The sequence below is a fragment of the Carassius carassius genome, chromosome 34 (assembly GCF_963082965.1).
Source record: "Carassius carassius chromosome 34, fCarCar2.1, whole genome shotgun sequence".
Classification (NCBI taxonomy): Eukaryota; Metazoa; Chordata; class Actinopteri; order Cypriniformes; family Cyprinidae; genus Carassius; species Carassius carassius.
Window position 1 is genome coordinate 10,341,660 of NC_081788.1, and position 58,065 is coordinate 10,399,724.

The 58,065-nt window shown below is 37.2% G+C and overlaps 1 protein-coding gene across 1 annotated transcript; it reads left to right on the plus strand.

Moving 5' to 3' along the window:
* Nucleotides 1-978: 978 nt before the first annotated feature.
* On the plus strand, nt 979-54,565 carry LOC132115464 (solute carrier family 15 member 4-like). The gene is made up of 9 exons (XM_059523957.1): nt 979-1,190; nt 1,446-2,068; nt 5,054-5,346; nt 5,808-5,949; nt 8,894-8,971; nt 13,335-13,515; nt 21,955-22,113; nt 31,334-31,492; nt 52,779-54,565. The coding sequence occupies exons 2-9, from the start codon at nt 1,496-1,498 to the stop codon at nt 52,928-52,930; spliced, it is 1,737 nt and encodes a 578-aa protein (XP_059379940.1). The 5' UTR covers nt 979-1,190; nt 1,446-1,495; the 3' UTR covers nt 52,931-54,565.
* The last annotated feature ends 3,500 nt before the right edge of the window (nt 54,566-58,065 follow it).

The following is a 58,065-nucleotide window of genomic DNA, read 5'->3' on the forward strand; positions in this document are numbered from 1 at the left end:
TTATCAAATCATATGGTTCATTCTACACTGAAGATTTTGTATCATGGATGAATTATAGATAGTAGAAAATATGAATACCTGAATAAATGAGTTCTTAACATAATAGAAAAAAACAACAACATAATACTAGAGATGTCAACATAAGCATATGTTTCTAAGAGGTGTATGCACAATATATACTGTATGTATATATGTATAAACTTTTAAACAGAAGCCTGCAAATCATAGAAAGTGCGAATCTATCCATAAACAAAACATTGTAATAAATGGCTAATAAAAATTAAATGTATTAACAATCTATTTAAATTATATTCATAATGATTCATAATAAATGTTGACAATACCCAGCTGTGTCCTAAGAATAGGCCTGTATTTGTATATAATGTAATTCACTATGTGTTAAACATCCAGGGATAAGACGCAGATTGAGAAGCCCGATGTCTAAATAAACGAGTTCTAAATATAATAAGAATAAAAAAATAAAAACATATCGTAAAAAGGGTGTGAGTAACCACTGATCTATATATTCTCTATTAGCCTATAGGTCAGTGGAATAACCATTAAATATGTTTTGTTTTTTAAACTGCGGTTAAACCCCTCTGACATTAGTAGATACACTTCTTTCACATTGCCACTAGATGGTCCATATTTAGATTTTTAGATTTGGTTTAAGGCTTTTAGTTTTAGACTTTTATCTTATAATCTGACTCAATAATTCCTCCATAAACCATAACCTGGCTGTATTTAAATGTACCTGACAGACAAAGCATCACCCAGGAAGTTCGTTGCAGAATTGATTGGCTTCAAGAAGGCTAGCCAATAAAATAAACCCTTTCTTTCACCTATTTATCCAATCAGTAGTGGCCTTTGGCTTTCATGCCATTTTTAACTCAACGCTTTGTATACACACCGATGAGCCTGACGCCTCTCACTGGCGCTGGATAATCTCATCCAGATGAGATTCAGATCTGATGAGTGTGCTGTGGGCGCGTCACGTGGACTCCTGTGAGTGAACCGGGTGTCACGCGGTAGTATTGTGACTGGCTGTTTACCCTCGGAGACCACAACTAAACTTTATGCCTTCAGACCTTTAGGAACTTTAAGTTAATATTATTAATAACATGTATCCCGAGGACATTGGTGAACACGTTGCGGGCTGAATGTGGAGCAGTGCTAAGTGTTCAAGAACGGTATGTTTATGCATGTTGTTGTTAGCCTGTTTACTGAGTAAAATATAGAAGTTGCTGACTGCAGCCTTTCTTATTGTTTTATGACTGATTGAGATATACAAATAAGTCGGTAAGTTTAAACAACACGTGAGACATTATAATATTGCACTCTGTCGTAATTTATTTCCTGAATTCCCATCACTGCATCAATTTGTGTTTTTTTTTTTGGTATCACATGCTTTTAATATAATGACAGTGGTTTTGTTGTTGTTCTAGGTTTGGATTTTGGTCAGCTGACCGCCTCTTGAGAAACAGCATATCAGGCCATGGCTGGCAGGGATGTAAACGAGAGCACTCCTCTTTTGGACAACTCTGTGGCTCCGACTAGATCAGAGTCAGTGTTCAATGGCAGGAGACTGGCATGTGCTGCTATACTGCTGGCAGAGTCTCTAGAGCGGATGGCCTTCTATGGCATCACCTCGAACCTGGTGCTCTTCCTCAACAGCAGCCCCTTCTATTGGGAGGGCACTTCGGCCAGCCAGGCCCCCTTGATCTTCATGGGAGTCACTTATTTGATATCGCCTTTCGGTGGCTGGCTGGCAGATGCATTCCTTGGCAAGTTTGCAACCATAGCATTGAGTTTAGTTCTGTACCTGATTGGGATGCTGCTTTTCCCCTTTGTTGCCAACGACAGCACCAGGGCCTCTCTGTGTGGAGAAGAGATGGCATTCCCAGTGCAGTCAGCAGAGTGTTTCTCTGAAAACGGGACTGTGCCTGCCAATGTGACCTGCATGAATCGGCCGTCCTACTGTGGGCCTGCGATCTACAGTGGTCTGGTGCTGGTGGCTGTTGGGGTGGGAGCTGTCAAATCAAACATCACTCCATTCGGGGCAGATCAGGTAATGCAGGGGATTTCAAAATGGGGTCTGGGGAAGTGATAGGAAGGGAGTGCTTGGGGTCTGTGGAAAGTTTAGATAAAACAGTGAAAAAATAAATAAATTAAAGAAAATAAATGTACAAATTTAACTAATTAACTTTTAAATAATACTTTACTCATATTAGTTTTTCTTTGCAGTATAAATGTGGTCTTTATAAATTAAAACATAGCAAGTTTTTAAATTTCTGGGATATTTGTGGGATCCGTGGCATCTAAAAGATTGAAACCCCTGAAATAACAGAATTCACTACAGCTAGAGAGTTGTCTAAACTTTGAGTATGTTTAAATCTCAGAGGGGACAACGAGTCAACAAGACAGCGAGTACCACGAGTCAACTACTTTTGTAGTTTAAAGAGTTTAATGTGACTTGTATTTCTTTGGTTTTTAGGTATGTTTTCCACACTTTTTTTTTCTTTTTTTAGGAACACAAAAGGAGTGGTATTGAGTAATGTGCTGTTTGCTCTGTCCATTTACATTGGGAGCAGGTCATTTTAAACTTCAAAAAGGATGCAAAAGTACTTTGTCATAAAAGTCATCATACACCATATTCTGAAAAGGATGCAAAAGTATCATAACCGTCAACATACACCATATTCCAAGTCTTTCTGAGTGCATATTATAGATTTGTGTAGCAAATATTATTTATAATCTCAATGATTATCCTCCTTGCAAGTGGGGGCTATAAACTGTTAGACTCTGTTTAACTATAAACATTATAGTTAGTGAGTTGTAATGGAGAATGGATCTATTAGATTTGTAAACCAGCAGCCATGTCGCCCTGTATCCCAAGACTGGTTACCAACTGTAGCTAAGCAGGGCTGAGCTTGGCCAGTACCTGTATGGGAGACCTCCTGGGAACACTAGGTTGCTGCTGGAAGAGATGCTAGTGAGGCCAGCAGGGGGTGCCCACCCTGTGGTGTGGGTCCTAGCGCCCCAGTGTAGTGATGGGGACACTATACTGTCAACAAGCACCGTCCTTTGGATGAGACTTTAAACTATGGTCCTGACTCTTTGTGGTCAATAAAAAATTCCTCCATTGGCCTCTGACCATCATGGCCTCTGAACAATCCCCATATCCGCTGATTGGCTTCATCACTCTGTCTCCTCTCCACCAGTAAGCTGGTTTGTAGTGAGTGTTGTGGCGCAATATGGCTGCCGTCGCATCATCCAGGTGGATGCTGCACACTGGTGGTGGATGAGGAGATACCCCTCTGACAATGTAAAGTGCTTTGAGTGTCTAGAAAAGCTCTATATAAATGTAAGGAATTATTATTATTATTATAATTTTAAACATTCAATATATTATTGTGAAAGACATCAGTAAATGTATTGTGAAAAGCTTGAAGGAGTGATGAAAAATTCAATCGCAAATCAGACATTGCCGTGTCTCTCGTGAATGCAACCAATAAGAGATATGGTTCATAAGACAGAATATAGCTCAAAAGTCATGGACACCTTATCCATTTCACATTCACTTTACAATCCTATCCCTCATTCACTTTCAGTATAAAATAGAATACATTTTCAAGTTTAATTTTACTAAATGTTGTCATGTCTAAAAGTGCATGGGTATGGGTAATTAGTTTGTTTCTGCATTTCAGAAAGTGCTAGTGGTTCCCTTGGCAAAAGTCATTTTGTCAGGCTTCCCTAAATTTAGACACACTTCTGGGCACTTTCACTTCACTTATTAAATGACAAGGAACATACCACACATTTCTGAGGTACTTTGAGTCTGATTTAGCCTTGTGGGCTGCAAAATGACTTGTGTCACAAGATCAAAATTCCAAAGCTTTTCGTTGAAATGGCTTCTGTGGTCACTACCAAGGTCTGTTTTTCAGATTTGAAATACAGTTTTTTAGAAGTACATTGATATCTGCAGACTTAATATGTTGTATTGTTGAAGGGAATTAAATGCTGAAGAAATTCAGTGATGTAATGTAGAGTGATCCACAACAAGTACAACCAAACATTTCTTACAATGTGCAAAACAATAAAGAATCCTTTCATTTCCGTCATGTTTTAGCACTCATTTCACTTTCACCATGACCTCTCGGTGACACGAAACTGTACAGTAGCCCAGTACAGTGGGGAATATCCCTGTCATAAGTGAACTATAAGGGAAGTATTTGCTGAATGACTAATTAGAAACTCCATCCTTTTGAGCTAGACATAACACGCTAAATAAAACTGACAACTTAGGAAGTAAAACGGACATCTGTCTTTGTTGTTTTATCTATATGCTTGACAAGATTTTTTCCCAGTTACCTTGTTTACTGGATTATTTGGATTTACTAGTATTTGGAAGAAAATAAAAACCCATGGCTTATTTTTCAGTCTTTAAATGTGGATGACTTGGATTAGGCCAGTGTAGATGTCTGTTGACTCGCTGCCTTGTCATAAGATCGTCATGTGTTTTTTAGATTCAATAAAGAAATTAACTGCTGGATGTACCATCTGGTTATCGTTATGGGGCATAGATCTCATTTAAACATAGAAGAGGCGGGGCATTGAACTGAATTGAAACTGCTTACAAGTGACAATATATTGGCGCTTTTCCCAAAACTGTTGAGGATCTATATCTCTGATTGTATGACTACTGCTGCATGTTTTTTGAGCTTTATGAGAGCAGACATCTCTTTAGAAAGCATGTGCATGCACTTGAGAAGAAACTTCACACAAGTTTGTAAATGCATCTAATAAATTGTAAATCAGTACTTGAAACAAATGAAGAATGTGGGTATTGAATGTTGATGTGTTATGTTTTTGTTTGATACTGAATCAATTATAGGATCGGTTATTATGGATTTAAAAGTGATTTGATTATTATTATTAGGAGAATTTTCAGTCAGTTGTTCCAATGCACTTAAAAATAATAAAACAAGTTAATAAAAATGAATGAATGATCATAAAGTTCACACATGTGCATTTATGATGTATGTCCTCACAGGTGAAGGATCGAGGTCCGGAGGCAACGCGGCGGTTCTTTAACTGGTTCTACTGGTGCATTAATCTGGGAGCGATCTTCTCGCTGGGTGGAGTAGCTTATATTCAGCAGAACGTTAGCTTCTTTATAGGCTACATCATCCCTGCCGTCTGCCTCGGGGTGTCCCTCATCATCTTTACCCTGGGCAGAACAGTATTTATAACCAAATCTGCAGATGGCAGTGCCTTCAGTGACATGTTCCGGATCCTGGCCTCGGCCCTCTGTGGACGCGGGCCAAAAGAACCAAGTCTGCTCAGGTGAGGGCTACATTTACTTTAATAAGAATAAGAACCTTATGTCTTACATACAAATGTGACTCTTAGTCTTTACACAGTCTCAACTGTGTGAAATGTTTTTAGTGTGTTAGATTGTAAATTAATGCAGTTCTTTCGTGGGAACCTCCACTCCAGATTCAGATGACTCCATTAGTCTGTAATGTTATCCCTCTTTGATCCACCCCTCTTGTCTGTCTCGTATGTGATGGAGCTATTTATCGTGTCTCTTTGGCATAAGTTACTGTCAAGTGCCAAAGCCCTCTCTCTAGATCAAAGAACAGGGGCTTCATGAAAACATGCCACATTGTTATTTTTTAAGTTGGCCAAATCCGTAGTCCGTTCTTTGTTTATCTTTTTTACTTTGTTTCTCAAACACAGATGTGCTCAGATATTTCAGCTATGTTTTAATGAATGCTTGTTAAAATCCTTGTTTCCCTCACAAGGCCAAAGCCATCTCTACTGGATAGTGCAAAGGTGACATACGGTGGGCGATTTTCAGAGGAGAAGGTGGAGGAAGTGAAATCGTTGGTTAAAATACTTCCTGTTTTCCTGGCCCTGATTCCATACTGGACTGTCTATTTCCAGGTAAGGTTTTTATGAGTGGGTGTCTTAAGTGCTACGCCTTTCAGATCTGTTGTTAAAAATAGGGGAATGTACAGGCAATGTATTTTTAACCTTAATTTAAGTCGTGACAGGATGAATAGGAAATTGCATAGGTATTTTATTAGATTGAAGTCTCAAGGTGTCTCATACAGAAGGAGAGGCATGGTGGTAATGAATGGTGTCGTTGGTATGTCAAATACAAGTGATGGATGTTTATAATCAGAGATTTTGTCTTTGACATATTAAGGGTTTGTGCCATTTGGAGCCTTTATGGGATGGGTGGGTTTAAAGCCCTTGAGGAGACAGGTGCTTCCTTGAAGAACTTTATATGTGTCTTGCTCAAGGTAATGCAGAAAGGACAAGCAATAAAGACTGGGATATCTCTACTACTAAAGCAGCGTTCCTTCAACAGCTGGCATGGGGCCTGTAACAGCTGAATTTATGTCACCTTACCACAGAAAAACAGAAGTTGTGTGTCAAACCACTCATAAAGTGTTTTGCAGATCTTTAAATACAGTTTGTCAACATTTCCAAGTTTGAATATTTCCGAGGTCTGCCTCTCTCATTTTTCCATTTAACAACCACCTTAGTGAAATTTCCAGCCATTTTTCTGACCTTAGTTCAAGCACAGAACTCTTTTAGATTATCAGAAGATGCTTGTCTGATCTAATGGACATTAAAATGTTTAAATAAGTGTTTTTATTCATAACAGTTAAACAAGAAAAATAAAGAAACTGTTTGTGTGAAAGTGGATGTAATGGATCTAATGTTTGGACACATTACAGGAATCAAACCTGACATTCAACAAATGTATTGAAATGTAATGCCAAGAAAAAGTGTGTTTAAAGTTTGCAATGGTTTGTCAGAAGTTGGGTACAGTAGGTTTGTTTTTATGAGCTGCTATTTTAAATTACTTGTTGAAAGCAAGTCATTTCCATGTTCCGCCATTTGCACAATTATAATATGGAAATGTTTTCAATTTGCTGAATATTCTAAAGAGGAAACGACAGATGTATTTTTTAAATGCTTAATGTTGTATTAATGGTTCAAAGAACTTCATATGCTTCTGATTGTTCATTATAGAAAGAGCACAAATCACAGTTTAATTAACAATCTTTATATATAGCAATTAAAATATAGCTAAGATTGATTATCAGGACAAATGATTGGAACTCAACTGTAACGCTGGGTTGGGAAGGTTCCCCAAAAAAAGAAAAAATCGAACCGTAGGGTTATCACACACAGTTCGGCAGGCACTGGGACCGCGGTTCAACTTAAATCTGACAAAGCATCTGTAATATGGTTTGATATAAATAACACAAACATGGTTCAGCTTATATATGTTTCTGTTGATGGATTCACATTCTGACTTTCCAGATATTACAACAACAGCGATGAGAGAAAAAAAAAACACGGACAAATCATTCATTCTTGTTTAATGTGATTGACGTATTCTGGAATATGAGCAATCATTTATTTCATCATCACCCGGGTGGTGATAGCGCGTGCACAGGTGAGACCTGAACAGCACACGTTAAAATGCAGGGATGGGCAGTATTTCAAATACATGTATTTGAAATACAAAATACTATTTAATCTTAATATTTCTGTAGTTTCAAAATAAATAAATTACTTTTTGCCAATCAACCTCTTTGTTAGACTGCTGATTTCCTGTATCAACAAGTATACCAAAAAATAAATAAAAATTAAATGTATTTAAATACAAAATAGTTTTTTTTTCTAAAATTAAAAAATACTTGGATTAAATGCATTTTTTCAAAGGTATTTAAATACAAAATAGTATGTTGTATTTCAAATACATGTATTTCAAATACTGCCCATCCCTGTTAATACAGTATGTGTGTTTAAACTAAACTCAATTAAGCTTTGCCAGTTTAAACATTTAAGAGCCAAAGGACGCGAGCCCTTGTGCACAGTAAGAAGATTTGTACAGAAGACACGCACAGATTTTAAGCAAATTAAAGAATAATCTTTAATTTATAAAGTCCAAAACTAATTCTAGACCTAACTGAAAATCACAGTTTATTTTATTTTTATCTCTACACTATTGCATTCATTTGTGCTGTTGCTTGTAGTTAGATAGAATGTTCTTAATGATATATGATAAAATATTTATAATGTTTTTATTTGAAAGTATTATTTTTCCATAAACATACACATACCGAACCGTACTGAGACCGTGACTCTAAAACCGTGAAATAAACCGAACCATGAAAAAGTTGAACCATTCCACCCCTAGTTGCAGGACATGGCTCATTAAATCAACACTGTCCCAATTTTATCAGGATGTCTGGTCACCCATTTGTTTTCTAGACTGGGATTTCTGAAGTTATTTAAAAGAAAAAAAAATACACTGTAAAATTCTCCACTCTAAGGATGCATTGAGTAATTTCCTGTGGTGAATGCAGCATTTATAGTAATGGTAAATTGCTGTGGGTCTGTTGGGATAAGGAACATTGTATAGTCCATCTCACGTGAAAAAAGATTCTCTTCCTCCAATTACGGCGAAAGGTCATCTTTTGATGCCCTGTCATCCCATATGTTTTGTCTGCTGAGATGCTTGCCAACTTTTAGAAAGGTCATTCGGCATTGTTATTCCTCGGGGGCTTAAATTAAGGTTTGATTAAAGGACAATGTCTCTAACTTAAAAGGAAAATGCCTAATGGCTTTTTGCATGAATAGATATTGAAGAATGTTCCCATGAAGTACCAAACTGCTTTTACTGGCTGAAATATTTCCACTTGCTATTTTCTTCCTCTGCCGTATTTCAAGTTTTAATCAATAGCAATATTCTGCAACAGAGTCTCTACAAGTGGAGAATGGATCATAGTAGGCTGGTTAGTACCGCTGAATGAGATGTGAGTGCTGCCTGCTTGTTTATGTGTGCTGTTGTCTTCACTTGCAGATGCAGACCACATATTATCTCCAGAGTCTCCATCTGACAATTCCTGGAGCCGTTCCCAACTCCACAGACTCCCACCCGGTAAGAAAACCATTATTTCAGAGCCAATAATGTCAGATAACTTCCAAATTGGCCTGAAAGAAAACTATAATTGCTTTGTTAATGAAGAGTTCAATTATTAAAGCAGTTGGCCTTCTTTTTTGCCTGTGCTCTGGTCACTTTCCTCATCAGTTTTCCCATATTTCTCATTCTGCCGTGCTATTAGAAAACCACCGTTTCAATGTCACAGATGTTTCCATTAATGATACATGTTCCTATAAATGAAACATGTCTTTGTAAGATGGATTTTTATTTATCTTTTTTTTTTTTTTTACCATAAATAGCCTTATTAACTGTAAGGGATAACAAGACACTTTAATTTGGAATATTTTGGTACAACAAACCATGAGTAATATTGTAAGTGATCACTAAATTCAACAGTGTAAAAACGATATGTTTAAATGACTTGTATTCTCAGGTTTAATTTGAGAGCAAACAGCATGCCTGTGGTGATGCCAGGTGCTTGTGATGTTTGTCTGGCTGTAGAGTAGAGGCTGTTTAGGATACTCTCTGGAGACTCTGGCACGCATGAGCTAGAGAAATCCTTTGAAAACTGGGGTATTAACTTCAAAACTGTGACCTTCACTAATCACAGATTAGCACCCAGCGCCTGCTTTCTCATCTGAACTTGCTGTTTATTTGTTTTTGTGCAAGTGTGCATGTACATATATACGCTTTACTAGGTAAGTGTGTCAGAACATTCGCCTTGAATTAAACCCTCTCACAACGGTTTCACGGTGACTATTCCAAAATCACAACTCCGGGGCTGTCTGATCAGCAATGACAATGCAGTCACATGTTGCTTTATGATGATGAAAATGCATAGACACAAATGTAACTGGATGAGCAACTTTTGTTTGTGTGTGTACATGCCATTTCATGGCTGTCTGAAAATAAGTTTTTCAGAATTAGATTCAAAGTCACATGGTAAGGATAGAGGAAGTGCGAAATGACAATGGGGAAGTGAAAAAGATGTTATTGGCTGTGTTAAATAACACATCGCTCCAGAGTGTGACTGCATGGTCATATTGTAGAGACAGTTGTAAAGCACCTCATGCTATTTAAATATAATTTTCCAGAGTACTTTCATAGTGGTTGTGCCATTTTCTACTAACATTTAAAAATATGACATGACGTGAAAGCTTGTTTAATTTGACAAGATTACTTCTCATTGGGTGTATGAGCTTGTGACAGGTCACATTTTCAGAATGTGCCGCTGCAATATTTTCTGTGATGAAAAAATATTCAAATGAAAATTGCAACATAGTTTTATAAAGTATGCGTTCATATGTGCTTCACTTTTGCTGGAGGAAACAGCTGTGGTGATAGATAGATGTGGAACCGATTGGTTCCCCATGATATTTTGCAAACTGTAGTTATGACAAAGTTACAACAATCTATCGATAAACACACACCTTGTCCTCTGTTTCTCGCTCTGCACCGCTGTGGTCTGGATTGAAGAAGGCACAGAAAGACAGGGAGGACCCGATCGAAGTCTGCCACCGTTTTCATATGAAATTTAAAGGGGACTGTTAACCACCTAAAAATGGCCTGATTGATGACTCAAAAAGGTCCTTCCCCAGCTTCCTGAATCAATAGAAATCATGTCATTTGACATTCTGGGTATAATGGTGTTTCTCTGGAGTGCATGCTCAAATGTGCAAATCCCCATCTGTCACTAGTTCTCCCACACACAAGGGCTTCCCCTTCTAAATGAACATGTGCTGCTGTAGATTTGTCTCGGTGGACCGCAGAGCCTAAAGGGAATCCAGTGTGAAGTCTTAACGAGGCCAAACTGTGAGCTCTTAATTAGGGATATCCATAGAGAGAAACAGACACCAGTGGTAATGTGGATGAAAATGATATGATGATAGAAGGATGCAAACTGGCAATTTCAAATGGAGAAAAAAGTATTTAAAAGTGCACGGTGATGAAGGGGAGACAGCTCTCTGAGGGGCATATGTAAATAACCAGTGCTTAGCTAAAGGAATGTAAATGTAATGAGGGAGTAAGCTGGAGAATTAAAAGTGTTAAAAGCACCAGTAGATTTGGGACTGAGTGAAGCTGTAGAATTCAATTCAAACATGCTGACTGGGACATGCTCTTCACTTAACCGACTAATACTCTACTGGAGGTGTAAATGTGTGTGTGATACGCCCATGCACACCTGCAGGCATGGATGCATAATAAACCTCTCTTTGTGCTCCGGGTGTCTAGTCCTCTGGTGTTGCATTCGTCTGGTGTTATTTGATTAATGTCAATTAAAACACAGAGATGGTGAAATATTCTACAGGGTGCTTGAATTATTTACAACCAGTCAGATCAAGAAAATAATGGATTGGGCTGTTTTTAACTTTTGCTACGTGGAGACAGCTGCATCTACCCAGATCTGCTCAGTCAGATCATCAGACCCTGTCTGTGCAGGAAATGATGACAGATAGTTTCCCGTAGCGGCCAAAGTGAACTACTGATAATCAGAGTTAAAATAGTTCTTTACACATTTGTGTTGCATCTGCTACATGCTTTATATACACACCGCTTTGTAAGTGATCGGACCCAATGTTCAAGAAAGAAAAATAATAAGAAGAACTAATTTCTAAAGACTAGAATATCAGAGAAACTTGTGTGTGGGCTTTTTTGACTGGGGCCAGTGAGCAAGAACGCTCAGAAAGCTTTAGCACTTCATAGCAACCCCCTGGCATCCACCCAGAACACCACAGCAACAGCATGAGCTGTGTTCCGATCGACAGGGTCCATACACAGTGTTCTCTGCCCTTTACACCCAGTTCACTTCACTTCACTTACCGTATTTTCCGGACTATAAGTCGCACTTTTTTCATAGTTTGGCTGGTCCTGCGACTTATAGTCAGGTGCGACTTATTTATCAAAATTAATTTGACATGAACCGAGAGAAATTAACCAAGAGAAAACATTACCATCTACAGTCGCGAGACGGTAATGTTTTCTCTTGGTTCTTGGTTCTAAATAAATGCGACTTATAGTCCAGTGCGACTTATATATGTTTTTTCCTCGTCATGACGTATTTTTGGACTGATGCGTCTTATACTCAGGTGCGACTTATAGTCTGAAAAATACGGTACAAGTTCACTTCACTTGATAAAATGCGTTCATTTGGAACACCCTACAAAGTCATCAAACATAGATGACACTTAAGTTGTGTAGAGGAGTTTGAGCTATGATGTCACACTGTAAATAATGTAAATATGTTAATTTGATACACGTGTACAATGCATATATGTGCATTTCAATTAATGTGAATGATTTATTGATTTAATTAATATAAATGTCTTATTTTAAAGCTAAACTGAATGATTATCGTCTGATGTTTGATACGGAAATAAACGTAATGTAGTTATTTTAGATGTATCATTTATCTTGTTTAACCATAATCATGATGCATGTTGCATTGTAACTGTTCCACCTCACACACTTTATATCCACAAATAACCACATACACACAACAGCTGGGACTAATTCAACTGTTTCACTACTTTATTTTAATCAAACTTCTTTAAATACTCGGTTGATGTGCAATGGCTGCTGGGTAATTTCACTCTCCTCTTCCTGTGAAGTCATGTATTGATGTTCCCTTATTCTCTGTGTGGTTCACAGTGCCCTTCAAACTGAACATGTTCACTCTCTTTGAATTGTAATTTCACATAAAATGGCACAATACCCTGTGAGACCTTTAGCAACCACACAGCAATGTGCATAAATGACTCTGAACACCACTTAGCAACCTCTTGGTAACCACCTGAATGACAGCAAGTTTTGCATTGGGGAAACCCTACTCATTTTCTTTTTCTTCAGAAAAAAAAAGTTCCTTATTAATGCACATGCTTTTTTCTTTGTCAAAATAATCCTAAATTTCAAAATCAATCATTAGGTTATGTACTTTTTTTTCCCCATCACATCAGCAGCATGTGAGTGGAGCAATCAGCCATTGATAATGAAACAGGTGCTCTGACGCATGCTATTCAATCCCCATGTGATATTAAAGTACTTAACAAGTGATTAATGATTTTATGGGCTATTAAGAGACCTGTCGCTCTCCCTTACTGGATGAGTTTTACAGTCATTGATCAGTATTGACCACATGAGGGTGCTAAGGTTGCTTGAATGATTCACTTTCCTTCTATCTCTCTTTCCCAAATGCTCTCCCAGAATTCACATTTAGACTTGTACTTACTTTTTCAACGGAGGATAAATAGAGAAGAATGAAGCACCTGAGTATTATGAGTGACCTGCACATACCCTTCTTCCTGTTCGTTCATCCTTTAGTGTTTTGTAAACATGAGTCATTATGTTCCCCTGTTGTTCCCAGAATACATTTCGCTTCACGCCAGCTTGGCTGACCATGTTTGATGCCGTGCTGATCCTCATGTTGATCCCCCTCAAGGATAAAGTGGTGGACCCCATCCTCAAACGCAAAGGCCTGCTGCCCTCCCCTCTGAAGAGAATCGCTGTGGGCATGTTCTTTGTCATGTGCTCGGCGGTGGCAGCTGGTGAGTCAACAACGCATACACTAAATGACACATTTTTTATGTATTATCAATACACACAACAAAGATTTCTGTGAACCTATGCTTTTTGTTCTTTAACTTGTACTCTTGCCATACAAACAGTTTGTGTGTGTGTGCCGGTTTGTGAGGTGGATGTATCAAGCTTTTTTATACAGATTCACAAACTGAGACTCATGTAGGAAAATGTGGGAGTGTTTGAGTGTGATAGCAGACATTTGCATACTCATTTTAAATATACATGTCCATTTTTGTGACAGAAGGCCCGTCACGGTAGTGAACTTTCATTTCAGATTTCATAAGGTTCATTTGCTGTGTGTTCTGTTATATGTGACATTCTGTAACACACACATGATACAAAACACTGAGACCTAAATTACACGTCATATATTCTTAACTCTTGAGCTGGATATAGCCAACTACTTCATGATATGATACAATGATTCAGTCCATTGCAGCATCATCAATATGATAATCATGAATGAAACGGACACAAATGTGTAACATTGAGACTACATGAGGGAGTGAATTTGTGGGGTTAATCCCTGTTCCTTCAATGTTGCTAAAGATTGACTGGTTTTATTTATTATTATTATTATTATTATTATTAGTGTTTATTCATTTTTGAATGTAAATGAACATTCAGAACTTATTTTATTTAGATTTTTTTAACAGTATAATTAGATTGCAGTAATAATTAAAAATAATGTGCACTGACTTGTACGTTATTTTAATTCACCCTTCACTGGGAGTTTGATTGACTAATCATAACTCTGAATCTGACATTTTGTCTGACAAACAAACCAGACAGGAGAGTAGATTAATATCATTGGACTTGAAAAATGTTTTGTATTGACATCTTTCTGCGGTTGACAGGATGCCATCTAATGTTCATTCATGTTTAATTTGTGCTATATCAATGTTAGAAACAGTTCCACTGCTTAATATTTGTGTGAAAACTCTGAGCAATTCTTCAGAATTCTTGATGAATGGAAAGTTCAAAAGAGTGGCATTAATTGGAAGTATAAATCTTTTGTGCCATTGTTTATGTGATTTACTTTTGACAAATTTTATAATTTGTCTTTTCTTAATAAAAGTATTAAAAACCGAAAGAAAAAAGGAAACCTTAGTGACTCTTAGTGAAATTGTAATGCTAGTGTTGGCAGCACAGACAATATACAGTCCTGCAAAAACATCTGATGAATTTGAGTCTGAGCACATTTGTAACATTTCAAATTTAGATGGTCTGGTGGTAAAATGGAGACACAAGTTTGGTGAATCTTTTTTTGGGGTTCAATGTCAGTGGCATGGGAAAAGTAATTGCCCTTAAGATGCACCTGGATGATCCTTCAAGATATTGTATGGACAGATAAATCAAAAGTGGAACTTTTCGCTGGACATGTGCCCAGTTACAGTTTATTTGATGTGAACACTGCAAACACTGCATTTTTGATCACAGCATTGTACATGCTACAGGCAAAACATGACAGTAAGGCATCAGTAAACATACCGTATTTTTCGGACTATAAGTCGCACCTGAGTATAAGTTGCATCAGTCCAAAAATACACCATGATGTTGAAAAAAAAAAAACATATATAAGTCGCACTGGACTATAAGTCGCATTTATTTAGAATCAAGAGAAAACAATACCGTCTACAGCCGCGAGAGGGCGCTCTATACTGCTCAGTGTAGGCTACAGGAGGACAGAGCAGCATAGAGCGCCCTCTCGCGGCTATAGACGGTAATGATTTCTCTTGGTTCAGTTCTCTTAGTTCATTTCTCTTGGTTCATGTCAAATTAATTTTGATAAATAAGTCGCACCTGACTATAAGTCGCAGGACCAGCCAAACTATGAAATAAAGTGTGACTTATAGTCCGGAAAATACGGTAGTCCAGATTGGTGTATGGATCCATCATCATCATGTGTCCAGTCCAAACAGAATCAATGTGGAAAATAAATTGTCCAAACAAGTAGTCCCTGGTCCAACACATCAAGACTACTCGCGTCACAGTTCGAGCTGATAAACACAGTGACAGTGATGAGCCAAATTTATGAGTTTTGTGAGATATCAATATATACATCCACACTCAATTGTGTCAGATTGTGTTTTTTTAGTACTGTTCACCTTATTCTGAGAAATGAGTTCATCTCAGAGAGGTTACGACTTTTCCATTCATCAGATAAGGTACAGTGACTCCAATATGGCAGAGATTCGACGTAGAATGACTCACCGACAAACACCCACACGCTCATGACACATTCACACAGACCAATGATCTCTTCTCAGAATTCTGTCATTCCCGTCCAACCTTGAGCCGGCTCTATTGAACCCTGCAAAAGGTGGATCGATATTCCTGCTTGTTTTGACAGTTAATATTCATACAGCCTACTGTCCTGGAAAATACCAACCTGAATCAGCGCTTTTGTCATTTTCATTTTTCTCACCATCCCTTTTAACAGATTTGCAGAGGAACTTTCACTGTCCTCTCACTTCTTGTTTCTTCCAAGTCCCCCAAAACTAGAAATGTATCTCAAAACCTAGTGATCTATCAACTTGATAGCATTTTTTTGGCCATTTAGAATAGATATGCTTAGGATTTTGGCCAAAACCATTGTTCTCCAGTGTATTATTTTTGTAGTATGAAGAAGAAAAAAAGTGAAATTTTCAAAGATCATGGGGATGCCATAGAAAATTCTCAATTTAATATATATTTTCTCCTGATTATTCTCAGTTTTGAAGTATTTATTTGACCAAAAACTATTTTTTAAATACTGAAAAAATAATGTATATATTAGTCAGAAAGTGCAGGATCTCTTCATTTGCTTGTTCTTCTCTTTATAAATAAATAAATCTGATGTTTAATAGAAAGTATTTATTTCTGCTACACATTAATAACATTTTGTTTCTGTAGTGCCATGAAAATATTGGCTGCACAAAGCTGCTTTATCGTCCCGACTGAGCCAACAGAAAAATCCTTAATCTTAAGGTTGAGACCTGATTTTAGATAGTTATTCTGTTAACTACAATTTTGAGATGGACTTCACATCCAAAGTGCAAATAAAGGTCTTTATGTAGATGACTCACTATATATTTAGGCACAGCAATCTCTCCAAAACTTCAGCACTTTCCTTCCAAGTGTTTTTGGCTCGCTCGTATATCTGTCTGAAGTTCTGTACACAGTCTATGCCTTGCTACTAAAGCAACACTTTAAGATTGTGTCCACACATGCACAAAAGTTTGAGTCACACATTGAGAGAATCATGGAATGCCTGTTCAGAGGTTGTAGAAGAAGACACCGTTGACAAGTCTGCAGTAACTCATTGTTCAGTTTGACTGCACCCAGCACTCCAGCCAGTCCCCAGTCCAATTCCAGCTCTGCCCAGTGGATTAAACCGAGCTTAGTCAGCTTGACAGTGTGCATTGCGTCCAGACGTTGACATATTTCAGACTAAAGCGCTTTTTGAGTGAGATGAGTTTCGGGAGATGCGCTCTGTAGTGTGGGGAAAATGTGAATATTTTTCTCTCCCACCCTGTCTGTCTTTGACTCTCTCTGACTCTTTTAAACCCCTGTCAAACTCTGCAAGGTGAGGGAGAGAGCAGTTTAGACATTTTTAAATTCCTCATCTGTCTCAGCTGCCATCAAACTGAATAAATGTGGGTTTGTAGTCAGCATGAGGGATTCTTTAAACTGTAAACATAAAGTTCAGAAAAACTCAAAACAGTCAAAATAATGAGAGATTGAAGTCAATGCTTTGCTGCATGATTGCAGTTTTCAGGTGTTTACTTCACTTGATTTGCTCCCACTTTAAAATACTGGTACCTGTTGACCAAAATGACTGATGTCTGATATGTTCTAGATTTGTGTAGCCACTCGTTTGAGTGGTGTAGTGCACATTGTAGATATAAATAAAGAGACTAAGTGATTTGTAAAACAATATTTTATTTTATTTTACATGCTTGTGCATGTAAACATGCTCAAAATTTGACAAAATGTGACAAACTTTTCCAAATCTACTTTCTAGGTCTTTCTAAGAAGCACCCATTCTAACGGCCTGAGATCTTGTAAACACTACATTTCCTGTTTTACTGATTAAAAACCTGTGCACCCTGAAGCACTTCTGGAAATTGAGTAAAGCCAATCAATCAGATTGTAGGCTGCAGTTTTGAGAATGCTCTTGCCAATGTTGTGTGCACAAACAGCATACCAACTTACGGTTCAAGGACTGTCTGATTTCGACTAATAGCAACCAAACAATTGTCTCGGTCCACTTCCAAATGAACTGTGGTATGGTTGAATGGATAAACCAATGAATGGTTGACCTCAAGCACATGTGTGGTTTTGTTTACAGTTTCTGGTTCACTTATAAAAATGGGCAGTGTGAAGGCAAAAAACACAAAGAAAACCTTTGTATTTGATCCGGCCCAAAGCAAGTGAACTAGCAGACTTTTCTGCTGTAAATACACCGTCAGGCTTTATTAAAAATCTTAATTTGTGTTTTGAAGATGATCTAAAATAATTTTCATTTTTGAGTGAACTAACCACTTAAGTTAGTATAAAATGTCAATGAGAGCATAAAACCATTGACATTCAAGCAGAATAAAATAATAAACTAATAAGTACATTTCAGAATGTGTTTTTTTTGACAATTTTCGGTCTCCACCACTCAATGTCCAATTTCAAAACTTGGTCTTGATGCAAAAGCAGCTGAGTACCATTGTTTTAAATTGATGCAGAAGAAAATGACCTTGGTATTGCATGACAGAGCCTGAACATGCAGGAAGTCTAGTATTCAGTGCACAATACAGATGTTATCTAATAATAACCGTTGCTTTGATGTGGCCAAGAGCGAGGGGAAACTTGTTGGCACACTCTTGCGGAATCAGTATGTGCAAATCACGTTCATATCACATTCTTTGTGTGTGTGTGTGTGTGTTATAGAGATCAAACTAATGAGAACCTTTGGGACTCGTGCTCTTTCTTGAGAGAGAAAGTGCATCCCATCCTTTGTACTCCCACTCAATGACACAGACTGACTCATTAATAAACCGCTACCTGAAATAAGCACGGTTTAAGGATGCTTGCTATGTGCGAATGGATTTTGCAAAAATGTGTATGTGTGTTAGGGAGAACTATTAGACATGGCGTATGTATATTCATAAATGTAGGGGTGAGTGTGGGTGTGTGTGACATAATGGGTCCCACTAATGGGACTTATTATATAGATGAGATATCTTGGGAAATGAGTCTTTTAGTGCCCCTCATTAATACCCAACATATAGTAATCACGCAGTTCTTTCCTTTCTGTGCCCCTTTGTTTTTTCTTTCTTCCTAAGCCTTGCTCGGTTTCACTTTTCAAAGTACGTCAAGATACGCACACTCACAAATGTCACCTATGGGCACACACAGCATAAAGGTAAATTGCAGGCATTTATGCAAAGAGTCAAGGATGTGTATGAAATGAATTATTAGCAACTAATGATAAATAATTGCATATTTTTCTGAATCTCTGAAAGACTTCGTGACTCATCGATGTGAATGAAACCTCAGGAGCAGGAACAACAAAGAGAAAGTATCTCTTCAAATATATTTATTTTGTTTACAATGTGAAATACAATTATGCTCATAGATTGAGAGCCTTTTCCCTTTATTATTATTATTATGATTATTATTGTTATTTTAATGATATATTTTTTCTTCTTCTCTGGATTCCTTTCAATCTTTTTGTAATAATGTGGACTGTAGATGGTGAAATCTACACTCCATGATTTTGCAGCAAGGTGTAATATTGTTTTAAATTATATGATTTTAAGGAACACTGTTTTCAAAATGTTTGCAGATTCGATCACCCATTTTCAAAGTTTCCATAGTTTCTTGCACTACTATGTATAGCATCTACAGTAACACTGCTTACACATATTGCAAAGAAAATACTGCTCTTTTCGCTTTCTCAGTGTAAATGGCATCTATCTATCTAACGCTATTGCACTTAGTGCAAATATCATTCATACTGTGTTTTATACTAGTGTTATCAAAGTACTGGTATTGAAACCAAGTCAATACTTAAAGGAATAGTTCACCCAAAAATGAAAATGTAATAATTTCCTCAGACTTGTGTTGCTGGTCTCAGTGCAGGACTGCACGTTCATGAGACTCTATTAGCGCTGCAGTTCTGACAGGAAAAGCACATTTTATGATACCACTTATTATGTGTGTTTTTTTTTTTATTTTTATTATTATTATTATAAAAAATGCTGCAAGGGGCATGTAAAGTTATGAGCAGATATGTATGCTCAATTAAATTAAGTTATGTATATAATAGGATATAAGGGTGTAGTTTAATAGGATATTCACTAAGAAAAAATAAGAGTTAGACTGTTTTTCAATTTTTTTTTGAATAAGTTGGATTGTCAAAAATTGATTATTATTGTCTCTTCAGTTTTTTATTTTATTTTATGGTTTTGCATATGTGGATGTGTATGTTTATGTGCTAACCGTAATCTCCGGACTATAAGTCGCACTTTTTTTCATAGTTTGGCTGGTCATGCGACTTATAGTCAGGTGCGACTTATCAAAATTAATTTGACATGAACCAAGAAACAACATTACCGTCTACAGCCGCGAGAGGGCGCTCTATGCTGCTCAGTGCTCCTGTGGTCTACACTGATATCATATAGCGCCCTCTCGCGGCTGTAGACGGTATTGTTTTCTCTTGGTTCTTGGTTCTAAATAAATGCGACTTATAGTCCAGTGCGACTTATGTTTTTTTCCTCATCATGACGTATTTTTGGACTGATGCGACTTATACTCAGGTGCAACTTATAGTCCGAAAAATACGGTACATACAAGGCTTCTACCTTTTAACTGGAGTATTGAATCGCTTTTAATCCGAGTCCACCCAGTAGCTGAACCCAGCAGGGCTTAGGTTGGTTTTAAAATACCACTGCCAGAACCTCCTCACAACATTTACACAATATTTTCTAAACAGATGGGTGCTTGGCAGTGGCATAGCTCTGAAGCCAACCGTTCCCGCAGGCACAGATGATGCCCGCACACCTGGACACACTTGTTGTCCTGCACTCAGGAAGCAGCCATTTCCATTGCAAGCTGCTCCGACAACAAAGCTGCAAACACACGAGCCCGCCACACACCAGACGATGCCTTGGGGCAGTTCCACTTCTGTTCAATTTTCCCCAGATATAAAAGTCAAGCTTTTTTTTTTTTTTTTGAATCGGGGCTTGGAAGTGCAGAAGTGAGGTCTGTAATCTGCAGCGGGTCACACTTTTAGCCAAAGAGTGTTTTATTTCAGGCATCATTTGTATTCCAATCTAAATCTGACACACCACAGCCACGGATCAGAGCGGATCGCTTCTGGTGTTTGGGCGAGGGGTGGGGATGGGGATGGGGATGAAAGATGAGAGGGAAGAGAGGAAAAATAAAGTTACTGTTAACTGAAGCGAAATGAAATACAAGGTCATACCCCTTCAGAATGAGAATATGTGCATGTCAGTGTGATGGAGGGATCCCACGAGGAGTTATCTGTGGCAACTGCAACATGGTTATTATTGGATCAAGCTTTTAGATAGCCTAGGCTGACAATCTCTGCTCCACTCTGATTACCTGCTAAACCAAGTCTGGTGTAATTGTGTGTGTAGGAGCATGTTTTAAGTGGCATTGACCTGACACTTAATCCATTAATGGACTCTTGATTCCTTTTTCATTCACTGTGAAATCAGGATAATTTTAATAAGACTTCGATTAATAGAAAGTTCTGAAAAACAGCATTTATTTGTGATAGGAATCTGCATTAGTTCGTATATAATAAATGTCTGTAATATTACTTTTGATCAGTTTTAATGCCTCGTTTCTGAAAAAAAAGAAAGATTCTTAGTGACCACAAATTTAGTAGTAGTAGCGTGTATGTGAATATTCTGCCTATACATTGTCCTGACCTGTCCTAGATTACCTTTCTTTGTTATTTAATGCACCATTAAATATGCACCAGTGACATTACAAATCAGTACATTTGTAAAGTGGAATTTATTTTTTAGTATCAATGTAATATAATACAATTTATTGATAGCACATGATGTTCACAAAATTATTTGAAAACATAAAAAAAAGCTATCAGTAGATTTTAGAATAAAGCAAGGAAGAAATAACACTTCTGTTAATTTCCCAAGAAGACAAAAATACTCAAATATGGAGCAATTAATCTCCGGTAATCTATTTTACATATAGGCTAAAATCCATTGCAAATTAAAATACACAGAGGTCCTGAAATTCTTCACTGCTGTCTTTGAAGATGACACAAAGGTTGTGTTACATTTATCTTTGGTCTAAAAGTTTATTAGTGCAACTATGAACTGTTGAGGTATTTATTAATCATTTTATTCTGTTACTCTCTTTCTTGCCCATCTCAGGCATTTTAGAGACGAAGAGGCTGGATATAGTTCGCACACAAGGCCCCATCCCGCAGTCACTCGGTGGAGTTACATACTATGCAGCCGATCTACCGATCTGGTGGCAAGTGCCGCAGTACATCCTCATCGGTGTCAGCGAAATATTTGCTAGTATTGCAGGTAGGTGGTCCTCTGCAAAACACTGCTAAACACAGATGCAAAGCTCTCAACTTCACAAACAGAGCATATGAAGTGACCATGTTCTTGTAGCATTTTTTTTGTTGTTGTAATTAATAGTTTTTTGTTTTGTTTTAAGGTTTCTTGCACCAAAATATTGCACTGCATTAATTGACTAACACGTTTGCCTCTGTACCTTTAAGACTGCTTTATGTAAATGACCATGTTCTGATTAATCAACCTATTCACATTTGATACATTATTCTGAATATGATTAGGTGTTTATATGTACAATAGACATGGACAGTCAAACCTTAATGTGTTCGTGGTTGTGGTGTCAGTATGATTTCTGAATTCCTCATTTTTGCAGCATGTCAACATACTGTAATTCACTGGTGTATTAAAATTGACGTTTTCCGTGACATGGCCCTTTTAACATTTAGTGGTTCATGAGGTGATACTGAGCCTGCAAAGACAAATTAGAGGCGATGGTCATGATGAGGATCACCTACAGCAAAATTGCTCTTATATTCTGATGGTAGAATTTAGCTTCTCATCAACTAAGATCCATGTAATGAATAACTCATCTAGAAGAGTATACGTACAGCATTGTTTCAACATGAGTGTTTTTTGTGCCCTTCAAGCTCTCAGTCTCTTCTGTGTACTGTATAGTTTTTTTCTCCATAGGATCATTCATCTGTCCTAATGACCATGGTAATCAATGCGTGTCCTTTTAAAAACTGCAGTAAACTCTCTGCCTTGCCTTTGTGTAGTAGCTCTTGTCTGAGCCGTTGCTGAAATTGCTTGCTAAGGAATCCAAGGCTGTATCAATCAGGACCGATCGATCTGGGCTTGGCGATACATTATTGCAGTTGCACATTTAAAATGACCAGAAAACATCTCGCTCCTGCTGGAATATACAAAGAAAATATCAAGAAAGTCTCAAGCAAGTCGGCTTGAGATTAATGAGAATATAAATGAAAGGAAACGTAATCCATTAACACAGCGTTTATAAGAAAAAAAAATCTGTGGACCTCCTTTTACCACTTTCACTGCTGAGATCTACATTAATTACAGCAATTTCTGTTATTATCTTCAATGAATCTGATTCCACTTAATCTGGTTTCTTAATGATTCCATCAAGAATTAGGTTTTGTACTTTTGAGGAAGGACCACACAATTGCTAATTATTATAAATATAATTATATGTAGTTCATTAGTCTTGTTCCAAACTCATGCCATTATCTCATGTCAGTACCTCAAACCTTTGAAATATAGTTAATCAATTATTATTATTAATTTTTATTTTTAAGTTGTTTATGACTTTGTGGTTCAGTGATTGTGTCAGATGTTCAATCTGTAATATTCAGTGATCCATTTAAGGCTGATTCATTTGTGAGTCATTTTAACTGATTTGTTCAAAAGAACCAGAGTCATCAATTAGTGAATCAAGCTTCACTGGCCACACTGTATGTTTGCTGTTGTTGTTAAACTTATGGTTAAAGGTTGTCGCACTCCAGTTCAGTTCCCTCATTCTGGTTGTTTTCTGGAGGTTTACAGGTTACAGTTATGGATGGAACATGTCTTATTTGCTGTATCAGCTTTATATTTACCGCTGGTTGTGTGCACACCTGTCTGTCGTTCATATGCATTCTCACACAGGCTAGCATGTTCTTTACGCCGCAAACACACAGCTGTGTTCATTTTGACCCTTTAGCTTCTCTTCCAAGGTCATGTTCAAATATGCTTGTTTTCCTCTTAGGACACCACACTGGTAATTTCACACCCATTTCGCGCACAGAGTAAATCAAAGGCAGCACATCCCCACTTTTAACTTTTATGAACCAACAAAGACTAATAAGTAGCATTTGGCAAAGTCAGGGAAAAACTCTCTCCCTTCATGCTGAATTGTGGATAACTAAATTTATTATCTATTCATATCTTTATTTAGTCTTTTAAATATCAGAAAATTTAAATGAACTGAGAAATTCACACAGATCATTGTACTATAAAAACATCCTGTAAGTTAAAGAACTCAAAACATTCTCCTTAGTCTAAAAACAGATTATATAAAAGCTAATCTGCAAGAAAAACAGGTTGTGGAATGTGCAAATTCATGATGTAATAGTGTGGCTAAACACTGCCTCCACAGAATAAGAACAGTGCCTGCTTCTACATCACTATCTGTTTAGCCCTGCCCACCGATTCGTGCATATAGTGAAGCAGCAAACACAGGTCTACACAGAAACTAAACCATAACGATGGCTCCGAGAAAAAAAAGACACTATTCAGTGCCATGTTTTGGAAAAACACAATCTTTGCATTTCCTTCCTTCTGATCCCAGTATTGGGAAAGAGTGGATGAACTTTATTTTTTAATCAATATCCAGAGTTCATCAGTAAGAACTTGGTAATTTTTTCACTTCATTTTAGAATAATAATATAATAATAAACTTTATTTTCTATAGCACCTTTAAAAAGTACTTCACAAAAATAAGAATAAATAAAACAATTATACGAACAATGCATTAATGAAAATGAGATACAAAAACAAAATACGATACAAGCACATGCTATGAAGATTCAACAAGTAAAAAGAGAAATTTGAACACTACAAAATAATCAAGTAAAAGCTACCCTAAAAATAAGCTTCAAGAGAATATTTAAAAACTGCTTGCTTAATTTCAGCAGCCAAAGAATTCCAAAGATGTGGAGCAATTAAAGAAAATGCTGTATCACCCATAGATTTTAAACAAGTGGAACAATTAAAAGGCCGGCTTTCAAGGAGCAGAGATACGCACAGGTGTTTAGGGGGTTAAAGCTCAGAGGGATAACAGGGAGCCAAACCATGCAAAGCCTGAGAATTTTAAAATCTAACATGGAGCCAGTGTAAAGTCTCTAAGACAGGAGTGATGTGATCCCTTGTCCTGTTTCAAGGATTCAGGCTGAATTTTGAACCAGTTATAATTTATTTTTTATTATTAATTAATTTATTAATTTATTTTTATTATTTATTAGGGTAGCTTTTGAAACACCGGTCAGCAAAGCATTGGAGTAATCAATGCATAATGCTTGAAAAAAAGATTTTTTTTTTTTTTACAAAGACCGGTAATGACGACAAGAGATGCAATCTTGCAATATTTCTAAGATGAAAAATTATGTATTGACAGTGTTCTGAACGTTAAAGACCAATGCTTACATAGCTGATGGGATGAACCTTTGAGCATTACATACATCTTGTCACCGTTTAGACTTGTCCACTTTTTAATCTCAAAAATACATTGAGAAAGAAAAGACACAGTCACATTAACATCAGGTTTTGATCATCAATTAACATTAGTGACCTTAACTAAAGTTTATGGATTCCCGATTGAATGGGCTAAAATATTGTCTGCGATAAGATGGGAAGGCAATTGAGTAGCAACAATTCAACAATTCAAGTTTAGGCAAGAAAGGGGGAATTGGAAATGGGACAGAAATTGTTAAAGTAAAATTTTTTTTTTTTTGGTGCAGGGCTCACAGCTGCAATTTTAAATGCTGCTGGCAAAACACCAGTGCACAGAGAATAATTGACTGTGATTCAAACATAAAGTAGCAAAGCATGATTGAAACAGCCCTGTTGTTACAGGATCAACTATGGAAGTGGCAGCTTTCATTTTTAAAACCTCATTGCAAAGAGAATGAAAATTAAATGTGGAAAAGTTTGAGAGAGGAATACCAGATAATTCTGAAGTGGTTAAAGTAAAAACAAAAGGAGGAAAAGTGGAGATATATTAACAAGTGTGATCAGGAAATCAAGAAATCAAGAAACCTATTACAGAGATGAGTTAAAGCAGAAACATTTGAATAACTAAGTATTGAGTAGTTTGTTGATACAGTCGTCTAGGGTTAATCTGATTGTTGTCGATGATTTGTGCAAAATAAGCAGACCTAGCCTATACAGTTTGAGTATTTTATTCAAGTTAGTGGTCTTTCCAGGCCTGGTGATGGACAGGATCGCCGTGATTTTGCATCATCAACATCTTTTGATGATCCTGGATCAACATTATTGTCCAAAAATCTAGACTTAACCCAATCCCTACCCCTAAACTTAACCCTACCCATAATTTATTCCTAAAATCTGTGGAAAATTATAGCTGATTAAGGGTGAAGAACCACCTTACCCTGATTTTAAGCCTAAAATAGATATTTCCTGAAAAGTTAAATCTCTGGTTGATTGATCCAGGAACATGTTGTACTTGGTGAAATCAAGCTGACCTGATGGACAGTCAAGCCAGATGTACACCACCTATGCTCCATTGTACAACACAATGCCTTCATTGCATGCAGATTATCATTCTACCAAGGAAAAGTGCATATGAAAGAAACGGATCATGATTTCAAAGGTGAGAGAACAGAATTTAACATGAGATCTTTGTCCTCCCGTGCATCAAATGGAGAAAAAACAACTTAAAGAAAAGCCAATAAATTCACTGAAATCAGAGGTTTCAGTAGATCTCCATTTGCGATAGTTAATTATTAGTGAATAAGACCCATTGAATATTTTTTCAATACTGCACACCCTTTACATACAGTATTCATTTTTAATGTCTTCAGGTCTTAAAAAGTTCCTAAAAAGCCTTAAATTGGAATGTAAAAATGTGTAGGAACCCTGTACAATATCTTTAACGGTAAAATAGGAAAAAATACAAGAAACAGATCTCAGCTGACCAGCAATACAACCACAAATGAAAAGACCATTGTTACTGTAAGGTTGTTGTAAGTTACACCACATGAAACAATATGAACACATAGAGTATGTTTCAAAGAACTTGGCACTGGAACATGAACTACATTTTTTTATACATGCCTAAATTTAATTACATGCCTGTACTTATACCCCCATAGAACACTTCTCTCTTTGAGACTCTTGTTCTTAGAAAGAAATAATAATAATCTCCTCAATGCACTCATCTTATGTTCACGTAGATGATTCTCAATCAGAAACATCCTGGCACACAAAGTTAAAAGCAGCATTTGTTAACACAGCAGCCCACTTTAAAAGAAACAAGCAACACCTTTGTTTTCCCTTTCTTTTTCTTCTACTTTCTTATGGGGATAGTGGCTGTCCTTAACAGTTAACATCTTCATTTCATTTTTTATCTGTGGACCCAGAAAAAAATTAAAAGAAAAGAGGCACAGCGTTGGTGAAATAATATGTGTCCACAGTGGACGTACCGGCCTCTGATTGAATTTCCAGCAGAATGGGGAGATGAGGAAGGCTAAGTGTAATCTTCCGCTCCTCCATCACGTCTCCAGGGTTCGAGTATTGTGGAAAGCTATAAGACGCTATCTGCACAGGCGCTTTTTAAACCTGAAGAGAGCCATCAAGCTTTGAGAATCAATACAAGAGGCAGCCCGCCTACTGATCACAGACAGCTGTGAAATGATAGAGAAATTGGAGAGGTGCGAAGACTGCATCAAAAATATTAAGATTAAAGACGCTGAATAGGATGTCACTGCTAAAATGAAGATCAATTTTGCCTTTCTCATTTTCTTGAATAATCCTTTAACATCTGAACATGATTGGGAAGATGGCCATGGCCAGAGATTGTTTGACGCAGTGCGAATCATTCTTCGAACATCCGTCACCAGTAGATCAGCTGTCGGACATTTATTCAACAGTTACAAATCAAAATATCTTGGCACTAGATTTTTTGGGGAGAAAAAACTCCTCAACTCCATCTGGCTGCAAGACTGAGATTCAGTGTGACTGCAACAGCAGCTAAACACAGGTTTGTCTCTGATAACTTCATGTCTGTGCGGCAATGTGCTGACACACTTTCGTAGTCAGCTCTCTCCATCTCACCCCTGGTCTCCAGTGTCCCAGCCCTCCCATGAAATGCAAATGCCTTCTGATAGCACGGAGGACCCTTAAAATAAAGCCTCACCACTCCATCCCTATACCCCTGGGGAACCTCCAGGAAATTGGATGACAAGAAATGTGACAGATGTCTCTGGAAAGTTCCCTCCTCTGGCCCTATTCTGTTTGAATAAATCCTTTTTAATGGACTGGACTTCCAGCTCACTTTGTCGTGTGCTGTTAGATGACAGCAGAAGTGGAGTTGATTCAGATTTGTCACATTTTTGTAGACATGCACTCGCACGTACACACACACACACACACACACACACACACACACACAAACAAACTATGTGTATGAGATGTGTGAGGACTCTAGTCTAGGGGACAGACCTAAAACCTGATTCTTTTTTTTTCTCCACTGGGAATTTTAATTATATATCGTTCTCTCTGAAAAGTGTTAAAGGGTAATGTTTTTTCAGAGAAAGAAAAATCGCCCACTACCTGACTCTGCGAGGGGGGAAATGAAAGCAGAGCATTTCAAGTTGAACTTCTTTCCTTGGTTTTGAATAATTTAGCTCTGAACTTAGAAAAGGTCAAGTTAGATATTTTATTTTTCTTCATGCGTGATATTACGGATGGTTGTGTCATTAGACTTGTTGCCATGCTCACCACATTGAGACACCTTGTGGATTTCCTTTTTTCCTCTCTTCAACCCTTACACCGTCTCTGCAACTTAACCAAAGCAAGGCATGTCTTTTGTATTAGGGTTCAATTATTAATCGATCCAGTGATCTCAGGTCTTCATCACATGGCTTGACACTGTTTTGACTCCCACATGGGAGGACAGGATTGTGAGGTTTGGTAGGTAGCAAGTCAACAATAAAAATTGTAAAAACAAACTAAAGAGAAAACATGCAAAGGTCAGGTCAAACAGGGTCAATTCTTACATTATTTGAACCAAGAGCCATATTAAATGTTGACATTTACGTTCAGAAGTTTTTTGAACAGCAAATCAGCACCATCGCAAAGAATATGCATTGTGCATATATATAATGCCAAAGCTGAATTTTCAGCATCATTACTCCAGTCTTCAGTGTCGCATGATGATCTTTCAGAAACCATTCTTATATGCTGATTTGCTGCTCAAGAAACGACTGAATGTTAATGTATGTGTATATTTAATATGGCACTTGGTTCAAATAATGTAAGTCTTGACCCTGTTTGACCTCACCTTTGCATGTTTGCTCTTTAGCATGTTTTCAATCCTGTCCTCCCATGTCAAAACGGTGTCAAGCCATGTGATGAAGACCTGAGATCATTGGATTGATTAATAATTGATTATGGGTGAAGGAAGTGACAGACAGTCAAGTATGGTGACCCTTACTCAGAATTCGTGCTATGCATTTAACCCATCCTAAGTGCACACACACCATGAACACACACCCAGAGCAGTAGGGCTGTCAACGAATATTCTAAATTCGAATATATATTCGAATAGTTTTTAAAAAACGAATTTCGAAGGTGAAAATTAATATTCGAATAAAAAAAATGTGGAAAAAACGCCCGCGGTAGTAGAGGCGTGGCTGTCTGCTTTGTGAGTGGGCGCGCTAGACACAGAAAATGCGAGACAGCCGCCACGCTCCTGACACGCAGCAGATTTAGGTACAATATTATAACCAAATAATGTAAATCCATTGATTTTAGAAAAACCTCATGAAACCTCACAAGCTCATGCAATTTTCTTAGTCTTCACTGATTTTGAACAGTTGCTGTTGTTTTAATGGTGTTTCTTGAGCCCAGGGCTTATCAAGCATCTGATCGTTGTCATCTAAGGATGCAGACACAGTCTCTATGACACAAAGAGCACTCAGAAAAGGTCAGGCATGCCTGCGGACAGCTAAAAACACTGTAATAGAGCAGCCACATTCCTTCATCTCTCTATTTCGCTGCTCTTTTTCTCTCTGTCCCTCCTGCCTCCACATCTCCTAATGTGCGTTTGTTCCAGAGGAGTGTGAGCGTGGGATTGTGTGATGGGATGATCTCTTTTGCTCTGTTTGGTGGAGTCCTTCCCTCTTCTTTTTAGCTGTTTTACCCTTGTGCTCTCTCTCTCTCTCTCTCTCTCTCTCTCTCTCACTCACTCTTTATCTATCTATCAAAGAAGATTCATGGCCTAACCAGGCTCAGTAAACGAGTCTGACAGTTGTGCCCACAAGCCATAATTTAAAAAATGACAAGTTTGAGGTGCCATGAAATTATCAATGTCAGCCAGCAGGCAGCCACCACTCAGGGTTAAAAAGAGATTTGATCTTTTCTTTCTCTTCTTCTGTGTCCTTTCTACATCCACTATTTTTCGGAACTACTTCATCTTTTCTTCCCTCCACTCAGCATCCTCATTATAGTACTTTTTATACCTCTTTCTCTTTCCCTGTCTCTTTCAGTAAATATTTAGGGATGTGTGCTGATTTTTGGCAGATGAGTTAGTGTTTCTGAGTCACTCTGCTGCCAGACCTTTAGAGTACTACGGATGTATGGACACACACACACATTCATCTCCAGACATTTGTCTGATGTCTTCTGAAGAGGTTTTCTTGTTTGCTTTATAGGGACGTTAACAGTGTATGGAGAACTAAGAAAGCCACTTAAAAATGATCATAGATCAGTTATCAGTTTATTCTTTCATATGTATGTAAATAAGACACAAATTGAAAAAAAAAATACATGTGCATGTGAATTTAATAAAAAAAAAAAAGATTTTAAATAAAAATACAAAACATTAACTCATTTAAAAGAATTAACCTTTTACATTTCATTTTAAAAATGCTTAAAAAGATTACTTTTCTTTTTATGTTTAAATGTTGCATGTAAAGTGAATTATGCAGTTAAATTTTTTTTATTAATTTGTCACTTTAGTTTTTTTTTTTAAAGTTTTTTTATTAGTGTATTTATAATTAATTTCTCCTTTTTATTTTAAAGTGGTGGTCCTGGTCCACCAAAACACTGAGTGAATTTGCTAAACATTCACATATGTGGCATATAAGGCTCTGTATGCTTACGTTTAGCGCTCAACATGTTTAAGTCATTGACTTTTTTGCAAACACTCCTCCTTTCTATGCAAAAGAGGCTCATTATAGATCATGTTTTATTCGTAAAAGTCAGAGCTTTTCCAATTCAATCGTAGTATCCCCCTGCGTCTTTGTCTGTGAGCACATGCTGTTACAAATGAAACTGCTCGTCATTTTTTTTAACCATAATCTTTTCGCCAAGACTGTGTTTTTGTGTATGTGCATAGAATCCCTTGGATGCTTTGAGGTTCTGATCATGCATTCGATGCAAACTTCAGACTTTTATCACTGATTTCTGCATCATCTTGTGTTTGTAGGTCTGGAGTTTGCCTACTCCGCAGCTCCTCGCTCCATGCAGAGTGCTATAATGGGCCTGTTCTTCTTCTTCTCCGGCATCGGCTCTTTTGTGGGATCGGGACTACTTGCTATCGTCTCTCTCAAAGCCATCGGCTGGATGTCCTCACATAAAGACTTCGGTAAGACTTGTGTGAGAGAGAGAGCATTAAAAGGTAGAACAAGATACGTGAATAGCACTGCACAGCATGTCTGGGATGATGTAGCTCACCTATTTTTTAAGCAGTGTGTCTTTTTGAATGAGTGTGTGCATGAATATTAATGCAAGGGTTTGTGGGTCAAGATTTGCTTCCATTAAAGAGGACCAAATGTCCCCATAATGAGCATAAAACCTAAACTTAGATGCACTGTTGGGACATGTGAGGAAAAGGGCTTGATAAGCATACTTAATTATGACTTAATGATGCAGAAAGGTTTGTGCAAGGGTCAGAAAGGATAAAAAATATAAAATTTAGCTCTGTATAAGCAATAAAAGTCCTATTCCAGCAGCTTGGGTGTCTAAGATACAGACCTTTGATAACATTGTTATTTATAAATGTTAAAATATCCTGAAAATCGATGACTTGTATGTTCCATGTTGATGAATGTGATCGATGATGAAAGATGGTCCCTGATCAGCATTCTGTTTAAATGTGATGTGTTGTAATTATGCTAAAGGAGCGGTCGTACCTTTCAGTTCTCGGGTCGTGTCAGAGATGAAGTGACGAGGCGAGCACATGTGCTTGATTGATGATGTGTGTATTATGTGTGCGTGTACACGTACAATGGCTTGACCCTAAACCCAGGAGGTGATTGCCCATTCAGCCACTGTTTATGTCTGAGTGTGTATCCTGTATATTTTGTTGGTCAAAAATTGACCCAGAATGGACCCCTGATTTCTTAAATAAATGTCCCTAGTCTAACTGTTCATCAGTTGTCAGTACATGCTGTTATTTTGTAGAAAAATGGTTGTTTTCACACAATTTCATCTAAGTTTAATAACCCTACAATACCTCCTAAAGGCATAAAAGAAATATCAACCAATAATATCACGGCCTATGTTTCACCCACTTTTCAGGATCCAATCAAATCCAGATGAAGTAAATCAAGTTCTGTCCTACTTTTTACTGCTGAAAAGTGTTTTGCTTATAAATGTGCCACATTCTGTTAAATGTGTTGGCAGTTTCATGTTGTCTGGAGTAAAGTAAACTTTTGTAGTGTCAGGAGAAAGAAAGCGGTACCAGTGCCAGGTCTTGTATTATGAATGCACATGCAAATTAATGGTCATGTCAGGCTTACACCAAAATTGGTGTGTAAATCTGTCGCAGAGGGGACGATGAATGAGACAGTAGATGGATGTGATTACCATTGCAATGACAGCTCAATGGTCCAGATGTACTCCCACCAATTCTGTGTATCTGAGGCAAATGAACAGTTTACACACAAACTACTTTAGCACCCATTAATACAGCACACCAAGACAGGTGTGAGGCATTTCTGCTAATGGCAGCATTGAGAGTACATGTACTTTAAATCTGTCCCTCTTTGCCCTGTTTGTTTGGCAAGCATCATTGGGATATTAGAGTGGGTCTTAATATGAATTATGACACATTGCTTTTTTCCACCTTCACTTTTAGTGAGAAAAGAGATAGGGCAGGAAATCAGAAGTTAAAGAAACAGAACTGACTCTGAAGGAACAGTCAGACTCAGACCTGCAATGTTCATATGAGCAGCACATGCTTTAATATGATTTATGTAGCACATTGCTATTCTTTTTACTTTTATTTTATTATGCCATAGCGAGAGGACAGGAAATTATGAGGACAAGTGGAAAGAACAGAATCGGATTGTGATTCAGCCAGACTGAATCCACATCCATATGAGCACAACATGCTTTAATATGATTCTTTAATTTTTTATTTTTTTACAGAGTGCTATTTTTATTTTCATTTTCGCCAATTTTAAGACCATGACTGTGTTCTTTGAATGTTATATCTTATCTGCATATTGGAATTTTCCGTTATTTTTATAACAGCTAATGGTCGACTGATATGGATTTTTTTAATGGCCGCTGCTGATGGCTGATATAAAGCCAATATATATGATATGCCAACATTTAATTTATATGTATTAAAGTAAACAGGCATGACTACTGATGAATCTAAATCTATATTTATTTTACATAATATTTTTACTAAATTATATTATTAAAAATAAATTAATTTAACGCTAAATAATAATGCTACACATAATATGAAGTTCATGCATTAATAGAGTACAACATATAGACTAAAGATCTTGGTAATCAGAAGTTATATTATTATCGATTATAAGCGAGAATTGTTATTGTTAATGTCCACACAGTTGACAGCTTTACCTGTTGTAGTTTGTTCAAGTTGTTCAAGTAGACACTGCTTGTCTGCACTTTTACTTCGCATGTCTCCGTCATTCTTGATCTCTCTCATGCTGCACAACTGGAATCAGCTTTTAGCAGGTGTGCCATCAGCACTGGTGTCTGACAGAGATAAGGACTGTATGAAAGTCTTTTTCTCCCACTGAAAGTTTGATATGCATCGTCTCCATTTATAATGTCAACATAAAAAAGATGTGATCGCAAAACAAACAGGAAAAAGGCAATGGGCCTCATTCATGAAACTTGCGCAAATATATGAGTAAATTCTGAGTAATTTGCTTGTAAAACAGACCTTCCCGAAAACTCTCCTCCGGATTGCCAAGCACTTCGTAAATGTCCAATTTGTTAGTTAAACGTATGTTAATGAATTTCATTCATTCGTAAATAGGGCCCACGTGCACGCTCATTAACAATTAGCATAATCCCCACCTATGTACAGTCGTGGCCAAAAGTTTTGAGAATTACATAAATATTGGAAATTGGAAAAGTTGCTGCTTAAGTTTTTATAATAGCAATTTGCATATACTCCAGAATGTTATGAAGAGTGATCAGATGAATTGCATAGTCCTTCTTTGCCATGAAAATTAACTTAATCCCAAAAAAACCTCTCCACTGCATTTCATTGCTGTCATTAAAGGACCTGCTGAGATCATTTCAGTAATCGTCTTGTTAACTCAGGTGAGAATGTTGACGAGCACAAGGCTGGAGATCATTATGTCAGGCTGATTGGGTTAGAATGGCAGACTTGACATGTTAAAAGGAGGGTGATGCTTGAAATCATTGTTCTTCCGTTGTTAACCATGGTGACCTGCAAAGAAACGTGTGCAGCCATCATTGCATTGCATAAAAATGGCTTCACAGGCAAGGATATTGTGGCTACTAAGATTGCACCTAAATCAACAATTTATAGGATCATCAAGAACTTCAAGGAAAGAGGTTCAATTCTTGTAAAGAAGGCTTCAGGGCGTCCAAGAAAGTCCAGCAAGCGCCAGGATCGTCTCCTAAAGAGGATTCAGCTGCGGGATCAGAGTGCCACCAGTGCAGAGCTTGCTCAGGAATGGCAGCAGGCAGGTGTGAGCGCATCTACACGCACAGTGAGGCGAAGACTTTTGGGAGATGGCCTGGTGTCAAGAAGGGCAGCAAAGAAGCCACTTTCTCTCCAAAAAAAACATCAGGGACAGATTGATCTTCTGCAGAAAGTATAGTGAGTGGACTGCTGAGGACTGGGGCAAAGTCATATTCTCCGATGAAGCCCCTTTCCGATTGTTTGGGGCATCTGGAAAAAGGCTTGTCCGGAGAAGAAAAGGTGAGCGCTACCATCAGCCCTGTGTCATGCCAACAGTAAAGCATCCTGACACCATTCATGTGTGGGGTTGCTTCTCATCCAAGGGAGTGGGCTCACTCACAATTCTGCCCAAAAACACAGCCATGAATAAAGAATGGTACCAAAACACCCTCCAACAGCAACTTCTTCCAACAATCCAACAACGGTTTGGTGAAGAACAATGCATTTTCCAGCACGATGGAGCACCGTGCCATAAGGCAAAAGTGATAACTAAGTGGCTCGGGGACCAGAATGTTGAAATTTTGGGTCCATGGCCTGGAAACTCCCCAGATCTTAATCCCATTGAGAACTTGTGGTCAATCCTCAAGAGGCGGGTGGACAAACAAAAACCCACTAATTCTGACAAACTCCAAGAAGTGATTATGAAACAATGGGTTGCTATCAGTCAGGATTTGGCCCAGAAGTTGATTGAGAGCATGCCCAGTCGAATTGCAGAGGTCCTAAAAAAGAAGGGCCAACACTGCAAATACTGACTCTTTGCATAAATGTCCTTTGAAAAGCCTTTGAAACGTATGAAGTGCTTGTAAATATATTTCAGTACATCACAGAAACAATTGAAAAAAAGATCTAAAAGCAGTTTAGCAGCAAACTTTTTGAAAACTAATATTTATGTAATTCTCAAAACCTTTGGCCAAGACTGTATTACAGCTATACAAATTGCGTGTCCAGAAATGCAGTGAGAATGCAGTTCTCAGGTTTTGCTCCAGTGCCTCTTGCGTAAATGCAAAAAAAGACTAATAGGCCATATGCCTAACAATAAATATTCAATAATGTGTGTCCACCAAAGGGCCTGATGAAAAAATGGCAAACACTCTTCATAAAACGATCAGCTGATATGCTTTATTTCCTTTGATTTTGAGTATCCACAGTGGCAACGTATTAGCCTACTAGTATGTCATTTTTAAAAAATTGTATTAAATATAGCAAAGCAGTAACCAGTAATATTGACCCCTCAGTTGTTGAAGGCAGACGTTGTACAAGTAGGATGTTTGTACCACCCGTCCTCTGTTTGCAGCTGGGTAAATAGTGACAGTGATGTGCGTGTGTTTTACAGTTATCAACTCAGCTGCAAAAAATTATATATACCGTAAATAAATAAAGGAAAATTTCAAAAAGAGGGCAAGGGAAAATTAAATTGTAATTATTATGGCAGTGCATCAGAATTCAGTGTCATCAGTTTGCCAAAAAGAACATAGAACATTTTACGCACCATTTACACATGGTTTCGTACCAACTAACATTTTGAAAATATTTTCATAAATTTGAAAGTTTACATCAGAACGGCTTTACAAACGATTTGTACAAAAAAAAATTCTGCTCATGTTTAATGAAGGATGTCCATTACATGCATATGTTTAAGTCATTACATGTAAATTTAATTGTAATTTTAATTGCCAGTGGTAATTTCAGCCAAAATATCTCTCGCTAATTAATATTTTTGGTCACGAACGCAACTGTTTTAGGCACAGTCTGGAGCCTTGGACTTGTTATTTTTGCGGTGTGTCAGGCCAACCTTTTTTGTCAGAATAAGTGATAGTAGAAAAAACAGGAAATTATGAGGAGAATTAGATGAAACAGAATCAGGATATGATGCATCTAAGTCAGATTCAAACTTGCAAATTCCTTAAATCTCTCTCATTCTCTCTTCCTCCAAGTGAAGAAGAAATAACACCTGCAGACTATCATACACTAGTGAAATCTGAATTAGATGCCCAGGATGACTTTGTGTCTGAACAACAGGAAGGATCAGTCTGGGTTTCATGTTGTTGTTTTTTTTATTTTTGGCCAGCAACATAATGTTATTCTTTATCTCTGCTGGTTACTCCATAACTGTTCTCTCTCCGTGTTTCCTGTGGTGTTGGACTCTGCAGGAAACGAAGTGAGAGAGTGAATTATGCAGCGCTGAGAAGAGAACTTTCAAAGTGAATGTACACACAGATGCTATCCAAGCCTGTGGCGTGCCTGTGGATGCATATACAGACTCCAACTTTTATGGGATCAGACACGTGGGTATTAATCACTAGCTGCAGGGCCTGATTACCCAGCATTCAGCTCTGTAACACACTATCTAGCACTTATTTTCACAAATTTGAGCGTCCTCCCATTATACCATATAGCAGATCAAACCTACCTCTCAGAAGGCATTCGAGAGTGAGTTCGACACTCACTCTCTTACTGTTAAAACCAGCACTTGACAATAATCTTTGCAACACTGGAGGCAGTCGGCCAAAAGGGCTATCGGCTACCACTCACACAACATCACAGGGTCACTTACCGTGCTGATCACCTGAGAGCTTTCATGGTCCCCACAGGCTATCAGGTGGAAATTTGCAACTTGTCGTACATCCATGTCAATCCTATCCTGCTTTTGGCATTCTAAAGGCAAAGGACAGACACTCTCCACTTGCTTTTATCATTTCTTTTTTCGGATATTTTTAGTGTCTAGTGTAATTTACACACAATGGTGCCACAGTCATGCATCACAACTTGTATTGTTTTCTTTTGGTGTCTCATGCCATGAGTACTGCGTTGTTAAAATGTAAAGTAACACAAAACTTTTAAAAACACGTCTAAAGACCCCTGCATTCTGTCCAATTATGTTGTTATTCTTGCGTCTTATGTAAAGTTACCTTAAGAAACATAATCTGGGTCAAGTGAATTTAAAACCAACAGTTACAGTATAGTAGCTTCTTATCGTTATATATTTATAGTGAATATACACAAATAAAGGTAAACCATTTACAATTCTGATTACCTTTATGATTAAAAGTAGTAGTTGCTTCCAGTGTTTGATGGAGAAAATTCAAGTGATTGCTGGCGCCGCATGCACACACACAGTTAAGCTTTGCTGCTGTACCTTGACAGTGCAGCCTGTTCTTTACCATAATAAAATACTGCCAGTAAAACATACAGTATGAAAAAAAAAAACACACACACTGCTCAGTTTAAATAAGTAGTAAAATCTGTGCCGTTAAGTGTTATAACCGTACTGCCGTGATGTTATGCAAAACATTTTTGTGAAGTAGGCTACATAAGAAATAATAATTTGGCAGGTCCGTTCAGGTACATTGTGAATATGGAAACATTTGATTTTGTGTCAAATGAGAGACCCAATATTGGTTTCAGTTTCATTTTAGCCTAAATTAATTCATTTTGGCTTGTCATTTATATTGCTGTTTATAGGCCTATTTTCAATTCTCATTCTTTTCTAAATACTGTTAATTGAAAGGATTTGTTGTGGAGTGAAGGGAACTAAAATAGTCTAGCTATGTTTACAATGTTTATTATAATGTTTGTAAACATTTTGCATCAGCATTAGGCCTATTTCTGAATGAAATCAGAAATAGTGACTTCTTATATACGACTTAAGGTTTTTTTTCTCTAAATGTTTCTCTAAAAATTATGCATTATGCACAGTGTATTGTAACCATGCAGCAAACCTTTTTAAATATTCTGATAAATTACTGAAAATAAATAAATTAATTAATTTTTAAAACATTTAAAACAAATTTGGTTAGTGAAAAATGAAAAAAATGAAATGAAAATGAAAATCCCTAAAAAAAAAAAGCTTTTTTGAAGAATGGGAGGGGAGGATGGCTATGGAAATTGATACCCACAACTGTTTGATTACCAACATTCATCAAAATGTCTTCTTTTGTGGTCATCAGAATAAAGAAAATTATACAGGTTTGGATAAACTTGAGGGTGAGTAAACGATGACAGAATTTTCTTTTTTGTAGTTTTCACAGATGTACTTTGCGATTAATCTCATCCGAATCTGTTAAGTCTGTTGTTGTTTTTTTACACAAAACCACTGTAAAAAAATCCAAAGCAAATTTCTGTTTTTCTGCAAACCTAATGGTCCTCTGAGAAATCTACTCCCATCCGAATGGATATTTCCATGTTTTGGGTGATATTCTTTTGTCACAGTGCTTTTCCTCATGTGTTTTTGACTACCTTGAACTACCATTTGTGCAGTCATCTTGCTGAACCTATCAATATGGATGGCATCTGACAAAAAAAGTAATATGAAATGAATTAAAAAGAGGCAGGTCACAGAAACTTCTGACTATTTCAATATCAATATTACAATATTAATAGATAAAATCCAACTATATTCTACACATTACGTTTTTTTTTTGTTTGTATATCTTCTACTCCACACTTCTGTAAAGTTAAAAGATTAAAAGACATATACAGTATGTCGTACATGTTGCATGTAACCACAGCACATGGCCTTCTGTAACCCCCACATCTAGAAAACCTGTGTAAGAAACAAGGTCCTGTCCAAATCAATACAAAATCACAGACGTGGATGATAAGACTTGTAACTGAAACATCATCTCGTCCAGAAGTGGCTCTAGTGGTGATCTTTAAGAACACAATGACAACAGAAGTGCTGTCAACTCTGATTTTGCTCCATGTGAAGTGAAAAGTTACTGCTGGTAACTTTGATGTGTTGTAGATTTGCCCTTTACAGCAAACTTTTCTAACAAACCTTTTGCTCTATTTCACAGAAGTTTTATTACTTTTTCACCAATGTATGATGTAGACTTTGATAAATATTTTCAGAGACATTTTCCCCAAATCCTTTATTTTATCTGAGGGACTGCAGGTGTCTCCAGGCACGGTTTCGCCTCACAGTATTGGTAAAATGTATTCTTTTAAATCTCTTCTTTAGACTCCCAGGGAGCTCCTTCGTTTTTCTTTCTTTCCCACGAGGTGAAACTTGACATGTCAGTCTGTCTGATCTCAGGTCAGCTTAAAAACATGCAAAAACCGGAGCGCCCGCAGACATGACCCTCTCTTCCTGGTCTAGAATCTGTATCTGCCACTTACAGAAATGTCAATGTTTTAATCGAGGCCAAGAGTCTCAGGAAAGGAGAGAGTCTGTTCACTGAATATGACAAAAGGAAAGAAATGTGTTTTTCAAAGGAGAACAAGGAGATAATAGTGAAACATGTTGGTGTCAGCTTTATTCTGTACCTAGCCTCGAGTCATTTAGAACGTCCTTATGGATATGAAAAAGTTGGTATTATTATTCTTATTCTTTTTTCTTTTTTTTATGTGCTTGAAAGAATTCTCTTTGATCACCAAAGCTGCATTTATTTATTTGAAAATATAGTAAAAACACAGTATTGTGAATATTATTTCAATTTAAAGTAACTGTTTTTAATTTAATATATTTCAAAATTAAATTAATTCCTGTGATAGAAAATGTGGGGCTTCAGCAGCCATTACTCCAGTCTAATCTTTATTGTCACATTATCCTTCATAAATCATGCTAATGTGCTTATATATAAGCACAATAACTATGCCGTCATATTACTGTGATTTAGCAGTAAGCTGCTGTAGAATTACTGTATTTAACCATGTCTATACTGTGATTTAGCATAAATGATGGACCAAACAAAACCGATAAAAACAATGGTTTAACTTTTATTTTTTTAGAAGAAAAATACATTTTAATAACAGGAATAAACAGTGTAACATGAATGAACACTGGGTAAAATGAATGCCTGTCAATATGTGTGTGAATGTGTTTACTGTGTTTACCATTATGTGATAATGGTACTTGAAAAATACAATTTAATAACAGGAATGAACACTGGGTAACAGGAATGTGTATCTATGTGTGTGCACTGTGCATGTGTTTACTATGTGATAATGGTACTTCACAACGTAGGAGCTGAAAAGAGAAAGAAGGAGAGAGAGAAGAGAGAGTGAGAGAGGGAAGAAAAGACAAAAAGGTGGGAAAAGAGAGGGTTGCAGGTGTCTCACTCCTTCCCTTGCAGCAGGCACCTGCATAGTATGGGTTCTGTCCACTATCTACAAAAGATAAGAAAGACAAAAAGTTTAAGTTACTTTGTGGTGCAAATACCTGCAAGTATGGTACTCGCATTGTAAAACTAATCCTAAAATGTGTACAATTTAAGAAATTACAATTGTAAAACTCATGATAAATCAGATAAATCATGTGAATAGTACTATATCAATTAATATTAAATCAACAAACCAGAGGACTCTGAAAGTAACATGATTGAGGTTAAGCAAAAATTACATGACATGCGTACATAGTAATGCAACTCAGTAAGCCAGTAATGTGATGTAAATTTACACTTAAAACTATTGTAAAGTTTTTATTCTAACATAATAACCTATAACATTGAAAAGGCATGTTTAATTCAAATAAACGTAAGAACAATGAATTTTACACATTTTGCAGCCTGTCTAAACTCGTAGAACAGATTAAAGGGATAGTTTACCCAAAAACCCACCCTCATTCCAAACACGTTAGCCCTTCGTTCATCTTTGGAACACAAATTAAGACATTTTCTGACTCCTCCATGGACAGCAATTTTATTACTACTTTCAAGGCCCGGAAAGGTAGTGAAGATTGTTAAAATAGTCCATGTGACTACAGTGGTTCAACCTTAATGTTATGAAACGATGCAAAAATACTTAATAGTGCGGAACGCACAAAAAGTATTCTTGTCGCATCATAGCAATAAGGTTGAACCACTGTAGTCACGTGGACTATTTTAACAATGTTTTTACTACCTTTCTGGGGCTTGAAAGCGGTTATAACATTGCAGTCTATAAGCGGGATCAGAAAGCTCTCGGACTTCTTAAAATTATCTTAATTTGTGTTGAACAAAATTGTTTGGAACATCATGAGGGAGTGTAATTAATGAGAGACTTTTCATTTTTGAGTGAACTAACCCTTTAATAGCTTAAGTAAACATCTTACTGCATAACTAATTCTAGCTTAAAACAAAGACAGTGTTTCGTTAGTCTGTTCTGTAGTTGGAACACAACTTACATTAGACTGACATCCATTCAAAGTCAATGAGCTTCCTGATCAGTGTACAGACTTGCTGGTTTATGTGTCCTCTCTGCCTCTTTGATTTTGTACCTGTCTCTGGGTTGATGCCCAAGAAGCACATATAAACAAAAAGACAGAGAAGAAAGATGTTAGTTTAATTCAAGTGGGATTAAAAAGGTTTCAGTTCCCAGTCATCACCTTCAGTGGGTCACTGCTGTTGCAGTACTGAGCAAAACTAAAGTTAGCTCAGTTTTAACAAGGTGACATTACTTGGATTCAGTTAAACAGCAACCATTTAAATAACAGCAACTGAAAAACATTTACATCACAAACACACAGTCAAGAATAGTCCTGCAACAAAGTAAGTTAGATGTGTGTGATTTACCCAGGCAATGCATTTGCACACAACAATTTACATAATTTACACGTACTGTTTGCAGAGGATGGAGGAAGAGCCTGTTGCCAGTCCATCTCCATGGGGCTGTTTCTGCTTGCACTCTTCCTCCTAGAATTATTACCCGTTCACAGACAAAATGGCTCCTAATATCTCCAGATGTCGACCTGTTTTACTTTAGAATAGCACAGCTAACGAAGCTCCACTAATTCAGTGATAAACACATTTTCCTATATCTTTTTTATATAATAAAATGCACTTAATTTTTTCTGTTGACGAGACAGACAACGGCTGCTCCGTTTCACACACACGGCAGAAAAATATGGACGACGCCCAGCTAGCTAACATTACTAATTTGAGATTAATTTATTCCACCTTTGCACAAATCCACAACACTATAATGTATCTAGTTGATCATAACTGTCATAATACACACATTAAGGCCACAGCTTACCTTATAACTTTATTTCCCGGTGGTAGAAAAATGCTGTGGGAAAAGAGAGCGCTGTTAAAGTAACGAACGTTAACTAAGAAAAGCATTAAGCAAGGCTAAAGTTCAATTTTGACGGTGTAGTTAACGTGAAGCCTCACAGTTAATAACTTAATACGGTACTACTAGCTATACACTTATTAACACAACCAACGTCTGATCATTCAAATTTGCGCGCTCAAACCTAGACGCGAGTCTGCTCCAGCTAAGTTACAAAACATGAAACAGAACTTAACTAACGCTAATTTGGTTCATACTTTTAAATAACATGAAATTTCATATTAAAAACAGTCATCAAATTGACAAAGTTTGAAATTAAACACTTACCGCACTTAATCCGTCGAGTGTGAGGAGATCAGGCCAGGGAGCTCCAGGGGAGCTCAGATGACGCAGTTGCAGCGCGAAAATGACGGAATTCACAGTAGTTTCTGGTAAAAGCCCCGCGCCTGCATTATTTTCACAGTAAAAGTCTAAATACGGTATTGTATTGTGAAATATCACAGTTAAAGCCTGTGAAGTGGTAATAATGTAATTACCTGTGAAATATTACAGTTATATATTGTGAAATCCTGGAAATATTTTACAGTGCATATATATAATCATGTTGAAAACTGTTTTATATTTTAATATAATAGCTTATATACTGTAGTGCTGTTTAAAGTTTTTTTGAAAACTGTGATGCATGTACAAATACATGTACATCACCTTTTTCAAAAAAAATATATTTTCTATGTAAATAAAAAAATGTGTTGCGTATTTATTGTTTTAGATACTTAGTACTTCTCTAAATATATATATAATCCTGATTTAACACTTTTCTATAACATTCATGTTACAACTTGGCAAAGCGTTTTGTTTCGTTTGCATTAAGCAGGTACCCTTTATTCTTGGTTTTGACACTGTTGCTTCCAAAATCCCCCTAGACAAGAGAGTCATAAAATATGAAAATCTCTGTGTTTGCAGACCCTGACAAATGGCATTGAACTCTGTGTGCTGACTTGTGTAATCTCCTGTAGAAAAGCCGTCAAGGCATCGGGACGAGGAACACTGAAATATTGTTGTTGGGATTGGCACACACAGATAGAAAGAGGATAAGAAGGGAAAGAGCTGTTGTGATCTGAGCATCATGCTTATTTGTTAGGGCACATTTCTGTGTATCGATAGGAAAGACTTTGCTCTCCCTGCATATTTTTTTTTCTAATCAAAGAGACATATCTATAAAAAAATGGCTTTTGAAAATTCAGCTTTGCCATCACAGGAATAAATGACATTTTAAAATGTATTCAAATGAAAAAGAAAATGTCATTTAAAAATATTTTGCAATATTACTGTTTTTGCAGCCTTGGTCAGCATATAAGAGACTCAGATTGAATGACAAAATTACTCTTATTATTAAGATATATTAAATAGAATATATATATTTTCAAAGTTTTGCATTATAGCATTACCTGAAACAGGTTTTGCATAAGAAACAAAAACAAAAAAAAACTTAAAATGTATAGTAAATTGTAAGTATCTTATTGTCTTTTTCTTCTCCAGTGTCGTCTTCTCTGATTCCACCAAAGTAAATCAAGCTGCACTTTTTCAGTTTCCACATTTCTCTCTTAGTCTGCCAAACATTTATGAGGCCAGTTAATGTATTTTATGGGCAGCTCTTGTTTTGTCTTTTGTGGACATAATTGGAATCTCTGCAAGTGTTTGGCAGCCTGTTGTGTCTCTAATGAAGAATGTGTGGCCAGTGAAAGCATTGAGAAATAAAATAAGACAAACCACAACAAAGCTATAGCACTTCCATCACTGTGACAAAAAATTGACTTTATAGACTAATGAATATGTTTGCTGTTTGCATTAATCTAAGATTTATGATCTGTGTGGTATTTCCTCCTTAAAGAGTGTTTCTGTCCGCACCTCAGAGGATGGGTATTCATTTAAAGGGATAATTTACCTCTTATTATATGGAAAAATGCTGTGTAGCGAATCAGCTCAAAAGGGGAAATATGAATAATCATTCATAATTAGTTATGATTTAATAATAAATATTTAGATCCACTGTAAGTATTTACTTGACCTCTCAGTGTCAACTGTCTTTCAATTCTAAGAACATTAATTTACTGGTTAAGAAAAAAAAACTTTCTTACTGTACAATACTACTCAGGGCATGTAGCTAAAATCTGCATGATTAGGGACTTCAGTTATGAGCAAACAATGAACAACCTCAAATGTGATACAAGTAAGACTTTATTAACTACCTAAACACCTAAACAAGTCTAACATGCACACATACACACACACACATGCAGTTGTGTGTTGGCATTGGAAAATGGGTTAAAGCTTAAGCAGTAAAGAGAAGAAAAATAAAAACATGAAGCTACAGTATCATACAATTTGATATTCAGCAGATCTACAGCTTGAAGGAAACATCATTTCTTAGTTCAAACACACCTTTGAAAAGGTGCATATGATACTTAATGTATCAATTAATAAGACTACTGTAAGTTTGATTCTTGAAAGTCTCCCCCTGTTTGAAGAAGAGTCCTGATGTACTTTTAGGCTCCAGTTGGTCTCTGCTGAAGTGAGTTGATGAGAAAGACCGGTTCGAATCAGAGGATCTTGATGAATGGAAAGTTAAGGCTTAGGGTGGTTTTTAAGGCTTTTAGCTCAGCATCTTCTCCTGGAATTCCTGAATCTAAAAGAACCGCCCTGATATGGTGATCGGTGATTTATATAGGGGGATGATGTCACACGCTCAGTTGTTGAGTGAGCCAATGAGGAATGGTACCTTTTGGAGGGAAGTTTTACAGCTCTTTGTCTCTAGTATGGTGTCTTGCATATAAATTAGATTGAGGGGTTCAAGAGAAGAATCTTTACGTTTTTTATGTGCATTATGTGCCTGTTTTTGAGAGACTTGAGTTTAGATTGCTTTGCTCCATTCCTGGGAGCCACAAACCTAGTGTTATCAGATAGTGTGCCTTTGGTTGCTATGGAACCAGAGGCCTGTTCTGCCTCTTTTTTGAGGTGATAGTTGCATTCTGGGGGAATGGTCCAAAGACCCTTTGGTTAGATAAGGGGTGTTAGATATCATTTGTTAAATATAACAAATAGTTGTGAGTCTGATTGGTCCAAATGCTACAGCAGTATGAACATTACATTTCTTTTTTGTTTTCCTTATAGACCATTAAACAGTATGAAAATAACACAAGGGAGAGTAAATGATGGCAGTGTTCATTTTTGGGTGATTGGTCCTTTAAAATACTAGAAGAGTTAAAATGGTTTAAAGTTTATAAAACTAGAAAGTTAAAATCACAATTTCTAATGACTCTTTCTTTTCTGTCCTCCTGTCTCTAACCTTGCCTGAGCGTTAATTAAACCAATATCTGTCCCCTCAGTCTGCTGTATAGCAATGTGTTTGGAGAGTTGTATTGATCAGCAGACACACTTCCTCTTCCCTGCTGAGCACATTGTTTTACTTGTGCAGTATGTATTATTCAGCAGGAGTGAGGAAGCATGGCAGACACTCCCTGAACTCTCAGGTCAAGTGCAGTGCCTGTCTGTCTGTGTGTGCTGGCCAGTCTCTGCTGGACTCCAGAGGGCTTGCAGCAAGACAAATACAGTTGCCGGCTCTTGTAGAGTGAGACTGCCAGGTGTCTGCTGTTATCTTTGTGTAGCTGCCATATTAGACTAAGTGCAATGTAACGTGAAATGAGGGCATGTGGCCTGTAACGATGGAAAACAAATTATATAACTACCTATGGGGGCTACAGTATGGCAGATGGAAAATTCATGCATACCAGTCAAAAGTTACCTCCTCTCAAACTATTGTTATAGTGATAGTAAAGTGACATTCAGCCAAGTATGGTGACCCATACTCAGAATTTGTGCTCTGCATTTAACCCATCCGAAATGCACACACACAGAGCAGTGAACACACACACACACTGTGAGCACACACCCGGAGCAGTGGGCAGCCATTTATGCTGCGGCGCCCGGGGAGCAGTTGGGGGTTTGATGCCTTGCTCAAGGGCACCTAAGTCGTAGTATTGAAGGTGGAGAGAGAACTGTACATGCACTCCCCCCACCCACAATTCCTGCCAGCCCGGGACTCGAACTCACAACCCTTTGATTGGGAGTCCGACTCTCTATAAAATAAGTTGATGACTTATAAAATAAGTCATCAACTTTTAAAGGAACACTCCGACTTTTTGGGACTTTAGCTTATTCACAGTATTCCCCAGAGTTAGATAAGTCCATACATACCTTTTTCATTTCTGTGCGTTCTGTAAGTGTTATTTGACGCACCCACCGCTAGCCTAGCTTAGCACAAAGACTGGATGTAAATGGATACTGGTAGCATAGTAATTCCAATATGTGACAAAATAATGCAAACATTTTCCTATTTACATGTTGTGATCTGTATAGTCACAGCGTGTACAAATAACAAGGCTATATGAGACAGAGACCATTTTTAATCGTATAAATACTGGGAACTATATTCTCACTAGGCGTAGGAGCACAGCTAACGTTACTTGGGCGGAGTGATTAGCGCTCCACACGAGACGCGCCGTGGTGAGGAGAAGAGAGTTCGCTCAGAGTTGGAGTAATAGAGTCAGCAATTACTAGATAGTAGATTTATAGTGTACAATCATGGGTGTTCGCTGTATTGTAAAGAACTGAGACAATAAACAGGGGAGACCAGGTATTACTATGATGTTTCATAGAATTCCAACCAAAAACGCTCATAAACGACATAGATCCAAACACACCTGTAAACACCATCACGAAGTATTTCGTTTGCTCTGAACATTTTACTGTAGACGACTATTTTGAAAAATGAAAGTTGCCACACAGACCATGAAACGTGTGCTACAGGATACAGCCATCCCATCGATAATAAAGACAGGACAAATTGGATCACCTGTTGCTGCGGTAAGTGTTCCGTTATGTTTTGAGGTGACTAACATTAGCCATACTGTAACAGTGCCATGCTAATGTAATATAACCTTAGTAGTGACACTATTACGTGAATAGGGGATCCGTGTATCCCCTTTATTGTTATTATTGTGACACACTGTATGCAATGGCTATACTAAAATTTCATTGAACTATGAATGATCATTATAACAAAACCACTTACTTGGTGGATAGCTGACCATTAGGTTCACTCGGCATGGGGCGTTTCTTCCAGTTGATCTTGTCACAATGGGGAAAAAAAGACAACTGCCGGGTGTATTAGGGCAGAGAAATCTTCCGTGGTATTGACGCAAATATTTTGATTGTCATCAAGCCTTGACATTGATGGCAATACCTGGTCCAATTCATTACAACAAAGGCACTCGGTTTCTGTCGGCATAGGTTGTCATGTTCCACATTTACACCACCAGTCCATGTTCGTTCTGATTCTCCCTTCGTCTTACAGCTTCCAAAGTTTGTAACTCCTCGCCTGTGTATTCTGGCTCAAAACTATATGGTTCTGGATCTTGGTTTGATACACAGTAAAATTCCTCTGAGTCTGACAATTCCTCAAAGTCAGCCATGATCACAAGTCACGTCTAGCTAGTTAGTCACATTTGTTTTGTTTACGGAACTAATCACTCCGCCCAAGTAGCCACTCCGCCCAAGTAACGTTAGCTGTGCTCCTACGCCTAGTGAGAATATAGTTCCCAGTATTTATACGATTAAAAATGGTCTCTGTCTCATATAGCCTTGTTATTTGTACATGCTGTGACTATACAGATCACAACATGTAAATAGGAAAATGTTTGCATTATTTTGTCACTTATTGGGATTACTATGCTACCAGTATCCATTTACATCCAGTCTTTGTGCTAAGCTAGGCTAGCGGTGGGTGCGTCAAATAACACTTACAGAACGCACAGAAATGAAAAAGGTATGCATGGACTTATCTAACTCTGGGTGATACTGTGAATAAGCTAAAGTCCCAAAAAGTCGGAGTGTTCTTTTAAGGATTACATGTATGGCGTTAATGTAATAATGTATCCAAAAAAATATTGATTGATTTATTTTGGTTTCTTCCTTATTATTACTATTAATGTTCAAATGAATATTACAGATTTTATTTTGGATTTCTTGGACTTTTAAAAAAAAATTCTCATAGAGCAGGTTGTGTAAGATTGAATTTTATGAAAACTGACCAGATGTTTGATAGTTTTGTAACTTTTTTATTATTATTATTAGTGAAAGATCTACTTTTTGTATCCTACTGATTTCTTTCAGCCTTATATTGCTTACTGCTTTTCCTGCTTGAGATTCACATCACGAACATGCAGTTGGGCTCCAGTAATGTTTATTTATCCATTACTGCCCAAACGCAGCCAAATCTGCGACAGCTGCCACTTTCCTAAAGGGGAAGCATAACCAATTTTCCCAGAGCGTGTCGTCGTGATATATCTCCCACTCTGTCCCTTGACTGAGTATTCTTTACAGCCTTGCCTTTCAGGGAGGTGACCAGCACCTCCACATCCTGCCAACTGCTGCTGTTAAATCATGTCATCTCCCAGAAGCATAGAAGGAAAAGCCACGTCACCCGCCAACGCACAACACCAGGGATGGGGGAAACAAACTCAAAACAATAGCACACCATATTTTATTTTACTCTTCTTATTTCCATGAGTTGGAGTAGCCTGTGGCATGAACTGGGACCGTTTAAGGGTATTGATTGTTGGTTTGCTGTTAGTTCTACTCTGGCATGTGGGTATTGTAAATTCAGCATTTTTCACAGACGGGCATTTGTTTCTCCTTGCTAGAGGGCAGAAAGATCCCGAGCTCTATTGCTCTCTCAGTCAAACTGTCCACCTGATTGTAACACTTGTTGTCATTGGGGAGCGACTGCTGTTACAGAGTATATTAAAGCAGCAGAGAAATTGATCAGGAGGTTCCTGTAGCCACTTTTATTGGATGGAGACAGTGAAGAAGAGAAAGGAAATTATTGGGGATTGAGACAGGAATGGGATAGGGTCTGCTTGGATTCATATCTGTGTGAAAATCTCGACTTAACATTAGCAATAACTGCAAGGCCATGGCTCTGTGCTAACTGATGCTTTCAAACAAAACTTTTCAAATTAATATTCAAAATCTTTGAAAGACTGGATGGACACTCTGTGCTCTGTGGCAAAGATGCCAGATCATGCTTCTGGAAGGCCTCCTGTAACATGGCTTGTAGATACGGGAAGGAGGAGGTAGAAACCTGCTCAACTTAAACCCTCTGGGGTCTGAGCGGGTTTTGGTGTCTGGAAGTTTGAAATGCCCTAACATTTGCTTTTTTCAGTTTTTCCAGAGCTCTGGAATGATTTAAGAAATTAAGTGACAAAAAGGGCTAGGGCTAGGCCTGGGAAGTTTTATTTTTTGTGCACTTGTTTTAGTTTTCATTTGGAAATTAAAGTTTACATTTTCTAACAAAAAATACACCTTATTTTCATTAAAGGGTTACTCCACCCCAAAGTGATTTTTTTGTATCTTCTGTGTCCTCCGCACCATAAGGATGCGGTGTTTTATTTTAAGTCAAAGCTAAATACACGTAGAAAGGACACAGAAGAGCATACACAGCATGGTGATATGGAGTGACACAGAGGAGACCATTGACCAAGGAATTATTGAATGAAGTCGTTTGTTTTCTACGCTTACAAAAAGTGTTCCTGTCGCTTCATATAACCCAGATAACATGTCTGATGGCAGATGGAGTATTCTGACGACAACTTTTCATACCTTTTCTGGACCTTGACACTGTTATTTACTTGGCAGTCTATGGGAGAGTCTCAAGCCGCCAGGTTTTCATCCACAATATCTTAAATTGTGTTCTGAAGACAAATGTAGCTTTTACGGGTTTGGAACAACATGGGGGTAAGTGATTAATGAAAAAGATTTCATTTTGGGGTGGAGTAACTCTTTAATGAAAATAAGGATTATTTTTGGTTTGACAATGTAAACTTTAATTTCCAAATGAAAACTAAAAGAAGTGCACAAAACATAAAACGTCCCAGGACTGGCCCTGGCCCTTTTTGTCATTAAATCCTTAAATCTTTCCAGAGCTCCTTCATAGAACTCAAGATTATTGTGGCATGCAGGTGAAGTTTGATCAGGGTTGGAGCTAAACTCTGCAGGAAAGTGTCCTTCCAGAAGCAGAATAGGACACCCCTACTTTACAGTTCCACAGTACTCAAAAATTTGCTTTGGTTTCAAGGATGAGACCTCTGTGAGCGTCTGAAATCTCTTAGCCCTCATTCTATACATAATGTCTAATTAAATGTTGACAGGAATGCATCGCATCTCCATACTGTACTGAATCAATGCTTTCATGTCTTCAACTGTCTCATCTGGCAGAAGATAAGAACTGCTTGAGATGTGTTCTTTGAGGCCGTGGATAATTGTATTTCACGGAATTGCTCATGATGTTACTCAAAGGTTCAGCTGTGGGTCAGCAGATCTTTTTAATCTTTCTGTCCTCCAATCGGTTGCTACGAAAATGTGCTATGTCTTTTTCTTCATCTAATGACATCTTCAAACTGAAGTAGAATCCTCTCTAAAGTGTAATACCTTGTTCTAATCAGCGACCCTATTTCGGCAAGAAGTGGACATGTGAATACATCTATTTAAATGCTAATGCATTCATGCAGATATACGTTTGTAGACGTTGTGATATGTAATGCTAAGAAGCACTACAGGGCCCTGCTTTAGCCGGTCTGAAACACTCCCGAGAGTTGACAATCCCTTCCCTGAACTACTTATTAAGAGTTTCTCTTTGATGGTCCTCAACCCTGGAGGTTTGACCACCTCTTCTGAACAGATCAGAAGTATTAAGCAGCTTTTTCCTCAGCCCAGAGAGAGTGAAAGAGTGAGAGAGAGAGGCTCAGACTTGAGGTTCATAATACAGGACACATTTCTGAGCCAATTCTGTGCGTTTGCGTACTGAATTTAATGTAAGTAGAGGGTTGAATTTAATACTACACACAGTCATCATGTAGGACTATAATGGCCCTGAGCAGTCAGAGGCTTAAACAACAGGACAGTTAGTTCAGCCCGAGGGCTCAGAGCCTGTAATGCCAGCAGAATCAGAGCGAGTGTGCTTCACTTAAGCTCCCAAGATGGTAAATTATAGGCTCTTCCTTCATCCTGTGAAGATGCGGCTTTTTGTTTATGGTTCCTCTCTAAGTATTGATGTAAACCCTCTATCTGCTGGCAAGCATTAGATGGGAAATGAAGGAGAGATTGGATGGAGAAGGAATGCTTGTTTAGGTTCCTCTTGAATGACCCGGAGTCAGATGGGCTTGCAGGTTGCAGTGGATGCTTACAAGCAGTGCAGACAGACATGCTATCAGTTAAAGCTCCTTGCAGCTGTAGGGTAGTATGAAGACAGCAGATTGCCTGTTCGCTCTGTTGCCTTCGGGGATCCAACAAGCTCAAACATATGCTTTTTGCTTTCTTTTGACATATGAATGCAGCATGTACACACAGATGGTCAGCTTCTCTTCATCTACCTGTACACACGCCTTTAGAAATGAGCAGAAATCTTTCCACTGATCAAGTGAACAAAGGAAGAATGTTAAGAAGTAGCAGTTAAAGAAAAAGAATATGTATTACCAAGCTTTTTTTTCTTCAGGAAAAGTGTCATTTCTGGAATAGTAACTGATTAAAATGAACAGAAGGTCCAGATTAAAGGATATGTTTGTTTACACATTGCAGTTATCATAATTATAGAAAAATAAATATGATATATTAAATATCACCTTGGCTTGTTTTGGTTGTTTGGTTTGTTATTTTTAAATTACAATTCATAAAAATGTGAGACCTGCTTCTGAAGAAACAATACTCAAATTCTGTTTCAACCAGTATACAGAGGTTGCGTGAACTCTGTGCTCCAAATCATGTCTGAGGTTGTTATCCACTACTGAAATTGGGGTATTGTGAAATTCACCTTTTTTTCTCACTTTTTTTTCCCCTCTCTCTGTAGGTAACATCAACGAGTGCACACTGAATTACTATTTCTTCCTCCTGGCTGCCATTCAGGGAGTCACACTCCTCGTCTTCCTCATTGTATCTGTGAAGTATGACAAGCAGAAGCCCAGATCAGTGAGCCACAGGGGGTCTCTGACCAAATCATGACCCCCCCATCATCCTCACCAGCTTTACACAGCCGTACGATCACCTTCATTCCTCAGCCACCAAATCATTTGCCAAATATTAAACCTCGTAGTTTTTCAAGAATTAGGTTTTAAACTATTTGATTCAAAATTGAAACACCGTTTACTGGAACTGGCCATTCTCTTGCCATTTTAAACACGCAAAAACAATATAAAAAAAATAAAATAAAATAATAATAAGCTTAAAAAAAAATATCATGTGAAATGGTTGGAAATGAGGTTTGTCCACTCCATCAGTGAACTGGATTATATAATGCTTTATTGTAGTATAAACTTTGGGCAACACTTGTTCAAAATTTGGGATTTTTGTTGGTTTGACTATGTCAAGATTTATACATTTACTTGCTTATAATTTGAAGGTTTTTAAATGGTTTACTATGAGTAAACTTATTAGTTTAAATTAAATATTTATTACACCTTTTATTTTTGTAGTTTATGCTCAACAGGGTAAGAAAATACTCCTGTTCAGATTTATTTAAAATTGTGTCTTTTGGCATGTTTTTTTTTCTTTTGGTACATTTGTATTTTTTTAAAACACAATTTAACAATACTTTTGAAACTTTTTTCCACCTTTTCCTTTAGTCCAGGCACTGTCTGGACTGTATTGTGTTTCTTTGGTCACTTTATTTTAAATTTGAAATAAATATTAATTTGTTACGCTGTTGATGCTAATTGGCTGATGTCCAAAAGGGCAAATACTGTATGGTTGGCTACTCATTTCAGATGGGAGCCAGCCTGTACAGTTTTTTGTAAACATCAGTCAAGTAGTTGATAAAAACTTCAGTGCAAAAGACTTGCACAATTTTATTTTATCACATTTAGTTGTGTCCTTAACATTTTATTACATTTATAACTTTGGTACTAAACTGTGGCTTTACAAGTGTTTGTCACTTTTAATTATTTATCAGGTATTAGGCTTGTTTTGAATGATTTTGATCATAAGTGGTAAGGCCAAGCAGTCCATTGCTCTTTATAGTGGTTATGATACTAGTGTACCTGAGAAATGATGACTTTGCACAAGACATGCTGATATCATGAAGCACACACACAGCTCAGCTGACGTCTTTACAGCAGGAATATCTGAATATGAATAGTTTTTCCTTTGAAAAAACCTGCGTCTTGTTTGTAATGATTCATGATCTTTCTAGATTTGTATAAGGATTTTGGATGAACAACAAACCTTAAGCTCATATTTTTATCTGAATGAGGTAGTGAAATTACATTAGCACTAATCTCTAGTAAAAAATAGCATGTTTATAATTGAGTATATATGCAGGCTTATGATACATCCTTTAAAAATGTATACATCAGCTTCATAATGTCATCATGCTGTAAAAAGGCGTCTTGCTTGATGTAATTTTCATGCAAATTTTGCAATGACAACCCTTTTTGCTGCTGTATTTGCCAACTAATAAATTAAGTCTGCTGTATTTGCTTTGACTACAGGCTCAACAAAATAGTAACAACGCTCCCTTTATGCTTCTTTGCTAGTTCTTTTTATGTGTTTTCATACACGGGCAGTTCCTGTGGTTTGCTTTGGACTTTTTCAGCAGTTACACCTTGTGCCTTCAATGCCAGAGTCGCTCCACATGACTCTAGAGCAAAAGAAACACATCATTAATTTTACCTGGGCATATTCAAATGCTGATTTAAAGCTTTTTAAATAAGTAAAATCATTTTGTCTTCCTCAAAGAGTCTGTTATCATAAAATGTGACACATTCTAAAATGCAGTTTGAGTTTGTGCAGTGAAAACATACATTGCAATTTTTTTTCATGCTTTTTTTTGTTGTTGTTTAAAATGAAATGGTTTCTTTTTGTTTTTGTTCAATAAAATGCATCTGACCTCAAGTGTTTGTGTCTGAGAAAGCAGTTTCAATACGAGTGTCCCATTTATTACAGCTCTCACATATTCCTAGCTTATGTTTTTTTCTGATTTCATCAGATGAGCATGAAATCAGAACATCGTGGCTCTTCAGCCAAGCATATCTAGACTGATGAGTGGTTTCTAAGGAGTGTGACCATCATGAACTGTTTGAGCTCTTTTTCTTCCTCTCTCTTTCTCTCTCTGAGTCAGAGTGTTGACACAGCCTATATATTTCTACCACCTCCACATTTTTTTACAGTGTTGTGCTCTTTTTAAAAAAGCTGAAGAGCATTAGGAGTAAGCACAATGTATGAATTATGGATGGATTATGTGAGTGTTAACCTTTCTCAGTGTTTCCACGATTCTTGTAAGAGAGGCTGTGTCTCATTAAAAAAAAGGTTTAGATTTATCTAACATGAACCCTATGTTGAAATTTGCAAATATCGCTTCATACTGCATCAGAATTGACAAATGTCTTTTTTGAACTATACCTTTTAATTCTAACAGTGCATTTATTCAGCTTTCAGCTCTGAAGAGTAAATTTAATGTATACAAGTTTCTCATTTATTTGTGACGTAACATGAAATGCAAATAAATCAGGTTTCAATATTGTGTGGAGTAAAGAGGACAGAATCAGGATTCTCTTATTAATAGTATATATTTAAGTTTTGTGTACTACTAGAAAATAGAAAATGTGTTGAGTTTAAACAAAATAGCATGTACTGTACTTGAGTTTGACCTCCTTAATTTGACAAAAAGTAAAGGTTAATTATCTTTTTTCTTACTTATATAATTTTTAAAAGGAACAAAAATTAAAAATTGAGAGTAACCATATTTCAAAGACGGTATAATTATGCAATTACATATAATGTACCAGTACTTAAAACATACACACTATGTTCAACTTTCTGCATTTATTATAAATTTAATGCATTATCATTATTCATTTAAATTAATATAAAGTATGAGTACTCTTTTTAAGTCTGCTAAAGTGTACTTTTTCACAAGCATGATTGCACATTTAAACTGGTGATCACTGATTATATATTTGAATACTTGCACCACATTTAAAAAGCATATGAATTTATATTTCACATCTTATTAAAATAAGTCTGTTTGGTTTAAATGATAAAATAATAGATAGACTGTTGAAAATAAGTTACTAGGAACTGTGTGAACTTTAGGAGAACTTGCTTTATATCCACGGAAATTCACATTGATATCCTTTAATTACCAATTAGGGTTGCTTTTTTCTTGCTAAATAAATAAGAAATTGTTAAGAATGTTGGTAATCAGACACTTTGGTGACTGACCCCTGACTGAAAAACACACTAAGACAACAATTAGTTTTATATATAATTTGTATGATGAAAATATTTCACAACTTTTATGAACAGGGAATAAATTAGGGCTTAAAACTTTTACAAACTTTACAGGAGGTACAAAACTTCACCAACAGTTGATTACATATTTTATCAAAATACATCATGTACCATCAGTGGATTAAAATGCTTTATGCTGCCAGATGGCGTAGTTACTGCCTCTGCCAGCAGGGACTAACTGAACCATTCTAACCAGCCAGACCTTGACCCTTTACATGTGACTGATGAACATACTCAGCCTGCCCCAGTGAGAGGCAGACAGATGCACATGTCAGGCCTGAGAAAAAAGGGCAGTTTATAAATGAAGAACAGGATTTTGTGTTATAAGTCATGCTGAAATGAAATGCTCCCCCCTGCTGATGATGCTGGAAAATGAGAAAACGTGATTTTAAAAGATGTGTTAATTACAGCCAGAGATCCATCAGTCATTCTCCTTCTCTGTGCCGCAGATTATTCCTCCCCTAGTCAGCTCAGCTTGAAGTGCCCTTCACAGATCACAGACTCCACCTCCATTCACAACACGCTCCCTGTATATCCATCTCACCGCTGATAGAGACACATTCAAATTCATCTGGCAGGGAGACTGAACAAAAACAGAGAGGAAAAAAATGTAATTTATCTGAATACTAGAAAATATGTCAGAAAAAGAAAAAGGCGCGATCATGTCAGACAGGATACGGAAAAAGAGAAGGGCCTCGGGGCATGAGAGAGGATGTGATTGATATGATGCTACTGATAAAAGAGAGACGCGGAACCGCAGAGGAGGAGAAACGCGGATTAGAAATGTTTTACACACTTCATTCAATACGGTTGTTTTCATTAGGCTTAGAGCAGGACATCAATAATCTTAACACTCACAGCAAGAACTGTAATTGTGTAGACACGGTGCAACTGGTGCGTATTCAATACATTTAGAAAACAAAAGCAGAGTAACTAATAACGAGTGGGAGAGTTGATATTAAAAAGTAGTTCTGGTGAAGTTAAGTAGTTGTCTCATTTAGGACTCTGATGGCTGAGAAACTAGTGGGAGTTGCACCAAAAATAATTTTTGGGAGTGAACTATTCTTTTAATGCTACATCAAATGCCTTTCTTTTATCTATGGAACCCAAAGGCAGATGTTTGGCCGGATGTTCATGCTGCTCTATACATCGAATGATGACGATTAAAGTAGGCCATACGGCTTGTGTGCTGTATTTCCAAGTCTTCTGAAACCGTATAGCTTTGAGTGAGAAACAGACTGAAGTCATTAGCACTGCATCATTCATGTTCACCTACATTCAGATACCTACATTCATGAAGACATGTCACGCCAAGTTTGACAGCATTACTTATCTGTTATCTGTCTCAAAACTGTCACTCACACATGTACAAATGTACAAATTTTTTTGGAAAATGTTCACTCAGGAATTGCTAGTAAATTTCACAAACAGTTACAAACAAACAGCAAGTAACACGCATTAAAATGATACATTTTAAAGTAGAAAGACTAAAATAGTATTTTCTTGTAAAAACATACTCTAATAATCTTTAATTTGCTTAATAAACTTAAAAATGACAGTGTATTTACATAGTTTTTTTTTCTTTTGTACAGTAAGTTTGTGCCTGTCCCCATTCCATCCCTGTGAAAAAAAAGTGTAGCATGAACATTCGTTCAAACATAATTCTTTGTGTTCCACAGAAGAGGCCCTGTCCACACAAGCATGGTTATTTTTTCAAAACAGCAACTTTTTCTACAGTTTGGCCATTCGTTCACATGCCAATGCAGCACCAGGTCTCCAATCCTGCTCCTGAAGAACTACCGTCCTGTAGACCTTACTTTCAAGCTGCTCCTACACAACTGCATGCAATT

Coding starts and splice junctions, on each gene's coding strand:
- LOC132115464 (XM_059523957.1), top strand. CDS start 1,496: ATGGCTGGCAGGGATGTAAACGAGAGCACTCCTCTTTTGGACAACTCT. Junction 5,950..8,893: donor ACTGGACTGTCTATTTCCAG/GTAAGGTTTTTA, acceptor CTTCACTTGCAG/ATGCAGACCACATATTATCT. Junction 31,493..52,778: donor GTCCTCACATAAAGACTTCG/GTAAGACTTGTG, acceptor CTCTCTCTGTAG/GTAACATCAACGAGTGCACA.